The following is a 72,089-nucleotide window of genomic DNA, read 5'->3' as shown; positions in this document are numbered from 1 at the left end:
TCCTCTTGCTCTCCCACTTAGTTGTAACAGGTAAGGTTTCTGTGGATAACGAGCCTTGTTTTGCCATGTCTAAAATCAGAACTGAGAAAGGTTAGAAAGATACTTTATTTGGGCTAAAGCAACAATGGCAACTTGAAATTTGGGGCTCTTATGAAGTGATTACATGCAGCTCCAGAAAATAAATAAACAAATATTTAAAAAAATTTTTAATGTTATTTGATTTTTGTAAATCAGAATATAAAACAAATCCAGAAAACAAGATTTAAATATTCAAAGGGAGAAGATTATACAACTCAGTTGACAGATATGACATTCTTTTGTTTTTGATTTGTGAGCGGATCATATTATTTTTATTCATTCATTTTTACAGCACATGAAGATCTATTGAAATTACACATAATTGATTAACTAATTCCACTGGGGAAAGGATTTACTAGGATTTAGGGTTAGGATTAGGATTCACTCCCGGGATAACAATCAGTGAGCCTACTGGCACAATCTGAAGCCATTCTATGGGACTGAAAAGCTCTAATAATGACCATTTATTGGAATGATAACATCCGAAATGGCTGCAAACAGCCATATTAACTGTGTGATGGAAGACAGGATAAAACTGAAGAGGAACCCCATGAGACAATGACCAGGTTCCATCTATTAAAACAACATTTTTAAACCTAATTGTCTACTGCTGCCAGATGACTTCAACTAAATGGATACATTGATCCACTACCATTCAAGAAACAAGCTTGTAATGATATCGGGGTAATAACAGTCTATGGCAAGCCATTTTGATAAAAAAATAAAAATAAATTGTCTTTGTCAAAATGACCATTTCAAATAACACTCTTCACGTCTAGAGCATACATTCTCTATGGCTAGAAATGTATTTCAGATCTCCGTATTCTTATTGTTACTGCTCTTCATTTGTATTACTTTGAGTATGAAGAAATATATTACAGATATCATAAATACTTATTCAGTCAAGCTGATAAATGTGAGAGTGCCACTTAAAATGTGTAAACTTTTCTAGGTAGATAAAACATAGTTTTACTAGTATAACTTTGTTTTTACACTTTCTGAAATTCAGTTTCTATTGCAGAAATGTAATTTAGAAAATATATTATTACAGTTCAGTCTAGGAATGTTATTTTGATCAGGAAGAATCCTGATTTTGTGATCTACAAATGGAACAGCACAGAGGAGAGTGCTTTTAATAAATGTAAAAAAAGCCTGCCTACTTCATATAAACTTACATTAACTCAAGCTACAATTCTTCTACTTCTCTTCCTCTCCTTTACAGCTGTAGCACGTGTTTGTGATTGTTGCTTTATTTACTATTTGAACCTAATTCAAATAGTAGTTGGCAAGAGTTTCAATAGCAGATTCAGTCACTGTAGCCACACCAAAACTCATGATAGTGTGTTGTTAACAATATATTCACATAGCTGTAAAGCATCTACATTAATTGATTTGATTTACAGTAAAACGTTGAAAAATCCCATGAATCTTGAACATTCAATAGTTTAAAGTATATGTTCAAATGTTATTTTTCAATGCTGATTTTGTTTTTTGCTTTATATAACGACTTTTTATTTGAGAGGCTTAAAAATATTCACACAGCTACATAAAGAAGCAGTTGTCAGAATCCATGTATAACAGATGCAGATAATCATGATCCCTGTGCAGCGGTTATCATGCATGGAAGACTGGACAATGACTCAGAGAATAGTGTCATTGGATGAAACTCATGTGTTTTATACCAGTATAACACTGGGGAACACAACATTTTCTTCCCTAACGAAGCGCTTTCCAGAAGCAAAATGTGGCTATCTGCTAATGTTGGCCGTGGTTGTTCATATGTTGCTATCTCCAACCTTTTGATTGAATCAGATTACTATATTTGTTACAAGAGAGGATCGAGGAGCAAAAGGATTTGAAATGTAAATTTAATAAAGAGTCAGATCACCATGTTGAATATTAATTTCTTATCATTCTTTTACACTGTATTGTGTTTTGAAAAGACATGTTTTTAATTGCAGTAAAACAACAAAGCTTTTATGTGTTTATGAGGTTTTACAAAGTATTTCATTGCATTGTAATGATACTATTGATTTAGAATCCAAAAAACCATAAATAAAAGAATCCTAAATAATAGATAATGAAACAGACTGAGACTTTAGTTTTTTTAAGGGTTGTAGAAATAAAGAGAAAAATCTCTAAAAAAGCAATTTTCAGCCTATTTCTATAGTTACAAATATCAATGATTCCTCTCAACAGTGTGCAGTTCGCAGTAAAAGGACGTCACAGCAATAAAAAGCTTTCGAACTGATGTATTGAGTGAGTCTAGGAAAAAGCAAAGAAAGAAAAGCAATTGAGATTCTGCAGGGGAGAGCCAAGAACTGTTTACCACATGTTGCCCACGGTGAGCCCTGTGGGCGAAACACACAGATGACACTGAGAATAACTAATGTCTTCTTTTGATCAAAAGACAATCTTTCAAAATCTGTTTTACTCCCTCATCATTTGGACATTTTGCTGAATAAAATACTGTGCAGCTCAGGAACTTTACAGCTTCCATAGTATCTATTCAAACCAAGTTGATGCTGTGTGATTTATCTTTATTGGTTAAAAAAAGTAGAATTGCAATTGCATTAAAAAAATCTCCTGTTTAATGAGGATATAAACCTTCAACTTCATTAGTTTAATCACTTCTCCACCACTGGGAGGAAACACAAACCTCTCAAGTTACATAATAACCCATATGCAGATGTATTCATCGCGGTTGCATACCTGTTAATGACTGAATCTGGGCCAAGAGGTTAAAATACAGCTCAGCTGAATCCCACACATTCCAGATGAGTGCTAAATTTACAGCAACATGTAACTCACAAACCTATTGGCATTATTGAGGAGTTACATTTTTGTGTTCATTGACTATGTATGAGCATCTGGTCCATGTGGATGTGTTATCTGATCACAGTGCCCCCCGCCTGAGAGATGCCTGATGTGTTTCCTTGTGCACAAGATAAACAAGCAGATTCACAGAGCGCAGAGTCACGATCCGCTCCCACACCTACCCCTACGGTGCATACAAACTCTGGTCTGAAATTGTTATAATGCAAGCTGTTTTTAAAACATGAAACAATATGAAAAGTAATATGAAAAGGATTTCAGCTCAGACCAATACTGAAAATTGTGATAGTATTTTGTGATTCTTTTTTTTATATGATAGTTCCAATACTCAATTAAATGCCAACACATGTACTGCGAAGAATAAGTTAGGTCCTTTATCTGATGTGTCAAGATCAAAGTAGTGGCTTGAGCTATTTAATCCTGCACAACAAGTCAATGGCAATCCTCATAGTTCTACTGTAGCAATAAAGTTACATTTGCACGTCTGTGGCTGCAAGGCAAGGCAACTGCCCATGTTGGCATTGGACACCACTTGATGCATAGTTCTGCCCAGGACATGTCAGAGAAAATGTATTTTTTAGCTGCTGTGGAAGAGAGAACAGATTTCACTGTCCTTCCTAACTATGAATGGCCTATACTCATATTTTCCTGTCCTGTCCAGGGGTGATGATGAGAAACTAGTCCATGAATTGTTACTTCAAGGCTGGACTATTGTTCTTTACTATCTGGAAGTCCACAAACTGTAGTTAAAAGCCTTTAGTTGATCCAAAATGCTGCAGCCAGAGTTCTGATGAAAATTAAAAAGAAAGATCATATCTTTCCTATCCTAGATTTTCTTCATTGGCTTCCCATTAAATCCAGAATAGGATTTAAAATCCTCCTTCTGGCATATAAAGCCTTAAATGTCCAAGCTCCATCTTATATCATATATCTGATTGCTCCTTATGTTCCTAACAGAGCACTTTGCTCTCAATCTGCAGGTTTACTAGTGGTTCCTAGAATTTCTAAAAGAAGAATGGGAGGCAGATCTTTTAGTTTTCAAGCTCCTCTCCTATGGAATCAACTATCAGTTTAAGTCCGTGAATCAGACACCCTGTCTACTTTTAAGACTAGGCTTAAAACTTTCCTTTTTGATGAAACGTATAGTTAGAGAGGCTCAGGTTATCCTGAGCTATCTCTATCGTAATGCTGCCATAGGCTTAGACTGCTGGAGGACATAGAGATCCTTTTTTCATTATTCCTCTTCATACCATCTTTGTTCTCCCACTGTGGAGAATTTGTTGGTTCAATATCTATTATGCTCTCTCTGCTTTTTCTCATCATAGTAGCTTCATCTGGTCTATTCCTGTTTGGCTGTGACACCTAGAAAGAAATATCAGCTGTGCTGTTGCCATCAACACCTTTGTTTATAGAATGTTGCTGTTTATCAGTGTTGTCCATCCTCTGACATGGGAGCTGGCTCAGAGCTTGTCTGCCTGGCTGTGTGATTCCTCCAGTGGAGCCTTCTGTATGTCTGCTTCTGTCTCCTTGAACCCCAGTCGGACTCAGCAGATGGCCGCTCACACTGAGCCTGATTCTGCTAAAGGTTTCTTCCTGTTAAAAGGGAGTTTTCCTCTCCACTGTTGCTACGTGCATGCTTGCTGTCAGCCCTTGCCTTCGAGTCATTGAGTCGATGCAATTAGCTGTTTTTCCTTAGAAAACCTTTAATCAATTTGACTTTATGGTCTGGTTGAATTGTCTCTGTAAAGTGCCTTAAAATGACATGTGTTTTCAATAGGCACTAAATAAACTGAATTGAAACTGTATTGCATATTTTTCTCAATACTTATTGCTTACATACAGCAATGAGGCCCAATGAATCCTCTACTGTCCAGTTAGCTGCATATGTCCCTCGACACACTTGAATCCAATGGCTGTATTTTCAACTTTCCATGTGTTTAATTTCCCCAAGGTGCCTGTGAGAGACTTTCATTTCATTTATGGGTTCTGGAACAGGATTGCATTTAAAGTTGTAGTGTGGCTTTTGACTGCAGTTAAAAACTGAAACAACTGCATCAAATTGTAGCCTCCAGCTTTTGTTCTAAACTCCTGTTCTTTCACTTTCCGTGGGGTCAAAGGTGAGGTAACTATTTTGGGTAGGTAAAATTAAACAGCCTCTGGTCTTCCAGGCATCATTGTGTAATGGAAATGCATATAATTGATGTTGATCAAATCGGGACTTTAGCCTTTTTGAAAAGCTTTGAAATATTTGTAAATTGTTTAAAAACAATGCAGAAGGGTGGTGGGTTCCCTACCACATGTCCTGGTATTGTCCTTCACTGATGCTTAAGTCCTATAAGGAGTCAGACAACTTTTTGTGAAACATCAATCCACCTAATGGTATCTGACAAAAATACATCATTGCTTTACTTATACCACACGTTACACGTGCAAATGTACACACATAAGAGTTGTTTTTAAAATTCTTGTCTTTGTTTTCAAGTGCCTAAATGACATTGTCCAATCTTACCTCTCTGAGCTTCTTCACTCCTGCTTGCTTCCTGCAGGTATCGAGGCTTAAGAGGAAGCTCAGAGGGGACAGAGCCTTCTCTATCGCTGCTCCTCGTTTATGGAATAGGCTCCCGCTGCACATTAGAGAGGTTCATTCACTGCAAAATTTTAAAACATGGCTCAAAATTTACTTTTAGTCGCTGGTTTTTAACAAAGGATTTAGTTGTTGTGACGTTGTTTATTTAGCTTTAAAAAGTTCTTATTATTGCCTTATTGTATATTTTTAAGCTGTATTTTATTCTTTTATTGTCTTTAATTATTTTTAGCTATGATCATCACTTTGTTGATGATGATAAGCATGAGAATGATGACGATGAGGTTTTTAAAAAGGTTCTGGTCCAGGATTTGACTTGCATCATCATTGTTAGTTTTGTCATGTAAAGACACCTAAACGGATAAAAGCTTTCTAGAGCAGGCATCCCCAAACTCGGCGCTCGAGGGCCGCCGTCTTGCAGGTTTTAGAGGTTTCCTTGCTCCAGCACAGCTGATTTTGATTGAAAGCTGATTAAAAGGCTTTTGGTCTACTGCAATCATTATAACCAGCTGTGCTAAGGCAGGGAAACCTCTAAAACCTGCAGGACAGTGGGCCTCGAGGACAGAGGTTGGGGATGCCTGTTCTAAAGTACTCTTTTGACAGGTGAAGGAATAAAAGTAAAAAACAGGAGCCATGGGGCAATGATTAAGGGATTTTGGACCCAGCCAAATTACCTCTGCAGATATCTCGTCTCTGAGCATTCAGTATTTCCAATGTGTGCACATGTGCATCTAAATAAATCATAACATTCTTAAAAGCTGACTAAATTTCATTATTTTAAATCCTAAAAAGTATATGCCATGTATTATACCACACAGTCCCCCCAAAACTGCCTTTCATAAAGGCCTTACTCTGATTGCTGTATCCAAGCATATAAATGGATAATTTGTGATAAAAAAAGAAGACTGAACAGCTTGAGAACTGTGGAGCAAATGTCAGTCAAGGGTTTAGGAGAGATTCAAATGACATAGGATATGTCTACAAGAAAAAATGTGTTCTATATTTTAAAGTATTAGATAAGCTTGATATAGAAACAGCAAAATTCAAACTTACTAGATTTAGCAAACACACTTTATGAAAAGGAGAAAAGAGAAGTAGGATATATTTGCTTTAAATGACCGATCATCTGTTTCCACTGCCAGCTTCCTGAAAACAAGCATTAGGATCGACTTCTCTCCTGATGTCTCTCGAGGTCACGTATCATTGCTAATATTAGCTGACATGATAAAGTAAGTGCAGTTTTTCCTAATTGCAACACATTCATTAAAACATTGTTCCATTACTGATCTGTCCGTGCTAGCTTGCTACCTCTACTTCCTGTTTATTACAGCCAAGCATATGATGGCATTATGCTTTGTAACAACCATTAATTTGCTCCAATTGATGGAAACACGTCTTTTCTCCCACAACACATGAAGTTGACTTGCATCATCCAGGTGATCTTGGTCTGAAAAGAAATTATGGAAGCTTTAAATTTGGGAATTTAGTCGAATCTATGGTAATAACTAAAAAGTAAACCAGGAAATTTTAGAGCTCTTCTTTCTTCCCCATGCTGAGAGACTTTATGTTAATTCTGATTTTTTTTTTTACTAGAAAGATTTGGCACCTGCTCACAATGTTGAAGGAACAGATTCATTATTTCATGGTTTTGGTTCTGTTTAAGTTTTCTCTCTTTGAGTTTTCATTGTTTTTTATTTCCATTTTGTGTTGTTCTAGAAGTTTTTGGTTGTATCTGAGTTCTTATGTAATTCTTGTTTACCCCCTGTTGCCACCTGTGTCATTCTCCTTCCCCTTACTCCCTTCTACATTCTTCTGTCCACACCTGCTCCCAATTAGTTGATTACTCCAGTCTTTGTTCAGTCTCCCATTTATACTCCTTGTCAGTTACTGTTTGCTGGTTCCTGGTCATTTATTTGCCTCTCAAGTGTGTTTTACCCAACGTCTATTGGATTTTGGATTTCTGTATTTTGTTTGTGGACTTCTTTTGACTTAAATCCTGCCCTAAATCTACAAGAATGCACCTCAGCTTCCTTCTCTGTATTTGGGTCCTCTTCGAACCTCCACACAACTGGACAGTATCTACCGTATGTAATTGATGACTAACTAATAAAAAATTTTAAAACGAAGTTTAAAATTTTTACAAACTTTGAGCCAAAATCATCCAAATTACCAAAAGAAAAAATAATTGAAAAATATTTTACTTTGTGTGTATTGCATCTTTATAAGAAAAAAGGAAAATCCAGAAAATGTACCTAAAAAAAACATTGATTATGGTCATTTTGAAAGTTCTTCTATGTATGCATAAAACAAAGCTCCTTGCAGCAATTCAAATATTGAAATATTTTGACTTATGTGTCTTTTGGTTGACATACCTTATTAAAACCACCGGGTCTATGGAACACTGGCTTTAAAGATATGAAGAACTTAAAAATATGAATGGTAAATTACCTGTACTTAGAGGTTTTTCAAATCAGGAGACTTGACCAAAGAACTTTACCCTACCATTCACGCACATACTCACATACTGATGATAGCAAACTACATGATAGCCACAGCTGCCCTGGGGCTCAATGACAGAAGCGAGGCTGCCGTACACTGCCGCCATCAGTCCCTCTGACCAAAGTTAGCAGGCAATGTGAGTGAAGTGTCTTGCCCAAGGACACAATAACACTGAAAGCCGGAGCTTGAACCAACAACTCTCTGGTTGTAAGGAAAACACCTGCATCTGAAGCCACTGTTGCCTATATAATAATATAATAGTATGAATATAACAGAAATAACTTTATACTAAATACCGTATGATATATAAAATGAAAAAAAAAACTATACATGTAATACTATGACAATCTTCCTAGTGGTAGATTTCACAGGTTTGTATAACTAAAATATTCAAAATCATTAATAATATATTAGCTGTGTTGTTTTACGATAAAGAAAGATTATTACCTGGTTTGTTGTGTGAACATCATTGCTTTCCTTCTTCTTGAAATACCACACATTAATTATATTCTTTTGGATGTCTCTAAATCTGAGGCAGCTTTGCCCTGACATCTTCCCCACACAACAGCTATCATTCTGTTTACAGCTATAAGTTGCCAGATACCACTTTGTATACTATTACTCTTCGATAAACAATCTATTTGCATACCACTTTACAGTGTCAATGATTGGGTATAAAGTAGTTGCAGTAACGAAATTAATGTGGCAGAGAAACATTATGTTGTGACATAAAAATGTGCTGTATGTAGTAAAGCTCATAAGGCCGAGGCTCTTCGAACTCCATACAAGGACAGTCTTTATAGGATTCTCCTTTTATTGATTATAGGAGGTGCTTTATAAATATCAGGGAGGAAATATTAATTTATTGTTTACAGATGGGAGTGCGCCCTGGTGTTTATGACAATTATCATACCAATTAGGCACATCGTTTGCATTATAGAAAGAGCAGCACTCAATGTTATGGATTTGCTCTATAAGGGGATTTAGACCCAGTGTTTTGTTTCTCTGATTGGGCAACAAGGCTCTTCACACAGTGTTTTAAAGTGTCAGATGTTATCTATTAGTTGTGCTCTTAAAACAGTTTCTCCTTCTTCTCTGTATGCTCTGTCAATCAAAACCTGTCGAAAATGTTCAGACAGATCAAAACAGGACTGAATGACTCAACACCAGCCTCCGTCCAGCCTGCACCTGATCTGTTCACATAGTCCTTTTACAGATGACTACAGCTATAATTAAGGTTTTCAAATAGTATAAGAGAAAGCATATATGTTTTAAATAACAGATATCCCAATAATTACAGGGTTAGAACAAAATTATTTTTTTTAAATGCATAAAGAACTTCATATTGAGCTGAGAGCAGTGCTCAAGAGTACATTTAAGTTTAAACTATTAGAGATAGATTATGAATGTGAGCTGTACACTTGTAAGATGCATGCTGCTCTGTGTATTTCTGTTTTCTTATATGACCATAATGTCATCTGGGGGTCAAGGCAGGAAGCTGCAATCCTTGACTCTGGGTGAGACTGATGGAGCATAAGAAGGTGTGGTTTTAGTATAAAACCCAGTTTGGGGGGCTCTTTTATTCTGCTCTTGGAGGAGAACCAAGATTGAAATATAAGAATTGTTTCTCTGTATGATTTGCTCATTATTAATAGTTCTGTTATATATATATAGGACTTGATTTATTCCGTAAAGTCTCTCAATCTCAAATTTAAAAAAAAATCTAAATTTTCTCATAAATAGTAAATAATGTAATTTCTGGTGACATTCTTAGGAACAAAGCAGGGGAAACACACTGCTGTATGAACAGACAATATTCAGTTTTACTTTTGTTATGTCTGTCAAATCCAATCGTCTTTGTATATGTGGTATTGTTAAGTCATGGATTGCAGTTAAGATGATTATTAAATCTTAAAGCTATATTTATCACTAAATGTTATTATCTTTAAGTGAAAAAAAAAACCTGATTTATTCCTTTCACATCTTTTATCTGAGTCACTTAAAATGTAAGCTGGATGGAAGTCATTTTCTGCTGTCAACAAGTTGCATAATCAAATATCTTTCCTGCTATTCTCTGCTGTATGAATAATTAGCACTAGACATCCTCAGATGTGTAATGTCTGGAAAATTGCCTCTCATCTTGATAGCCATAATCAAGGCAGTGCCAGACCCAGAAAGAGCCAGTCAGCACCGTGACTTATGTCCGCTTGAAGACGCGATAATTAGCCAAATCTGGAGAAGTAGGAGGAGGTCAAGGACTTTGATTTCAAGAAAGAAGAAGGAGGCACGTTAGTTAACCTTCCAGCGAGGGGTTATCAGCCACCAGGGTAATTTATCGTGAAGTTTCTTATACTCATAACATGTGCCCTCTTAAAGCTACAGTGTGTAATTTTCAGCTACATCTAACGTCCAGACTGCAGATCGCAGCAACATGAACATCTCCCCCCCACCGCTTCTCCCCCCCAACAGTACGGCGAGCGTTACGGGACAAAATGTCTTCCACGACGTCCGCATCACCTACCTTCTCAAGTGATGAGGTTTGTTTACATAGATAATTTTACAGATAGTATTCCATTAGTCTGTGTAGGGTATAGATTTCATGTAGACTTAAGATAATAAATATACCTGTTATTTTTTCTACATCATTGTGACGTTTTGGTGAGCTGCTTTGCATGGTGATATAAACAGACGAAGTAATTGTAGCCATTAGTTTAACAGCGAGATTGTGTTCGCTGGAAGAATATATATTCCCCGTTTACAGTCCAAGTCTTGTTTGTGGCACGGGGGTTACAAGGCGAGGAAGAGGGGGAGGAAGAGGGCAGAGACTAGAGCAGAGGAGGAAAGGCTTGAAGGAGCCGGAGAGAAGTAACCGAGGTATATATCCGTAGCTCGCTAATATGCAGCTTCATACAGGTGCTGGTCATAAAATTAGAATATCAGGAAAAAGTAGATTGATTTCAGTAATTCCATTTAAAAAGTGAAACTTGTATATTATATTCATACATTACATACAAACTCATATATTTCAGATGTTTATTTTGTTTAATTTTGATGATTACAAATGACAACAAATGAAAATCTCAAATTCATCATATCAGAAAATTAGAATATTGTGAAAAGGTTCAAAATTGATGGCCCCTGGTGCCACACTCTAATCAGCTAATTAACTCAAACCACCTGCAAAAGCCTTTAAATGGTCTTTCAGTCTAGTTCTATAGGCTACACAATCATGGGGAAGACTGCTGACTTGACAGTTGTCCAAAAGACGACCATCGACACCTTGCACAAGGAGGGCAAGACACAAAAGGTCATCGCTAAAGAGGCTGGCTGTTCACAGAGCTCAGTGTCCAAGCACATTAATAGAGAGGCGAAGGGAAGGAAAAGATGTGGTCGAAAAAAGTGTACAAGCAAGAGAGATAACCGCACCCTGGAGAGGATTGTGAAACAAAACCCATTCAAAAATGTGGGGGAGATTCACAAAGAGTGGACTGCAGCTGGAGTGAGTGCTTCAAGAACCACCACACACAGACGTATGAAAGACATGGGTTTCTGCTGTCGCATTCCTTGTGTCAAGCCACTCTTGAACCACAGACAGCGTCAGAAGCGTCTAAAGAGAAACAGGACTGGACTGCTGGTGAGTGGTCCAAAGTCATGTTCTCTGATGAAAGTAAATTTTGCATTTCCTTTGGAAATCAAGGTCCCAGAGTCTGGAGGAAAAGAAGAGAGGCACTTCATCCACGTTGCTTGAAGTCCAGTGTAAAGTTTCCACAGTCAGTGATGGTTTGGGGTGCCATGTCATCTGCTGGTGTTGGTCCATTGTGTTTTCTGAGGTCCAGGGTCAACGCAGCCACATACCAGGAAGTTTTAGAGCACTTCATGCTTCCTGCAGCTGACCAACTTTTTGGAGATGCAGATTTCATTTTCCAACAGGACTTGGCACCTGCACACAGTGCCAAAGCTACCAGTACCTGGTTGAAGGACCATGGTATCCCTGTTCTTAATTGGCCAGCAAACTCTCCTGACCTTAACCCCATAGAAAATCTATGGGGTATTGTGAAGAAGAAGATGCAATACACCAGACCCAACAATTCAGAAGAGCTAAAAGCCACTATTAGAGCAACCTGGGCTATCATAACACCTGAGCAGTGCCACAGACTGATCGACTCCATGCCACGCCGCATTGCTGCAGTAATACAGGCCAAAGGAGGCCCAACTAAATACTGAGTGCTGTACATGCTCATACTTTTCATGTTCATACTTTTCAGTTGGCCAACATTTCTATAAATCCTTTGTTTTTATTGGTCTTCAGTAATATTCTAATTTTCTGATATGATGAATTTGAGATTTTCATTTGTTGTCATTTGTAATCATCAAAATTAAACAAAATAAACATCTGAAATATATGAGTTTGTATGTAATGTATGAATATAATATACAAGTTTCACTTTTTAAATGGAATTACTGAAATCAATCTACTTTTTCATGATATTCTAATTTTATGACCAGCACCTGTATATCTGTCTCTCCCACACTCACACACGCCACTATCAGCTGTGGTAATTTTATGAAGCTGTGGCCTTATCTAGGTAATGCTACCAGACATCTTGACAATAGTTTGGTTGAAACGGGATGTGGGGGTGGGGTATTACGTGTATAAAAAGACAATTGTGTGTGTAGGATTAATTACCTGTCCAAGAGAAAACTGGCAACTTGAGCGTCACTTTGAAAACCTTTTTCCTCCATCAGTGACTTCCATCGTGTAAATGCCGTGCCAATGTTGATCCGTGTTTTTTGTCGTTTCTTGTCACGCTTGCGTTTATTCTCGTCGTGTTTCCGCTTCTTAGATGACGGGGGTTCGGTGTCCGCCGCTTTTCGTTGTGATACAGAGTAGGCATGATCCTCCATTCGTCTGATGTTTGGCCACACAGTGCCAAACAGTTTGCAAAGTCACTCACGCCTGCCGCCTTGTTCACCTTTCTTGTTAATGAAGCGCAGTATACCTGCTTCTTCTTCTTCTTTGGTTTCAGGCAGACTAAACGCTTCTCAGGCATAATACTGCCATCTACTGTTCAGTACCGTCTCAGTTAATCTCTCTCAACTTGCCATAGTTACTTTCGAGCGTAATGGGCGATCTCGCAATCGCTAGTTTGTTGCCTCTGTGCTTGCCGTAGCGCAAAGATGTCTGCCTCCATGGCTGCGAGACCCGCTCCTATGTAATTATAAATAACGAATTCTAAGGCAACGCAAATATTATGGTTAAAAGGCTGAGCTCATAGGTGATGATAAATAACATAGTTATGTATAATATATTCAATTTCTGACTTTATATCCCTGTAATTATTACACACTGTAGCTTTAAAGCTTCCTTGCAAAGAGAAGAAAATTCTTAGACTCCTTCACAAGGCTTTAATATTTGATGAATTGTGATTTAACCATCCAAGGTGAAATATGAGCTGTTGTTGATGTATTTTGCAGAACATAGAGCTCTGGATATTGAGCAATACCAAGCGTAGTGCAGTCACACAAACTGTATGATGTATGTATGGAAAAAGCATTTACTGCTTTTTCCAAAAGAAAAAAAAAACACAATTTGGGAGTTTCCGCTGTACTGCCCCTGTACTCCCAGACTTCAACTTTTCAGTTAAGCAATTCACAATTAAAGAAACGCTGTAGTCAATTAAGCTGTAGCTGCATGCACAGTAGAGAAAATATATATGTGATTTAACTTGTTTGCAAAATTTTTTACCTAAAGCATGATTTAGAAGATCGTATATAAACCCTTACTAGCAAGCTGTAGACATACTACTCAGACATTATCTCTTGCTCGTAAAACGGTTTTTATTTATATCAGGAGGGATTCTGACCCAGTCCTCTTTAATAAAGCTCTAAATCTTTGGGTTTCTGCCTGCTGTTTTGTAACAACATATATCAGACCGTTCCACCACTCAATGACTTTGATGTTCTTCTTTGACCACTCAATTGTTGTCACAATAGTGTATTTTAAGGTATGGTAATACTTGTGGGGAGTGTTGGCCTAGTGGTTAGAGCAGTGTGCTTGTGCTCTAAGAAGGTTCCAAGTACCCGGTCGATCCCAACAGCCTACACTCTGTCTTCCTGAGCAAAACTCTTAACCCCACACTGCTCCCAGGGCAGTCTGGGGTTCAGTAGGGGAGTGGTGGGCAAGTGTATAGGGCATTGCATTTGGATCCCAGAGGTTCTGAGTTCAAGCCCCACTCCCAGAGACTGTCACCCTGGGTCCCTGAGCAAGACCCTTAACCCCCACACTGCTCACTGGGCGCGGCACAATGGCATCCCACTGCTCCCCAAGGGGATGGGTTATATGCAGAATGAATTTCGTTGCATCATACTTGTGACAATGTAAAGACAATAAAAAGATGAATTATATTCTAAAACTCATACAATATCTGTTTTTAGAAATATAATAACAGATTTTATGACAGTTACCTTTAATTATTGCTCTCTGATTTTAGTGAGATTGTTCTTTAACACTACAGAAAAAAAACAAGCTGCCTAAAGGTGGTGATAGTGCTTGGCATTTCTCCCACCCAAAAGCAAAGTTATGTAAAAACCAAAAAAGATTATTTCTATGTGAAAACACAGGGCTTTCTCTAAAGTTGTCTCAGCTCTTCCTGTTAAATTATCACCAGTCCTTTAGCTGTCTCATTGTCATAGTATCATTTGAAAGCAAAAAGACTAAGAAAATTAGAAGACTAACAAACACTTACTTCCCCAATGTATACTACACTGCTAGGGTACTATTAAGTTATGTAAACCTGGCCAAGTGCTGAAAAAAAACAACTTAAAGGGACATGAATACAGAAAAAGTGTATCTGCCATCTTGATCTAATTTTAAAACAAAGTTGTGTTGTTTTTTTTGTGGGAGACATTTTGTCCACATTTAAGACTAAGCTTAAAACATCCCTTTCGGATTGATCCTACAGTTTGGTTGCTTTTATTGAGCTATGTCGTTACCTACGTTGCTATATTAGGATGCTGGAGGGCATAAAGAAAAATTACCTCTTGTCCTAAATTCTACTGCCAGTGCCAAATGTTGTGTTATTTGTTTTATTTCAGCTTTTGCCTATGTATTTTCACTCTGTTTTCTATTCACAGGTCATATCTTCACACCCTGTCCTGGAGGGGGCATCGGCGATTTCATGTTTTCCTTGAGGAGATGATACACTTTGCCCTGTCTTTCATGTTAACTCTGTCTTCCTCATAGATATAGTTATTGGCTGACTCACTTAAATATTTTTTTTGTGTGTGTTTCATGTTAATTCAACCAAGTTGGCCATGCTAGAAGGCTGCACACAGTGAGCCAACTTCTCATGGGGGTTTCTTTCTGTTAAAGGGTTTTCCTTTCCACTGTTGCTGCATGCATGCATGCTCTGTGAGAGGGCTTTCTGCCAAGTCAACAATGAATAAAAGTGGCAGTCCACTGCTGTTACATGCTTATCCAGAAAAAAGTATGTTCTGCGTGTCAGTGACTTGATGCAATCAGCTGAATTTCTTTAGATAGAACATTTTCTGAACTTATCTGTTTGATCCGGCATCCATTTAAAAATTCTTTGCAAGTTACTTGAATATATCAATAACACTTTTTTTGGAAGGCGTGTGCATAACACATTAAACTGTGATAAACATGATCTAAAACCTGTTATGAACATGAAGGAGTCTTTCTAAATGTTTATGTCTGTTGTAACTGAATGACATTTGACAATTTATATCAAATGTATATCACTTTTAATGCAAATTTGACATTGACAACATAGGGAAAATAATTTCAATTTAAATGTTCGAATTACAATCAAGGTTGAGACTCATCACCTATATAGTGGAGTGTAATATCAACACATGCATTTAAAAAACTTTTTAAATATTTATAATTAGACCTGTGATTTCAATCAGACCCTGATTTCTTTCTTAATTCCAGTTATCATTACAAAGACATTTCAATCTCTGTTATGGCAAGTTGTCATAATATTTTAAACAATGTCTAGTTTGCATTAATTACAAAATTACAAATACATATATAATATAACAGTCTTAAAAATTCAAGACTCCTTTGATGATTACAGTTGTTACTTGATGATCATGACAGTGTAATGTCAGTCCTATGCACACCTCAAATAAAGTGTTACCAGTGTTGTATGTAAAGGTAGAAATAGAGCAAATATAGAGCTAAAATTTAGAGGATCAAATATATAAGCTATTTTTTTTTTCTTGTCTAACCAGTCAAGAGTCCTGAAATCACCAAAATTTATTGAAAGGAACAGCATTTATTTTAAACATTAGGAAGTTAAAACTATTATTTAAGCCTTTTCCCCTCTATGTTAATACATAACAAACTTATTTAATTGTATTTTATGTGGACTACATAGTTTAAAACATGACAGTCATAATTCAAAAAAAATTTAACAGAGCAAGTGGGAAAATATGCTAATAATGCTGTTTTCTATTTTCATGGACTTTCAACCTGGAAAAGAGAATGCACCTGAGTTGACTCGGTCCTAGTTGCAAATCACATAAGCAGCAGTATTTGATAATCATTCTGGATAGAGACAAAGCCAACAACTCAAAGCAATACCAGACAATATTGTATTCCTCTCCAATTTTCAAACTCTAAACAAACAAATTAATAAATAGTTGTTCCACATTCCTTTGGAAAATGCTGGAATAATAATAATAATAAAAAAAAAAGTCCTGCAAAGTTTTCAAGCTTTTCTCCATTAAGGACATTTTTATTTTGAAGTTCATTATTCAAATTCACAATCTTTTGGAGGTTTATCATATTTGTGTATTAACAATAATAAAGTTACCCAAACTGTTTTTTCATAACTTAGCTTTTTTCTGGATATTGAGATTGAAAAAATGTGATTAGGTAAATAACATAATAACCAGTCTCTTAGATCATAACTCTCTCTCTCTCTAGAATCGGTCTCTATGTGCATGTGTAGTTTGCAGTGATCATGTACTTTCATAAACAGAGGCGATTTCTTTTTCCTACAATAATAGTGTGGGATTTGTTTACTCAGACTAATTTCATTAGATATAATTCAATTGTAGACATTAAGTAACAGTATGCATCTATGAGTTTCATGGTATTTAATGGGCTGTGAAGGGATGACATACTGCTCTGCACTTAAATGTTTTGTAACCATGTATGAGTGTAATTTTCACAGTGGGACATTATTAATAGATTAAAATTAACCAAATGTGGTAAAGAAAATGGTGGAGTCGTTAGCATTTTTATGCTAATTTAATTAATTTAATTAATAAGTGATTGTTTGTTGTTAACTCTGAATGATCTCCAGTTGCAAAGTTGGGATTACAACTAGAGGTGCATGCAAGATTTAAGGCTGCTGCTACAGGTGCTGGTCATAAAATTAGAATATCATGAAAAAGTAGATTGATTTCAGTAATTCCATTTAAAAAGTGAAACTTGTATATTATATTCATACATTACATACAAACTCATATATTTCAGATGTTTATTTTGTTTAATTTTGATGATTACAAATGACAACAAATGAAAATCTCAAATTCATCATATCAGAAAATTAGAATATTGTGAAAAGGTTCAAAATTGATGGCCCCTGGTGCCACACTCTAATCAGCTAATTAACTCAAACCACCTGCAAAAGCCTTTAAATGGTCTTTCAGTCTAGTTCTATAGGCTACACAATCATGGGGAAGACTGCTGACTTGACAGTTGTCCAAAAGACGACCATCGACACCTTGCACAAGGAGGGCAAGACACAAAAGGTCATCGCTAAAGAGCCTGGCTGTTCACAGAGCTCAGTGTCCAAGCACATTAATAGAGAGGCGAAGGGAAGGAAAAGATGTGGTCGAAAAAAGTGTACAAGCAAGAGAGATAACCGCACCCTGGAGAGGATTGTGAAACAAAACCCATTCAAAAATGTGGGGGAGATTCACAAAGAGTGGACTGCAGCTGGAGTGAGTGCTTCAAGAACCACCACACACAGACGTATGAAAGACATGGGTTTCTGCTGTCGCATTCTTTGTGTCAAGCCACTCTTGAACCACAGACAGCGTCAGAAGCGTCTTGCCTGGGCTAAAGAGAAACGGGACTGGACTGCTGGTGAGTGGTCCAAAGTCATGTTCTCTGATGAAAGTAAATTTTGCATTTCCTTTGGAAATCAAGGTCCCAGAGTCTGGAGGAAAAGAAGAGAGGCACTTCATCCACGTTGCTTGAAGTCCAGTGTAAAGTTTCCACAGTCAGTGATGGTTTGGGGTGCCATGTCATCTGCTGGTGTTGGTCCATTGTGTTTTCTGAGGTCCAGGGTCAACGCAGCCACATACCAGGAAGTTTTAGAGCACTTCATGCTTCCTGCAGCTGACCAACTTTTTGGAGATGCAGATTTCATTTTCCAACAGGACTTGGCACCTGCACACAGTGCCAAAGCTACCAGTACCTGGTTGAAGGACCATGGTATCCCTGTTCTTAATTGGCCAGCAAACTCTCCTGACCTTAACCCCATAGAAAATCTATGGGGTATTGTGAAGAAGAAGATGCAATACACCAGACCCAACAATTCAGAAGAGCTAAAAGCCACTATTAGAGCAACCTGGGCTATCATAACACCTGAGCAGTGCCACAGACTGATCGACTCCATGCCACGCCGCATTGCTGCAGTAATACAGGCCAAAGGAGGCCCAACTAAATACTGAGTGCTGTACATGCTCATACTTTTCATGTTCATACTTTTCAGTTGGCCAACATTTCTATAAATCCTTTGTTTTTATTGGTCTTCAGTAATATTCTAATTTTCTGATATGATGAATTTGAGATTTTCATTTGTTGTCATTTGTAATCATCAAAATTAAACAAAATAAACATCTGAAACATATGAGTTTGTATGTAATGTATGAATATAATATACAAGTTTCACTTTTTAAATGGAATTACTGAAATCAATCTACTTTTTCATGATATTCTAATTTTATGACCAGCACCTGTATACTTTAGTGTTGAGGTGGGGTTCTATGATTTTTGGGTAAGATTAAAAAACACAAACTTAAATTTGGACTTGGGGATTTTGACTAAATGTTAGTCCTTTATACAGGCTACTGAGGAAATACAACCCAATTTATTAATTGTTTTGAATTCTTTTCATTCCTTGTTTGTGATTAAACAAACAATTCATTAACCAAGCTATGGTTTCTCCTAATCTCCTCTGCAGGTGTAGCTCATACATAATCATGAGTACAACCAGTTATGGCTACATATATAATCCTGAGTTAGGCTAACTCTAAAGGCAAGATCCTGAAAAAAGGTCAATTCTTGTTAAAAAAAAAAACAATGCATATTAACAGCACATAAAACCTTCAATTGCAAAACTGCAAAAACCTCTTATTTACTGCTTTAACAGTTTTCTTTTTTTATTTTGCTAAGTTGTGCCTGGTCACTTGACAGTTTGTAATAAAGGGTAGCAAATGGCCAGTTTTGCTTATTAGCTCATAACTTTGTTTTTTAGTTGAAAAAAGTACAGTAGTTTATGAAGAACATGTGATGTAACTGTGTAGAAAATAAAAAAACACGCACACAGAGATAACTGTTAGAAGTCTGTGGGGGGCACAGATGGTGATCTATCAAAACTGACTCACAGTTTGAGCGGATGGATGGCTTATTGGCATCGTCCTATTTGTGGCGATCTGTAGATAGTAAAGAGATTGCAATAAGGTATAGGTAAAGAACGAAAACTGCAGAGGGGGGAAATCAAGATAACCTATCTCACAGTCAAAGTCTTTGATTCTATGCAATGCCCTTGAAGCTTGTTTGAGTTTTTAGAGCTTTTTTTTAGCGATCAGCATTCATTTTACGCAGTTTTGGGGGTAGATTGTCTTCTGGCCGATTCCCCACCAAAGAGAATTGGACTGGTGCTGGTGTTGCAATGGTGTTAATTGCTGCTGGCTGTCTGTGTTTCACCAAATCCCCTTCCTCAGCATCAAGGTCGAGGGACAGGAGTTTAACTTGCTCCTCAGGCTGTCCTTGCTTCACTGCTGGGATAGAACTGGACCTAAACCGCTGGATACTGAGCGAAAGGTCTCCTGTGCTGGAGGCTTTACCCCCGGGCAAAGCTGTCCCTGTCTTTAGCGCCCTCCACAGGTGCTCCTCTTTGGTGGAGCTCATCCGCTGAAGTTTGCTGGGCAGCCTAGAGGCCTGGCCCTCAGGGTGCTCTGCATGGTCGGCTGACAGGAGCCTTTCCCGGCGAACTACTCTGTTGCCCAGCACTGGGGAGGGAAGAGTGGGAGCCAACGGTATAGGATTCGGTGATGACAGAGAGGATTTCTCCTCCTGTTCTTTGACACTGTAGGGAGGAGTGGGAACCTCAAAGGTGTTGTGGAATTGAGAGTAGTCCACTCTGAAGAATCCTTCTTCAAGCGACATGACAGGGAGAAAGCGATGGCCCCAAAGGACTTCATCCTCAGTGTAAGATGTTCTCGCCTGGCAAGTCATTCCTAACAAGAAAGGTCAGAAATCAGAGAATTGTCTGAAAAGCAAAGAGGAGAAGAGAAAAAAAACAGCAAAAAAGGAAGGGGGAAATGAATAGAGAAGGATTCCCTCAGGGCCAAGGGAGAAAGGGACATGAAAAATAAATCTATGGTTAATAAAATCTTGTGCTACTAAATAATTAAAACCTTGAAATTAAATCACTAATCGGTGATAAAAACAAAAGATTTGGAACCATAAGTGCTTATCAAAACATTACAGCTAAAAAGACAGAAATGAGAGTGTAAGATTTTGCTCTCACCTGTAGTTTCCACAATGCCCTCCAGAATAACTACTATCTCAAATTGCTCGTTCATGAGCGAGCGCTGGGAGAGATCAAAGAAAGGGCTCTTGGTGTTGATCTCATGACAGATGGTAAGAGGTGACACCAGGAAAAGTTGATCGGCCCCCGTGCCAAATCCTACGTCCAGCTCACACTGATCCAGGGGCAGGAACTCTCCTTCCGGGGTCTGTCTAGACTGGAAGCACAAAAGGTTTACATTTTTGAGAGTTGATTGACACTTTAGTTTGCCACAAATCACATAGTGCCAGACATTTACAAACAGTCACATGCCACCTCCAGGACAGTTATTACTAAATTTGGTATATTAATGCTTTATAGGAAAATCGGTCAACGTTTGAATGCTGTGTTGTGATGAGGAGGGAGCTATGCCAGAAAGTAAAGCTCTTGTTTTACTTGTGATTTTCATTCCTAATCTCATCTATTGTCATGAAATCGAGATCATGACTGCAAGAACAAAATCAAGGATACAAGCAGCAGAAATGAGCTTTCTTTGGAGGATGGCCGGACACTCCATTAAAGATAGGGTGAAGAGCTCTGCTATGGGGAGAGGAGAGTCTGGGTGGAATCTTAGCAAACCTGTCCTGGAAAAGCAGATGATAGGTACGAAGAATATATGTACCAATATGAGTACGAGTATCAATGGTTTGCATTGTTTGGTTTGGATGTGCTCTCTTCGTCCTCTGGCATGGGAGCTGCCTTGGAGCTCGTCTGCCTGGCTGTGTGTTTCCTGGACGGGGCCGCCTTTTACAGCTGCTTTTTGTATCTCTGCTTCTGTCTCCTTGAACCCCAGTCGGCCTCGGCAGATGGCCGCTCACACTGAGCCTGGTTCTGCTGGAGGTTTCTTCCTGTTAAAAGGGAGTTTTTCCTCTCCACTGTCGCTACAAGCATGCTTAGTGTGGGGGATTGTATTTGAGTCAATGAGTCAATGCAATCAACTGGTTTTCCTTAGATAGAAAACTTTGTATCAATTTGACTGTATGATCTGGTTGAACTGTAAAGTGCCTTGAGATGACATGTGTTGTGAATTTGGCGCTATATAAATAAACTGAATTGAAATTGAATTGAATCAAGTTGTAGTGGCCTGAGTGGTTAAAAATTCACGATTTTTTTGTGTGTTTTTTTTTTTCTTGAAATCTTACAGCCTAACCCTTGCCTCAATTTGGATTTGATTCATTGTGCTTTTGAACACCGTGTGATGTGCACAAAGGGGATGGGTTAAATGCAGAGAGTTAATTTCTCCTTTTTGAGATCAATAAAATTAAATCAATTAATTTATTATTTATCTGACCAAAACTGTCGTCCTCTGAAACAAAAATCACGTTCCACTAATATGATATGAGACTATTAAAGGGATACAGTTAACAATCAATCATTAATAAGGAATGATGCATGACAACCAAGACTTACTGAAGACTTTGTAATAATCCCTTCAGTCCATGAGGAAAAATGTTTTATTGCCACAATATGGTCTAATATTGATATTTAATCCTATTTTATTTGGCCTATTCTTTTACATTGACTTGTAACCAGGTCACATATATATATATATATATATATATATATATATATATATATATATATATATATATATATATATATATATATATATATATATATATATATATATATATATATATATATATATATATATATCAAGTTTTATTTAACCAAAAAGTAAAATGGTCAACAATCCTCAAGCTTTATGTGGAACACTCAACATTAAAACAACTGGATTTAAATGCATTTTCATGACATTTCAGGCAAACATTGCATAAGCACTTTAACATTAATTCATGGAATTATAAATAATTATATTTATAATAATTATTTAATAAATGAGCTTCCATTTATTAAATTCTTTAGAGAATTGAATGTCTCATGAAAGCAACATAAGAATGTGACGTTCTCTACCATAGTTATGGTAGTTGCTATTCCTGCTTCTATCACTCTGTCCGTGATCTGCAATGACCTTCCTTGTACTTCATATAGAAAACACCTTTTATAGAAGGGTTCTGGATTTATATGCATTTTGATAGCATTTCTAGCAAGAGTATGCATAATATTCTCATCCTCATTTGTGGAATGTGGACAATCCTTAATTATTTAAGCATTTCCTTTATAAAAATGTGAAAATCTCACATTCCATACAGTTATTAAGGGTTTTGGTTTAGACAATTCTATCTTTCTTTTTTCACAATACTTTCATGGGAAATAGTGAGGAATACAAAACAACAGTCTGTTCAAAAGTCTTCCCAAACATTAATCAAGTCGCAATCATATTACAAGCAAACTGTGAATATTTACACATAAGAGCTTTTCAAGGAGAAGCATCTTCTTTGTTGTTCTGTTAAACACAACGTTAAATTCAAATCAAAGCTGATGATAAAAAAAATATAATGTGTAATATCTTCTAGCAAATGAGTATCTGTATTACATAGTTTTGAGGCACATTACATGATAATTAAGAACCACAAGGTGGTCAAGTGTTCTTTTTGCCTAAAAATATTTCATTAATCTGTAATGCATGCCCGCTTAGTTGGGAAGTCTTAACATTACTCAATCCCTGACGTTAAGCAATCTAACAAGGTCATATGAAGTATAGTGTGATGTCAGAATAAATACGAAATACAGGAAAAATGTTAATTGTACACAATTTCAAAATGTCTCTGCAGAGGTGCTGATATTTACACAAGAGGTGAGTAAATATTTTGTACAGGGTTGCTAGATCTGCCTGGCTATTAAAGGAATAGTACACCCAAAACATGATTAGCCTTCAGTTTCTACTCATCCCCATGCTGAACAACACTCTGGAGTACTTTTTTGATATCTCAAATGCATCTGGAGATCTGGGAGGCTTCTTGCTGTCTGTTGACATTCAAATGATGGAGGTCTACGGTGCCCGAGACAGAAAAGTCCATAAAAGTCCACAAAAAACGTGTCAATATCCCTCCATACTGCTCGTCCCATGTATTCCAAGTGTCCTGAGTGTGTAGCATCCAGAATTTACTCGAAACGAAGTCATTTAGAATGTTTTTAGAGCATAAACAGTAGTGTATAGGATTTCCTGAAAGCGCGCGCCCGCACGTTCACGACGCTACGGAAGCCGGCAGACCAAACCAGATGAAAGTGCGCATTGAATATCTTTTAAAACACTTGTGTGTTATGGATGGTGGTAATAACAAGAAACCTTTATATGGGCATATTTTTACTCCCCCTAAAAACTGAACAGCTCTTGTGAATACTTTGATACCAGACAACAGATGAATGAGCTTTCCCAAGATTCAAGGCACTAACTCAGGTTTCTCTGTTTTAAAACGGTATGGGGACAGCTATTCAGACTACAAGGCCACTCTTAGAGAAAGACAATGTCTGTAAACAACAGCACTTTGGCAGACAGCTTTCATTAAAAGCTATTTCCTTCTGATTTGCTGTATGCCTGTATTTTATTCTATTTATTTGTATCTTTGCCTTAACTGGCAGGTGAGGATGGAAGTGTTAAAGGCTGCATGAAATTGCTATGAAAAGGTAATTTCCCTTTGCATTTAGAGACAGAGATGAGGTGTGGAGAGAGTTGTTTTTTTGTTCAGTAACAGATGGCGTGACTCCAAGAAATGTGAAGGCACTGTAGCTGTTTATGATTTTTATTTCAGCATGCCACTCTTACTAGGGAACAGAATGAAAATAAAGAAAAGCTTTTTCTATGCACTCATTAGACTTTAATAGACCTGTAGCTTATATACATTGAGAATCAAAAATGTATTCAGGCAAGTCAACATAAATCTTTTTTTTTATGACAAAAAATTTACAGGTTTTACGATGCAAGTTTGATAATTCATTCAGAGATAGCAGCATTGAGTGTGAATGAAGGTGTAATAACAATGGTCTTCCAGGTCTCTCACCTTTATCTGAAACTGATGTTGAATATATCCTGTTTTGTTTTTTTAGTACATATCTTTATTACCCAGACTTTAGACTATATTAAATACCTATGTTTAGACTTTAGAGACAATATCATTATTTGTGATTAAGACATACGTACTACATCATAGACATGATAGGACTAACACACTCTTTTTGCTGCTAAAGCCTTGAACACACTGAACATGATTCCCAGAAAATTGTGATGTCAGAGGTCGTAGTGCTTAGTGCTTGACATTGAATGGGGATGAGCCCACCCCACATTACTATTTTTGCATGGGGGCTTGCATACTTTTGACAGAGACAGAACTTTTCTGTTTTAGTCAGACTATGCAACAATTCAGCAGAAATTTAATGGGTCTTACTTGAAGTGAAATGCTGTTACAAAGTTAAAAAGATCCGCTTTGTGGGAAATACAAAATAAAGTCTCTAAATTGAGGAAAAACAGTTACCAGTAGGTTTGCCCTGTTTTGAATCACAAAGAGCGCAGACAGGGCAAACTAAGACTTACAAAATAAATAAAACATTTCAATAAAAGAATACCTTATCCATAATAGGAATTCAGAAGGGCAGAAAAAAGATATAGAAAAATAAAGGTCTTCTTTGTGCCTCAAAAAAAAAAAAAAAAAAAAAAAAAAAAAAAAAAAAAAAAAAAAAAAAAAACAAGGGACATCAATCTCCCCTCTTTATAAAAAAAATCTTTGTCAAACTTCACAGATCGCTCTCTGAGAATCACCTCTCCCTGACTCAACCAGTAAACTGTCCCAGAGCCTTTGTTGCTTCCTTTTCTTTCCTCTAGTTATATTTTTATATATTAAATTCCTCTTTCTGTTCTTGTTTAAGAGCTTGCTGATAATAAAGTGGGATTTTGCTTTGTAGCCACACCGGCTGTTTTTTTTATTTTTATTTTGTTTAACTTTTCATAATCTAACCCAGTTAAATGCAGGACAGTTTTTTATTTCTAGGGTACAAATAATATATATACAGATGTGTTTTCAAGATTTACCTCCCATTAAAGGAAATTATATGGATATATTGATTTTGAAGTTTTATTTAAAAAAAACTTCACAGATCTGGATCTGCTCAGCGTGCCTTGAAGGAGCCTCTCTATATGCACTGCAGTCAGCATAACATTGGAAGCAAATTGTATAGGAGATAAGAAAGTCATACGCAACCGGTGTGACTTGGGCTTAAGCCTTTAATTTACAAGCATGTATGCATAGAATAGAAAATCCATTTATTGTCCGACAATAAGGTTGTTACAGCAGCAGCAAAATGTTATAGCAAAATTGGTCAAGCAAAGTGGACCTTAGAAGAAAGTGTTTTTTTTTCATTATAATGTCAACATTTATTAAACACAAATCAATTATAATGTCAAAGTAGATATAAAAAAGTTAAAGAAATGAAAAATGCCAACCCCCCTCACTTGATAGGTCATATTCCTCTGAGTAGGCTTCCAATGTATGATACCATCCATCCATCCATCCATCCATCCATCCATCCATCCATCCATCCATCCATCCATCCATCCATCCATCCATTTTTCTATACATATTTTATCATTTTATCATCTATTGAATTTTTTTTACAGGTCTGATATTTAAAGTTTAAATAGAAATGTTGCCCATACACTCCATGCTGGTGGAGTGAGTAGCTGCCTTGCTTTGCAGCAAGAAGGTTTCATGTTTGATTCCCAATCTGGGGTCTTACTGCATGTAATTATCATGTTCTCTCCTTGCATTCATGGGTTCTCTACTGGTACTCTGGCTTCCTCCCACAGTCCAAAAACATAACTGTTAGGTTAAATGGCATCTCTAAATATTCCTTAGGTGTGAAGGTGTGTCTGTGTGTGTGTATGGTTGTGTGTCTTTGTGTGTCTCTGCGTTAGACTTTGACAAACTTGTGACCTGTCCATGGTGTATCTCATAGACTTCTCGAGATAGCCACCAGCCCTAAAGTGACCTTAATGGATAAAGCGGGAGAGGATGGATGAATGGATGTTGCTCATCTATCTAGGGCGACAGTGGCGTTGGATGGAGGAGTTTGCCCTGTAATCGAAGGGTTGACGGTTCAAGCCCCGACTCCGACTTTCATTGTCGTTGTGTCCTTGGGCAAGACACTTCACCTGCATTGTCTACTGATGGTGGTCAGAAGGCCCGGTGGCGCCAGTGTACGGCAGCCTCGCTTCTGTCAGTGAGCCCCAGGGCAGCTGTGGCTACAATGTAGCTTGCCACCATCAGTGTGTGTGTGAATGGGTGAATGAATGTAGTGTAAAGCGCTTTGGTGAAGTCTCCTAACTTGAATAAAGGCGCTATATAAGTACATGCCATTTACCATATCTATTTTGGATATTAATTTGTAATTAAAATAGTCACCGGGCAGCTAATATCTAGCTCCAGCTGTTGTTGGACAACAGAAATTTCCAGTCCCTTAGGAGGCAACACTGAAATACACAAGAAAAAAACCAAGCACAGTCTACTTTAGGACAATTTAGAGAGACCAGTGTCAGTCAATTTTTTTCCAACTGTGGAGGGAAGCCAGAATACAAAGAGAGAACCTATGCATGCAAGGGTAGAACATGCACACTCCAAGTAGAAGGAACTTCTTGCCCTGAGGCAACAGTGCTACCAAACCGTTCACCCTACAATCCCTCAATTGAAGAAATGTTTGCAGTAAATGTATCCTGAACTTTCCAAAGTACAAAACTTCCCCTACCTTTTCTGACAGTATAACAACTGCAGGGCCCTATCTAAAATCAAGGACCTCTTTCTGGTGCTTAATTTTGACTATGTCTGTCTTACCGGCTCCCTTTGCTAAAGAGCCACTTGGTCCACAGATGGCAAACAGGCTGTCATTTGTATTCACAGCGATGTTGAGGACAGAAGGGTGTGACATTTCACGGGAAGACGTCTGTGCCCACAGATTCCTGGCTTGCCTTCATGAAGGAAAGAGTCACCCATCACGCAGCATCGATGTTTGTTTCTTCCGTAATGCTCAGACATGAACCCTATGTTACACATCGACTAAAGTTAGATCAGGAACTGGATGAGAAAGGCCAGCAGCTGTTTAACGTGATTCATACAAGCTAAGAAAAGCTACAATAACTCAATCAATTATCTGATTATCTTTCTATGGTAGATTATTTTAGGAAATATAGACTACAGTTGAAGCCTGTTATGTGACAGAACAGTAGGCTGTGGGGAAATATTCCAGGCTACGTTTCTGGCTTTAGAACAATGTTATTTTTCTTTTTAAACTAATACTGCAGGGACAATCACATAAAAGCCTTATCTTGTGTTTTCATTGTCCTCTTTCAGTCTGAACTAACTCTACAGAGAGAAAATCTGGAAGTCAGTGGGATGTCTTTAAGTACTGTGAAGCTTCTATTTCATTCATCTTCATCAGAAGGCTTGGCTTGCCTTCCTTAATTCATCTATTCCTTTAAGTACCACAAAAACTAATCTCAACAGTCAATCTAGGTTAAGCATCTGATGATACACAGAGCACTAGTACAATGTTTAGTTCATTAGACTCTTCTTTTTTTTTTATCAATACGACATTTAGCATGACCGGATGAAACAACAGAACAGAGGTAAGAGGTTAAGATGATGGTTTGGGGGCACATGATGCAATTTAAGTTGTTAAGAAGGACAAACACAAACAACTAATCAGCTGTGCAAGACATTTTCTTAAGAAACCACTAGCATTTTAGGAAAAAGGCCCTTTGGATAGATGTCACTGAAAAGATATGTCTTAACATGTTTTGATAAATCCAGATCTGGATCATGGTATCTGATAAGCTTTCAGTGAGCAATAAACTCCTCAGTGTCCCAAAACAGTTTAAAACAAAATGTAAGGCTGCCTGTCCAACTGGTACAGCTTGGCTGTAATTAGGTGAACCATCAGGACAATAATCAAAACAAAACAAAAAAACTCATTATTATGCAATGGCCTAATCAAGTCAGATCTTGATCTGATTGAAAAGTTTTTCACAGGACCTGAAGAGAGCTGTACAGAGATTGCTTGTAGACCACAATACACTGAAGCAATGCAAACAGTTTTTTTTTTTATTTTAGGTTTTATTGCTAAACAAATAATGACGTAATGAACACATGTAAATATACATATAGATATGTACATATACAAATACATAGGGGCCACTATCCAGGAAGAAACATCCATGATCCATAAGTATATCAAAGACAAGCCTCCAACAGATGACATGCTCAGAGAATGTCATATATATATATATCTATATATATATAGATATATATATAGATATATATATATCTATATATATATAAACAGATATTGTTAGGTGTGTACTTGCTTCTTATTCAAACTTTCTCCAACTAAACAGTTTGGTAAAAAAGGAAAAAACAAAATGTCTAATAAACTTTGAGATTAAAGCCTGGTGGAGCTTTAAACTGCTACTCTTCCAACTTCCTCTACCAGCTAGTTGTGCTAGAAAACTACATTTTGTGTTAACCAAAAGAAGATGAGCTATAAACAAACAAAATATATAGGCTACTGCTGTGCTTTAAAGTTTTACCTCCTATTAAAGAAAATTATATGAATATATTGATTTTAAAGTTTTGTTGAAAAAAAAATGTAAAAAAAGAATATCCTTGACAAATTTAAATACCTTGCTCCTGAACAGTGAATCAAAATAACTGTTGCATACCAGGTGCGGAGGTCTGACTGAGCATTACAGAAAACACCTTTTTGCAGTGATTCATTTTTATATATGCATTGTATATTCAGTATATATATTCAAAGTGTCATGATTTCCATTTTTTTTATTATTATTTTTGTCATTCTAAATTTATTTTACTAGCAGTGGATTTTTTCTGTCAATAAAGGAAGGGTATGTAAACCTCAAGCATAAGTGTATATATTTCTCCACAAAATACAATATTTTTTGCTGCCGGCTGCAAACACATTTTGTCCCTTTTAGGTTACAATGTCACAACTATTGCATGTTTTATTTATGTCAAATCTAGAGGGTAAATCAATAAAAGACACATTTCCTTGGAGGTCACATTCAAGCTTTGGAAATGAAAGTAATTTTATAATTTGAATAATTGGAATGTAGATGCACTGGCATACGAAAAATGTCCAGTAGCTAAATTATACCAAATCATCTCTGCCAAGGAAACACTGGAAGGTTCTTCCAATGTGAAAGCGTTGCCTGTCCTACTGCAGCTAAACAGTCAGTGCCACAAGGGGAGGAATTAATGGCCTCTGAAAGAGGTCCTTATATGGTGGGAGTGTTTAATTTACCGGGCCACCTATGAGTCAGGTGGAGAGAAACAGGGCCATTCCCCCGTGACTCACTTCCTCTGGCAACATTATAGCAGAGTGTGAGCGCTTACATGATATATACTGGTGTAGAGTGACAAAAGCTGTGTGAATGGGATGCAAAACAATCATGTGGTTATAGATTTGTCCTTGGCTTTGACAATGAAAATCTGCTGATGTTTAAATGTTCAGGGTCATACATCTCATCTGGGTTGTCATCTACATCATCTAAGTAAGATTGAAGCCTCAATGTGTGTTGCTGTTTAGTTTTTTTACTGCATTTTCTTCTTCAGTGTTTGTTAGTGCCAGATGTTCCAAGTAATGTGGAGTTGTCTTCCCGCATGTCTCCTTCCCATCTCCTGCTGTCTTCTCAACCTACTGAGACAAGCTTCTGCTGACACTGATGAGCACCACCCAGCTGTCACTCCCGTTCTTTGTATTTCAGTCTTTTTTGCCACAGTGGCCATGTGTACTGCATTTTTCTTTGTCCTTCTTTCATGCAGAGGTTTAAATTGAGATTTTTTCAAAAAAAATGCTGCAGAGTTCAGTGCACCACTGCATTCTGCTGTTTTATTAATAATAGCAGCATTAATATTAATGGAGGACTTTTATCTTTTTAAGATCGCACACGAGGAAAATTATACAATGTGCAGTCAGCGTTTTGCTGGTAATTAAATTTGTTGTGTGTGGGCACCAAATTAGAAACTAATTAACAATAAGAATGGTTTAATTCAGCTCAATTCGAATTCAATTTAATTGAAAATTACTTTACTGACCACAAAACGAAATTTTAATGTTGTTGTAATTATTACAGGCTTTGTTTTTTTCAGTGAGTTGTTGTAGATGTTAAAGCTAGACAGAAACCATTTTCTGTAGTGGTCGGTTTTGCAGTGCATCTGCATCTCTGACTGAGGACATCCCGCTGTCGTTCTTTTGGGAGAGGATTCTCAAGGTTTTTCATAATGTTCTTCATTTTAAGAAATCATCTCCAGAGGTTGCAGAGGAGTTCCCAGAACAAAGTTGTGAATTTTTATCAGCCTGTTAAGGTCTTTTAAGTAACTCACTCTGATGCTGCTACCTAAAAATAGTTAATGGCAGAAGAGATGCTACTCACCACAACAGAATTATTGAAGATAAACAGCATCTAGCAGCAAATACTGAATGACCCAACCAACACTTTGTCTGTGCACATTACACACTGTTAGTGACCAAAAATAAATTCCTGGAGTTTGTAAGCTGTTTGTAAACTGTGTGTAGCCCTGGGTATTTTAAATGTCTAAAATCTAAAATATAGATTTTTTTTAATTTTGGTCATACGGAATGTGTGGTCAAAGAATTGTGTGCCAACACATATATAAAAAAAACAATAATAAAGTACAAAATGAAACTACACACTCAATTACTTCTACACATACAAATCTGTTCATCTTTAAGCAGAACTTTCCTGATGCACACAGACAAAAGTGCAGTTATGTGTAGATCAGATTGCAGATGCGGCAATGGGGGACTTGCAGATTTGTGCATAAATGGTGCGTTTAACTGTTAGTGGAAAGCTGGGACATTGGAATTTCCTTTGGAGTTATTAATTTTATTGTCAACATAGGAGTCAAAAAGGAGGACGTTACAGAGAGGGTAATCATTACTGCATTGCGGGTCTTAAAGGTATCATTTATACTGACTGCATGCACAGCACTTGCCTTATGTTTTTTTCTTAAAAATCAGGGGACATGTCTTTAGCCGTGTTTGTTCAAAAGATCACTTTAGTGGGAAAATTTGATTGGATTAGATCTTTTAACTCTTTTCCACTGTTAAAAGATCTCAAATCAATCATCATAGGAGACCCCTAATAGGCTGGACAGCTGCTTTAACAAACAAATCTCCCAACGCCTATAATCCTTAACACAGTTAATACATTCATTGAATTTCAGACAGGTAAGTTTTAATCAAAGCAGGTGATCTGCAGTTTGATATGAAACCTTTAGAGAACTGTTGCAGCAACTGTTCTGTTTCCTCTACTCATGGGGGATTAATTTTGTGTTTACACTACAACTCCCCTATTTTTTCAAGTAAAAAGAGGAATGTGTGTATCTAGTGGAGACCCACTTATAAAATGAATGAGACCCATCCAGATTGGGCATCCTTATTAAAACACGTGAAGGAGAGAGCTGAAGATAATGGGAGATTGTGTAACGGCAGTTAGAAGAACACCTGAACCTTCCACACCAGATGTGATGGAGATGCTGCAACTATCCATAGGACAAAGTTTCATGAGCATACTGTTTAGCATAATTATGTTAATTTTTTTTTGGTTTTTCTTTATAAAAATTTTTGGGTTTAAATATGCTTCTGCTTATTTTTTGTTGACACCCAATTCATCAGGAAATATCTGGAAAATATCCTTGGCTGTTAAAACCACATACAGCACCAAACACTATTCCTAACCTTTAGAAGAATAACACGTTGATAAGATGATGCCTGTTGGTGATCATTATCATTTTAATTTAGTGCTTATATATAACAGTATTCTAACCACTTTAATTAGTCCATGCTATTTACTTATGCACTTCTTGTTTTAAAGTATTTATTACAACTCTTGTGCAGAAAAATGACACTGTAATTTTCAGTTAACATGCAAATGAAGTGAAAGCAACAAAAGACATGGAGCATACATGTTATCAGCAATCAGTACTTCAAATGCAAGAAAACAAAAGATGTAGAAACCCAGATAAATATTTTATTTAATGGGATACATGTACATTTAAAAATGAATGCTAAAAAACAGTTTTCAAGAGGTGAAAATATTGTGCAGCCAGGAAAATGTTGTCATTCTGATGGACCGAAGTAAAACCAATCTAACCTTCTTGAACCTATGAATCGTTGAATTAATTTTTATCATCATAGCTTCCTTACTCTTGAAGTGCTAGGACAATAATTAGGAAATGTACTCATACATTCTGGACACCTTTTTATTCTAAAACCTTTATGTGGAGCACTGCCATGATACTTTGAAACTCCCAGTAAAAGCCTGACTAGCAATGTGTTGGGAAGATTCACCCACTTTCTCCCTTTTATCTCCTCTTTCTTTCATATTTTTTCCTTTTTTTCTGTTTTTCCTTTCCTGTTCTACTTACATTGCAGTGTCCATATAATATGTAAAACTTCCTGCATAATTATAATAAAGCTATCTATACGCATAAATCAAGCGCACCACTATGGCAATAGCTGTACTGCCCCACTTCTGAAAGTAAAATCTGTTGGGCTCTTTTTGGTATCAAGACAATTTTTCTTATCGCCACATTGCCCGACAGGACACTGTATAAAAAAAAAAAAAAAAAAAAAAGGAAGATTCACCTACACCAGTCATACAGGTGCAAAGTTCCGACTCTAACTTGCCACAACCCAGAGACTCCTATTAAGGAGCTTACATTTTTAGCAGAGAAAAAAAAAATTGTGATCAGATTTTCCAGAAGCAGGCCTTGTTTTAGAGACGAATGAGTCCTTGACGTTTGTATAAAACAATTCCATAATCTTCTTTTCTCTGGTACAACAGATGACAAACTATTGAAACATTGGAAGTGTAAACTGAGGGAAGAGTTCACACTCAAAAAACGATCATCACTCCTACTTTAAGTTGGGATAATACATTCTTGTCCATTTGTTGGTTGGAAAATATATATTTCAAAGTTCCAAATAGGCAACGCTCCACCAAGTCTTTGCCAATGTAATGTGATTCTGATCTCAATTTAGAGTAGTTCAAAGGACCAGAAGCTATCCCAGCATGACATTCCTTTCCTATGTTTTTTTCTGGATGAGTACTGTAGCTTAGATTTCTGTAAAATGTACTTAAGGAAAAAAACTTGAACAGCACAAGATAAATTGTTTTCAAGAATCTACATCTGCTGCAGCATAAAATCTTATGCAGACTTTCTTCCTGACAAGGTTTGCTGTTTCTACCCATTAAAGACATCCCACACATAATGACGATGCCATCACCATGCTTTTGAGGTATGACAAATCTCTTGGGCTCCCACAAAGATCGTATTTGACTCTATGGTTGAGCCAGCCATCTTTTATGTTGTGCTATGTTTGAACAGCAGTTTATAAGCAGCTGAAAGGAAGGAGTTGGACAGGCTCTCTAAGAGAACCGGCTCTGTCCTTGGATTCTCCCTGAAAACAGCGCATGTGGTGAAAACAGAAGGCAAGAACAAAAAAGTATAATGTTTGGACAATGTCTTCCTCCCCCATGGGTAAAAATAATTCAAACCAACCAAGCTTCTTCAGAGAAAGATGCTGTACTGCATGTCCACAGCTAAGCTCTATTACAGGTCTTTCCCAGCTCATATTAGCCTTTATAATCATCAATGCTCCCAAAGGGCCCAATAAGTCCTTACAAACATGCTGTTAGTTGCAGTTTATACCTGCTATATAAAGTTTTCCTGCATCCATGCAAATATTTGCATTTTTCTTCTCTTTCTTTTATAAATAACATGCTGCCTTTTTGAGTATTTTTATTTAATATGAGTAGGAATGCCATTTTTAAATAACTGCACAATGTTTTCCTTTTTGAGATGCATTGTTTTTCTTGGCTCTATAGTGTACTTTTACTATTTGATTTGTCACTGGCACAGCTGAATTTCTGTAGTATGGGACAATTATGGAGTATTACTATTCTGTAATATTCTATACTTTTGTTCCAAGGCATGTCACAATACTGTATCTTTTTTCCGGGGAAACTTTCTACTTTTATTTTATGAAAGATGAAGTCCTGTCAACAGTTTTTCCTATTTGAGGTTCAGGTTCAGCTCCACCAAGTTAATCATGGGCTTCTCTGCTTTTTGGGAAATACTCGATCTTAATACTAATTTAGTTTGAAAACCATGTCTTTGTTGTTACTTAGTTGCTTAATACTTTTACCATTTTCCGAATATGGATGGAAGAGCCCTTTGGCAGCAGCTCATAGGCTGGTATAATTTTGCAAACTTCAGACAACATTTATCTGATCTATCTGCTGTGCCCCTTGGTCTTTAGGAGTTTTTTTTTTAACATTAATGTTTCCAAACCAACCTGAACACACACAACAGCTTGATTAATATTGAGATTAAATGACACACAGAGATGGACTCTATTGGTGAAATGGTTATTGCTTAGTGTTAGCATATTTCTTTTATCTGATTTGTTTAACTTAATTTCTGTCTAAATAAAAGCTGCTTATTTAAACAGTTTAGACAGTTTCTTTCTTGCCATAATGCAATGTGCACATTTGTAGTTTTTTGCATAGAAGGGTTACTGTCACCTTCCTCAAAGTTGCTTAGAGTCGGTAAAAGGGATACAGACCTAGAGTTGGTATAAATTCCTTCGGTAAAATTGTAATGTCTTCTCTATGTTGCTGGTAAAATTATCCTTTTGTTTGTTGGAGCTTTGTCCACAGTGGATCAACATCTGTCCTGTCGCTGGACTCTTCTGCCATACAAGAGAATCTCTGTAGCACCTACCCTGCCTCTCAGTCTTCAGGTAGATCACCATTTCTGGAGTGTTTGCAGTTGTGCCGTATTCTTCATTATCTGTGATATGTGAAAAGCCTTACATACTGTATATTTTTTCAAAAATTCTATCTAACAAAAGTGTAAAGCCTTCCACTAACACATAGAATCACAATGAACACTAAGGTAAATGGTCCACTAATTGAGGTGATTTCTGAGAGCTACTACGATCAGTAGCAATAACGGTTTTGGAGTAAAAAGAGATAGGTACAAAAGCACTCCACACGTTTCAGATTCTCCCTGGCAATATGAAAAAAATAAATGCGTTTAGCTTTCTACCAAACAGTTTTAAACTATTTGAAAATCTTTACTCAACTAAAATTCTCTCCAAAAAAAATAAACTTACGTTTTTGGTGAAATTAAAGAATCTGCTAAAGTACAATGTGTAAAAAACTGCCTGCAAGGCACTGAGATCACCACAAGCTTTGTGTATTCTAATATAGAGATGATTCACCTTGATGCGGCAAACTGTTTCAATCACCATAACCTGAAGAGAAATCTGAGTGGCTCTCAGTTCATTATCAACCACTATCTGTTTTAGGGAGCTTTGTGACAGAGTGGGAAGAAGCAGCACTGTAATTAAAGGGAGGAATAACAAATTTGGCTATTATTTTTAATCAGGGCATATTTCCGTGGCGCAGTGGTTAGCACGCACGACCCACGTATGGAGACTTTAGTGGCCAAGCCAGGTTAGAATCCGCCGTGTGGTCCTATGCAGCAAGTCTCTCCCTCTTCTACCCCTTTTCCTGTGACACTACTATACAACAATGAGCCCCTAGTCCTGCGAAAACCTAAATAAAAACATTTTTCATTACATAAATTGATCTACAGATAATCCAATGACCAAATAAGATTCAATAATTTAGTTGCAGGATTTAATCCTAATGTTGTATTTTGCATAAGCTTATAAATTTGTATTTGATACAACATCAATTATATTTTAACTGAATAAAGAAATAAAAACAAAAACGATTTGAATTCCTCCTGTAATTAAAATTCAGGTTCATTAAATCTAACAGGTAAACAAAAATTGAGGTTACAACAGCACTACAGCAGCTAATATAAGAAAATGTGTTGTCTGAATAAAGTACACCAAAGCCAACACTGTTCCAACAATCTTCTTACATAGTAAATCCACTGAGATAACGTCAACATGATAAACGATTCTTCTTTGGCCATTTAAAACAGAAACGGACTGAGTTAAAGAAAAGGACAATGGAGCATTAAACTGTCTGAGAGTTACTACAGTCTCTGTGGAGGGAGGAAAAGGGATGATTGTGCATTTTTTCCCCCTTGATTACTTCTCTTTGATGGGTTGTTAAATGCAATCAAGAGGCCATATTTTCCTTTGCCTTTCCAGGCTATTAATTAGAAAAGAAATGATAAAAAAAAAATGAAATGTACGCTATTAAAGAAGGAGCTGAAACCAAAGGTATAACTCATTAATAAATTAAATACTTTAAATGTGTAGTGATCAGTTCTATTCTAGAACTAAAATGAAAAACAAGAAAAAGAGAACAGAAACTAATGGTTTGTAATTAAAATCTGTATAATAATAAGGTAGAAACCCAGTAGTAGCAGTTAGGCTTATACTGGAAGCTCTCCCTTCTTGTCACATGAGATCGTAACGCAGACACTGTGAATGTACCTCTAACTCTACCTGTCACAGACACATAGTAGAGTAGACCCCTACAGTCATCTGTTAACAGTTTAAACTGGAGAGCTAGAGCAGAAGTACATGCCGTGGGATATTTTGATAAAGAGGCTTTGTTTGTTTTTTTCACAGCTGATGCAAAAATACTACTTTTCAGAAATGCAAAAAACATCTCCCTGCTGACAGCAAAATGCCAAAGCCCTGTTTTGTTGCTGAAGATTTGTTGCTGTTTTTTTCAGTTGCAAAATTGTCATGTGTGATCCTCCTGTCTTCTATCGCAGCCACCAGGAGCTGCCTCAGCTTTGCTTTTATCTTCTGCCTTTTTTATGTACTGACAGCGTTTCATAAAACGCATTCTCACTGTCAGCTTTGTGCTTCAGATCAGTGCAGGGTTTCTGAACTCAGGAAAAGCCAACCTTGAGGTTTGCATATATTGCACATCATCACTCAATGTACAGAAACTTTTTTAATCAAAATTCATAGCTTGAATCTAATTATTAAATATGTAAACATTGATTGTGAGTATTTGAAAAAGTGTCCATGCCTAAAGAGTTTTTATTTATTTTTTTTCACAATTCAACAAGGACTTCACCATACATGAGCCAAGAGGCACACAATGAGTCTGGAGGAGCCATGGAGCTTTAAATGCTCTGGTGAGAGAATCTCTTCAGGAAGCTTTGCAGCTAGTCAAAAAGCATGTTGTGGAAATGACAAGCAAGGAAAAAGGAGCTTTGTTTAGATGAGATGAAAATTAGACACAAAAACTACCTCTCCACATCACCATGAAAACACAAATCCCACAATACAGATATTTTTCTTTAGCAGAAAAGAGAAGCTGATCTGAGTTTATTAGAGGATAGATAAAGCTGAATACTTAGGAGCTTGGGGGGGGTTCCTGTCAGAGGCAAAATAAATAGATGTTACCCTCCAGCAGGACAAAAAGCTTCAACATACAGTTACAATGAAATGGTGGGGATTTAATAGTATTTATGTGCTTGAATGGTTCTCCAGACCTAAATCAGATTGAGAATGTTGGACAAGATTTACTGTAAAAACTGAGGTAAACAGATAATTTCCATAAAATCTATCTAAAATTGGGTTTGCAATCGTACAGCAGAAGGCACAGACTTAGCATCCCTGCTGAAAATTAACAAAACCTCCAGCTCATTTCATTAACTGATTAAGCACAAGCTGCATTTCATCTAAATACTTAAATGCCACATTCTATGTGATCTCATCTTGTTTATATATTTTCAAATACATTGGTATCATGAGCCTACATTTTAGCCGGTGTCTCAGAAGGAAATCATTATGATGATATACTGATAATAAAGACTCTTTATTCTAGATGCTTGATTCTAGAAGAATAAATAGAAAGTGTATGTTTCTTTGCAAATTTATTTGAGACATGCACTTAAAGCATTGCTCCAGAGGAGGATAGTTTTTACTTCCACAATGCAGAAATGGCCTAAAAATGAGTAAAAATGTCTTAAATTAATTGTATTTACTCTTAATTTGAGCAGGCAAATAAGATGATTTCCCAATGGAATGAGTATTTTTACTCTTAAAATAAGATAATTAGATATCATGCACTTGAAATAAGACAATACAATTGTTTTTCCCTTATTTTAACTGTAAATTGTCTTGCTCCATTGGTAAAGTGTCTTATTTAACTAAAGAAAAAATGCACTTATTATAAGAAAAAAAAAGTTACTTACTGAGATTTACATTTTTTGCAGTGAGAAACCACTTTATGCTGACATTCCACATAAAATCCTACTATAGCACGTCTATGGATGTAGCTGCAACGTGGTAAAATGTTGGAAGAATATTTTTTAAGGTAATAAAAAGGAGATAATAGAAGTTGTGGGGAATTTATCAGGGAGCAAACTCAGCAGCTCCACACAGGGAAAAAAACCTGCATAGAGAGATACATTCAGCTCCAAAGTAGACCTTCAGGGTATAGAATGGTGAGCCATTAAAATACATTTAATTATGAATATATAGACCCTTAGGGAATTTGGACATTTATAAGATTAAAAGGGAGTTAACGCATGGCACAGCAAATTAAGTCTCTACTTTCATCCCCAGAGATGGGATTGCGCAAAAAAGATCACCTTGGATCCTGGTCTCAGCCTACCTTGATGAGTTTGCACCTGATCTGCGCGGACACCATGTGGCTGTTACGCAGATTCCCCACTCGAAACATGAGGCACAACTTTCCGTCCCGCTGCGAAATCACCGCGTCCTGGCTGAACATGAGCGTCTCCGCGCGCTTCTTCGGCTGCGACATCTTGATGAACATGCAGCCGATGAGGAAGGCGTCCACGATGGAGCCCAGCAGGGACTGGAAGAGGAAGAGGATGATGCCTTCTGGGCACTTTTCTGTGATGTAGCGCGAGCCGTAGCCGATGGTAGCCTCGGTCTCGATGAAGAAGAGGAACGCGGAGGGAAAGTTGTACACATTGGCGACGCACGGGGTGTAGGACGGGTCGTGGCCACCGTTGCTTAAGTCTCCACGGATGTACGCGATCACCCACCACATTGAAGCCATGACCAGCCACGCCACGGTGTAGGTGAGGATGAAGATGAGCAGGTTCCAACGCCACTTGAGATCCACCAGCGTGGTGAAGAGATCGGAGAGGTACCTGCTGGTCTCCCCGCCAAGGTTACCGTGCTGGACGTTGCAGCGGCCGTTCTTCTCCACGAAGCGCTGCCGCTTCCTCTTCACCGGTGCAGAAAAAGTCATGCTTCTGCTGGTGTTCACCACCTGATAGTCCCCTCCAAATTTCCTCCGTAGAGCCGACATCGTGCCACTCACCTAACTACAAAACCAAAAAAGGTCTCTTGGCACAGGGTTGGGCTTTTTGCGCAACTTTTTTTGTCCTCCAGAACCATGCAGCTGCACTGTCCACCGCGCTACTCTTGCATCCTGAGAGATGGAGATGTTCCTCTCTTCTGTAAATTAATCGTAAGCGAGCAGAGATTCTGCGCAATGGACCCCTTTTTACGCAGAGAGGTTTCTTCCAAGTACCGACTTGGTGCTCCACCTCCTACAGGGGGAATGTTTAGGACTACAATTAAAAGCTGTGCGTTATATTCAAATACAGCTTTTCTTAATTGAACAAAAGAAAAAAAAAGAAAAATGTTCTGCGCGCACTACATGCACAGGACTGTTTATTACTAGTGACACATTTTTATTCCATGTCACACAGTCAGAAACAAGGAGTGCGCTCAAACTTTAAGTAGACTTGCTTATTTTTTTATTTATTTATTATAAATATATCTGGCAAATATGTGTAAACTATTGCAAATCTGACATTTTCCTCATATATATATATTTACGTCTTTTTAGTGTCCCCTAGTGTTGAGGCAGTAGAAGTAAACTTGAGGCAAACCTGTGCCTATAATGAAATGTCTTTTATAAAGTTAGGAATAGAACTTTGTACAAAGGTTTTTTTATATATATATAATTATAGTTTACTCTTATGGTACTTGGGAATAAAATTTAGGCTTAAATATTGTAATGGATTTCTCTTTCATCATTGTTCTAAATGGTCTGAAATTGGAAATACAAAGGGTTTTGGCCCATTGAATTGATTAGTCCAAAATCAATTATAAAAAAAAACACAAGAAAACATGCTAAATGTTTTAAAACAGTGGATCAAATTATTTATGTATTTATTGCTATTATGTTTTTGTTATATCTTTAACATATCACTTGAATAAATTAGGTGATGCAGGTTATTGAGGGTACATCTTAGTAAGCAATCCAATAAAGCAACACAGACAAAGCCGCATGATTTGACTTATCATATCTTAGGGTCTACATTTATGCTTTTAAATTTTGGCTAGAATGAAAAAAACATTAGCATTCCTCACTCATAAACTTTAAAATCTATTATTGATTGGTTGACTTTATATATCTCGCAGTGGAGAAATTTACTCATTACATCAGCTCAAATAGTCAAAAACAATAAGATGCCAAAGGGAACAAAAGTGCATGGGGGTATATACAGTGCGTCCATATATATATATATATATATATATATATATATATATATATATATATATATATATATATATATATATATATATATATATATATTTGTGTATAGCAGAGATACCACCAGACCCCTATCTTTAGACAACATGACACTCTATCTAAACCGAATGACCTTTGCATGTTAGTTGATATTGTGTTACCTCTTTCTCTGTTTTTAGATTACATAAAGTTCACCACGTCATTAGCAATAAGAACAATAATATCTAAATGGTGCCTCAGTTTAAGATTATTCCACCACCTACTTGACCTTGCTCTTTGATAACTGAGTTACAACAGTGAATGGGAGATTTTAGGTTGAGTTTGTTGTCTTTTCTCTGTAATAATATGTTTCTACTTGTTTTGGAAATGTTTCTTTATGTTTTTATAATACCACAGATTTTTTTTATACGGGTTTGTTCTAAATATGATGGATCTGCCGTTATACCCGCAGTGCTATTATGAATATTATTAAAGTTTAAACAGCAAACTAAGAGGCATGAGTCAGAGGGCACATTTTAGAATTAAGATTTAGCGTACTGTATCTTGCGAACAAAAAACAACATTAAACATTCACAGACAGCACAACCTTATAAAACTTCAAAGTTACTTTCGAACTATTTGCATAATGATTTTTATGTCAACGCTAATTATTAATATATGTTTAGTAGCATTTAATACATTGGAATTAAAAAAACAGATCATTGAAGAACTACAGCTAAATAATATAAATTAGCTACTAATGATGTGTAAGGTAATAGAAATGAATACAAAATATTTTTACTATTTTTTCATATGTGATGTTTCTACGGAAGGGCATTAAGGCCACTGGAAAAAAGGTTAACTGATTTTTAATTTTCATTTCAGTTCAATATGGGAAAAAAGTCAGAATTCTAATAATAAAGTTAGAAATTCTGAGATTAAATTCAGAAGAAAAAAGTCAGAATAATTTGAAAAAAATTCTGAATGCTGAGAAAAAAAGTCAGAAATCTGAGATTAAAGTGAGAAATTCTGAGAAAAAAGTCAAAGTTTGGAGATTAAAGTTAAAATTCTGAGAAAAAAGTCAAAATTTTGAGGAAAAAAGTCAGAATTCTGAGATTAAAGTCAGAAATTCTGACAAAAAAGTCAGAATTCTGAGAAAAAAGTCAGAATGCTAAGAAAAAAGTCAGAATACTTAGAAAAAAAAATTCTGAATGCTGAGAAAAAAGTCAGAAATCTGAGATTAAAGTGAGAAATTCTGAGAAAAAAGTCATAATTTGGAGATTAAAGTCAAAATTCTGAGAAAAAAAAGTCAAAATTCTGAGAAAAAAAGGCAAAATTTTGAGGAAAAAACTCAGAATCCTGAGATTAAAGTCAGAAATTCTGAGAAAAAAAAATCAGAATTTGGAGATTATAGATTAGATTAGATGAGCTTTATTGATCTCACAGCGGATAAATTCACTGGTCACATATTGGCAAGCTACTTAAAGAAGGTGCAAACAAAGAGGAAAAGGTGAATTAGGAATAAAAATAGAATAAAAATAAATAATATGAAATAAGAAATAAAAAAAATACAAGGTAGTAACACAGAGATTCAGAAATTCTGAGAAAAAAAAGTCAGAATTCTGAGATTAAAGTCAGAATTCTGACTTTTTTCCCCATATTAAACTAAAATAAAATTAAAAAATCAGCTTTGTTTCGTTTTTTCTTTTAGTTGCCCTAAACCCCTATCCGTATAACACAACTGTGAAATAATTATATTATTTTTAATTATTCATCTGACATAAATGTGAAAACCAGGAAAACTGAAAATTAGAACATATTTTCTGAAATTTCAAATAAGCACAAATAAAACAAACAAAAAAGCTCTGTCCCAAATTACCAAAGGCTGCATTTAGGTCTTACTTTAATAAAATATCAAACACACTTGATTCCTTTAATCCCAAAGCTGATTAGTGCTCTTAGGAGTTTTTTTTTTTTTCGTATTTGGGGGAAACAAATGTGCTGAGCAAAGAACTTTGAAAGAAGACCTCAAGTCTGACGCATTTACGGAAAACGGTTTATTTTTATTTCATCCCGTATTTAGCTGCAGTGAGCTCCTCTGCAGCCTTCGCCTGTCTCCTCTCACGACCCGTCCGCTGCACCCATAATTCCCCGCTCCGGGACAAGATGGAAGAAAGCAGCAGCCGCCGGAGAACAATGTTTTGGCTATAAACCCCCATCAGCGGCGAATACAGACACAATATAGGCACGTTTGAAACTAGCTGCGGCCATGCGTAGGTGAGTGGGAAGCCAAACTGCATTTTATTGACGTCGAGCTCGGACCTTTTGTCGAGAATTAGGCGAACAATTGCTCGGCTAAGCGCAAGCAGGAGATGCACGGAGTCGCAGCATCATTGTTTCTGTTGCCTGGGCCCTAATGCGGCTCTCAGACAGGGGCAGCTAAGAAGCTAACCTGCTAGCTCGTGGCGGCTTGATTGTTATAAACACAACTCCTCAGAAGTGAGTAGTTTTAATTCTGTTCGGCCTTTTTAGAGTTTAAAAATACTCGAAACCCGTTAATTACACGGGATTTCACTGAGCACTCGGTCTGAGTGGGATTTATCCGTTGATAATTAAAGTTTTAGTTAGCCATCAATAAATAGAGCGCCAGCGCTGCTCGCAGCCAGACAGATTTGATTTCACGGGCGTCATCAAAGCTGGGGAATTGGAGAATGAGCAATACTTCAAAGCAAACGTGCTATTTCAGCCACTTTAATAAAGCGAGCCTCAAATTCCCCCCAAACTATCCAGTTTGTCTCACTTTATGGGCGCTTTCTAAAAGTATTACTTTCTCAACGGGTTAATAATAGAGTGATCTGCATTTAATCACGAGCCCTATTTAGCTTTAGCTAGCTTAATAGCAATTCCAGGTAACACGCTTAAACACTACATTGTTGTTTTTTTATTTTCTTGTTGATTATTTCAAAGATGAGTGGTTTGTCTTTACTTTTAAGATTGGCATAGGTTCATTTGAAGGATAAAAAAATGGTTTTAAGGTAACAGGATTGATTGTTTTGGTTGAGGACGCAGAGATGCTTTGATTGTCTCATTGTAGCAGGCTAACTATGCTAACTAGCTGGCTAACTATTATGCATCACAAAAGCTCATCCGTTTTCTGTTCGTGCTGCGTCGCTTTGCCAAATGGTCACCAGGTCTAGACTAAACAATAAACTCTTCAGTCGCTCTGTACGTGTTTAGCTACACGTCTGACTTAACGCTGTCTAACATAACGCAGAAATGTATCCTCGGATTTGACCTAAATATTGTTTTGTTGTAGGCAAGGGTGCTGAAGCGATTAATTTGTTCGTGTGATCGAGCCAGTCTCCTGAGTTTTGTTTGCATTTTTTTCCTTTCTTCCCAATCTAAATCAGCATGTTTTAGGTTCCTTATGGGGGGAAAAATGGATGTGCATTAAAAGCAGTAAAGGGACCACAGCATTCATATTTTGGCAACAGTCCATGTCACATGTGGCGTTGAATTTGGAACAATACAAGCTGGATTAAACCTTCCAGATATCATATTAGGTTGTTTTGGGGTTTTTTCTGTAACATTTTGCACTTCTGCCTTTTACTGTATGATGTTTTTAAGAATTTAAATGGGGGGAAAAAGAGAAATCTGCAAGAAAATTCTTTTTAGATTATGATCCTACTCCAGTCTGGTTAAGATTAAAATCTTACATAAATTATCAGTTTTCTTCTTATCTATTATTAGCTCTGTTACGGTCAAACAATCCTCTCAGTCTTAAGTAATTTTTAGCTTTGTTTTTACTTATCTTTAGTTTTTTCCATTAATATCCAACTTTAAATCACAAAAAATAAATAATAATAAAAATACAACTTCCGATTATGTAGATTATGGATATAGCTTGCAGCAGAGATATTTGGAAAAAAATAAAACAAGAACCATGTAGCCCACCTTTTTTTTACAACCCGCACATTTTTCTAAACCTGTCAATAAAAATCTGACCATTTCAATATACTTCACTGTCCTTGAAGCCACCATTAGAAGAAGGGTGAGGGAAAACCTAGGTTAATGGTAACTAATGTGTTTGTTGCAAACTGCACAAAAATACACTGCGGTTTCCTGTTTTTAAAATAGTATGCAATGCAAGTAGAGATAAGCGTTGGATTTGTAATCGCTTGTTTTTGAAACTAATACACAAATAAAAAAAACTTCTCATCTAGAACTACCTTGTTAAATAATATTTCTACCTCTCCTACTGTTAGTTGATTTTGTTAAAGAGAGAGACATTATAAAAACAGAATACAATTATTAGAGCTGACATTTTTTGCTAATTGAGGATCTGGCATTTAGCTTGACTAGTTCTACTAAATTAAATAATATTCTATGGGGTAGTGGCGGCCTAGTAGTTAGGGCATAGAGCTTGGAATCCTGAGGTTCTGAGTTCAAGCCCCCCTCCCACAGACTGCCATTCGGGGCCCCTGAGCAACACCCTTAACCCCGCATTGCTCCCTGGATGCCCACGATGGCAGGCCATTGCTCCCGAAGGTGATGGGTAAAATGCAGAAGTACATTTCTCCAGTGTGAGATCAATAAAGTTCAAATATTATTCATATCAGGCAGATTTGGAGCCATGCTCCAACTTTGCTGTAGTCCGTTTAGCCTTCCTGGTATCTTTTTAAAAGTCTTGCAAACTTAAAAGGATCACAGGCATGTTGTAAAAATACACCTTCTATTTAAAAAGCTTATTTTATCTTTGTGGTTTTTCAGCATTTGAAAGAGATATGCTAGGACTAGTCGAGCTGAAAAACGTCCTAATTTTAGTCACAAGGTTGTCTCTTGGTACATGAGTATTTGCAGCCTTATTGCTCAGTGATTATTGGGAATGTTTCAGTGGTTTGTGGGAAAGCGGAAAGATAAAGAGATAAAAAGTATAATGTGATCATGTCGTCCAATTTAACTGCTGCTGTCTGTCTGGTTGTTATCTTCCATCTTTTACTATAGTGCAGTTATGCAATTCTTTTTGACTAAAAAATTTACTGTGTTACTTATTATAGTAATAATCACACCAAAACATCATTTCTGAGGTGTTAAAAGTACAGCTAACTTAAATGTTTCTTCCACTTTACTTTCTCATGAAGACATGTTTTTATCTGTTCTCTTTTCCAGAATGGTCTCCTCCTGCATTCCTCATTAGATTAATCACCCTCCTGCTCCCCCTGGCACAAAGTAAATCACCACCATGAGTATTATTCAAGACAAGTTGGGTAATGAGTTTTTGCGCAATGGAGGCATGGACCCCAATTTCGCACCAGGTATGCTTATGTTCAGCCACCTGCCACCAGTCACCAGCTTTACACGCCTGGCATCCCAGTCCGTCATCGGCGAGCTTCCGCAAGAGATGATTCTGAAAAAAGAGCGAGATTCGCCCCCAGATCACCAGGGCTCCGTAGCTGCCAACACGGGGGGCTTCCTTCACAGCATGGGCATTAAACAGGAGCGGCTGAGTGAGCTGGATTATCGAATGCCCCTCTATAGCGGGGGCGGAGGAGTCGGGGTCAACTGTCCCGGAGGGGGCACAGGGAAGAACGCTACTGACATGCCTGATATGTCTTTTGGAAACCAGCACCAAAATCACCAGAACATGCTATTGCATGACCTTAGCCTCAGTAATGTTCGTAGTTTGGGAGAACAGGTAAGAAGCAGCCTGGTCTCCAAATGATTTAGCATATGATTGGTCTGGCTTTGTGTTTAAAAATTTTTTCTGCTCTGCTTAAGGGAGGCATGCAAATGATGCTTTCTCTAAAGTCTTCTGTTTTTTTGTTTGTTTGTTTTTTAGATTCCTGGAAGACCAGGTAAAGAGCCAAAAGAGTCCTCAGGTAGAAAAGGTAGAAGGAGCAACGGAGATGGGCAAGGAGGCAAAGCACGGAGGAAACGCAGTGATCCTTCAAAGGTTAATCAATGAGATTTCCCCTCCTCTATCAGTACAAAAGTTTGTGTGAATGAGAAAAAAAACATTTCTGTGTATATTCCTCTGTAGGGTATGATGTTGGATGGGGATGGAGCCTGCTTATCCCCCAACTCCAAACCACATATCTGTGAGCACTGCAACGCTGCCTTCCGCAGCTCCTACCACTTGCGTAGACACGTGCTCATACACACAGGTGAGCCTTTTCTTCATTTTTTCCCGTTTATTGATTCATCCTGAGTGTATCCTACTCTGCAGTAATTGAGTCACTTTTAAATCTCTTCACAAATCCCACAACAGGGAACTACAAAAAAGTCAAATGAGCAATAGATGCTTTATGACGCCCTGTCTGTGACCTCTTATAGGCTGTTAAGCTTTAATGAAATACCTGTCCTTTATTTTCTGATGGTCTGAATTGGTAAATGTGGTAAAAACCATGTTACCTGTGTTTGTTTGTAGGTAATAAGCTTTATACCCAGAACCCCCAAAGACTGCAGTCTTTTCTCCAAACCAGACATTTACAATCTGGAGCAATGACTCATTGATTACTCATTTGTTTCTCATCATGTTAGTCACTCTCTTTGCTGGGAATTCTTGTCTTGGCTCTTTGGATCCAACCTAATAAAAGACTTAAAGGAAAAGTCTACCCTCTCTTTTACTTTGTTGTTTTTGTAGTTCTGTGCAAAACTCTTTAAACTTCAGAGAATGTGTCTCATGAATCAGCATTTTTTTAGAGATGCTGTATGTCGATGCATCTTTAACAGTTTAGTATAAGACTGAGCTTAAAATCTACTATTTTGGTTTGTGGGGAATGAAATTTGCAGCTGTGTGTGGAGCCCCCTACCTAGAATCCTATTGACCTAAGATTATTTTTATCTAGTAATTCCTTTTGATATTTTCAGATTAGTCTTTATTGGACAATATGATTAGATTTTCGTGTATAAAATCTAGCAAACTGTTATTACTGTCTACTTGGAAATGAACAGTTTAATAAAACCCTTATTGAAACTTGTTTAATTTACTTGCTAGTAGTTGTATAGATTTTTATCTGTTCTTTTGGATAAATCTATTAGATGTGCCAAATATCAAACTCTGGTAGTATATATTTTATTACCATTATTTTTAGGAGCTTTTCTCTACTCAATTTGAATATACGTAGTCTTCCTAAAAATTATGATCACTTAGTCACATTCCTATCTACATTAAATCATTCATTTTCGGTTGTTGGCCTCAGTGAAACATGGCTTACAGAAAATTCTAAAGAATCTGGTTTATATGAACTGCCAGGATACAACTCTGTCCATACTATCAGGCAGAACCGAACAGGGGGAGGGCTGTCAATTTTTGTGAAACAAAATTTTAAATTTATTCAACGAGATGATCTAATTCTCAATAATGAAGAATTTAATATAGAATCAACGTTTGTCGAGCTTGAGACTTCAAAAAACAAAAATATTGTGATTGGTCAAATTTATAAGCCACCTGATGTTGATATTATTAAATTTAATGATGGAATGAACAAAGTTCTTGGAAAAATAAATCAAGAAGACAAAATATGTTATATTATGGGAGATTTTAATATTAATATTTTGAAAAGTGAAATTCATGGTCCGACAAATGAATTTCTAAATATGCTGCATGCTAATTATTTTTTTCCAGCTATAGACAAACCAACCAGGATAACTAATCAATCTGCAACTTTGATCGACAATATACTGTTTAATACTTTGTCATATGATACGATGTCTGGGCTATTATTTACAGACATAACTGATCATTTACCAGTATTTCTTTTTGCAAAATATAATGAAAATGTGAAGACAAGACAAGTTGAAACTCAATACTTTAGAAATTTTAGTAAATCAAATAAAATCAAATTTAAAAAAATGATACAAGAAATTTCTTTTGATGAAGTTTATAATGAAAATGAACCAAATTCTGCCTATAAAGTGTTCATAAAACTGTTTAATTCTTGTTTTGATAAATGTTTCCCATTAATGCATGGAGTTGTGAGGAAAAATAACCCTTGGTTTACAAGTGGCTTGAAAAAATCTTCTAGAATTAAAAATAAATTATATAAAAAATATCTTACATGCCCAACTCCACTAAATCTGGCTACATATAAATTATATAAAAATAAATTTGCTCATTTGTTGAGAGCATCTAAGAAAAAATATTACAGCAATCAGTTTAGAAAATGTTTAAATAATATAAAAAACACTTGGAAAACGATTAACCAATTATTACAAAGAAAAAAGGCTGCATCAAAGTTTCCTTCAACTTTTGTTAATGGAAACTCTGTTCTGTCTGATCCATATAAAATTGTTTGTCATTTTAATAATTTTTTTTCAAGTATAGGTATCACACTTGCCAACAAGATCCAAAACACAACGATTGATCCAGTTGACTATATTAAAGATTCATTTCCAATAATGGATAGCTTTGATCTTCCAAACAGTAATGAAGTGTGTGAGGTTATAATGCAGTTAAAAAACTCAGCTCCAGGGCATGATGGCATTAGAGCCTCTCTGATAAAATATGTGCAGACCCCATTGAGCAAACCTCTGACACACATATGTGCACTGTCAATGATTACTGGTATTGTCCCTACAGATTTAAAAGTAGCTAAAGTCATCCCTGTATTTAAAACTGGTGACCCAAGTATGTTCACAAATTACCGTCCTGTTTCCGTTTTACCATGTTTTTCAAAAGATTTAGAAAAATTGATTTATAAAAGATTATTAAAACATTTAAATAAACATAATATAATCTATCAGTATCAATATGGTTTTAGGAAGAATTATTCCACCTATATGGCACTTGTAGAACTTACTGACAGAATATTAACTGCGTTAAACAATAATGAATATACAATAGGAGTGTTCTTGGATCTCTCTAAAGCATTTGATACTGTTCATCATGAAATTTTACTGAAAAAGTTATTTAAATATGGGTTTCAAGGTTTTGTTCATAAATGGTTAACTAGTTATGTAAAAAATAGATATCAGTATGTATCAATGAATGGTTTTGATTCAAAGCAAAACTCAATACAATTTGGAGTACCGCAGGGCTCCATCCTTGGACCTTTATTGTTTTTAGTTTACATTAATGATCTTGCTAATGTCACAAGTTCTACAATACCTATTCTGTTTGCAGATGATACTAATTTTCTAATCTCTCATAAAGACTTGACTACTATTACAGAGAATTTGAACAGAGATCTAGCCCAGTTTTCAACCTGGTTCCAAGCCAATAAGTTATCTTTGAATGTGAAAAAATGTAATTTCATGGTTTTTGCTGGGCACAAAAATTACACATTTGATAATATAAGAATTTGTATTCAAAACCAACAAATTGATAAAGTTTCTACTGTTCGTTTTTTGGGTGTCCAACTTGACGACAAACTCCTTTGGAGAGAACAAATTGGTACAGTCTGCAAAAAAGTCACTAAATCTCTAGGTATTTTGAGAAGGATTAGAAATTTTGTTCACAATAAAGTGATGTTAACTCTATATTATTCATTAATCTATCCATACCTGTCATACTGTAATATTGTTTGGGCAAGTACATTTCCTAGTTATCTTAAAAAAATACTACTTTTGCAAAAAGCTTTTGTTCGCTTAGCAACATTCTCTAAAGTTGATGCAGCTAGTGCTCCTCTTTTTTCCAAATTACAGCTGTTGAATATTTTTGAAATTAATATTTATCAAACATGTACCTTTATTTTTATGATAAAACAAGGTAAGTCTCCTGATACTTTTAAGAAATATTTTGTTAAGAACTGCCAAGTGCATTCTTATAATACTAGACAAGCTTTGTCTTTTCATTTACCGTTAAGTATTAAAACTCAAGTGCAATTTTCTTTTCGGCATCGTGGTGCAAAATTATGGAATGAATATGGAAAATATTTGGAATCTTCAGAAATAAATGGTAGAAAGTCTTTGAAAAAAATACTGTTATCCAAAAAAGACAGTGATGTGTGATTTTACAAAAATTTGACCCCCTGAAATCTGAATGCTAAAATGTAAAAATAATGTTACTGTATATGTCTATTTTGTTTTCTCTGAAAGGACTTTCATAATGTGAGCTGCCTGATATTTTGTTGGTTTACGGGTGTGGCCTTGGTATAAGCCCTAAAGGGTTTCTGTCACACTCCATCACATTTTTTTATTTTATTCTATTGGTGTATTCTGAGTTTTTATTTTGATCTGTGAAAAAAAAAAAAATAATAATAAAAAAAAAAAAAAAAATAATAAATAACAACTTTTAAAATCTTCTGAATATGAGATATTGTTTAGAATCTCTTATGAACAAATACAAAAGCTTTCATTAGAGCTGTTGTCTCAGAAAACTCTTTATCCTACAAAAAACATGACACTTTTTTATTTGAAATGATGAAAGGTGGATAGATTTTTTCTTTATTTATTAATATTTTTTTTGCTCTAAATTCAGTTAATTGTATCTGTAAAAATATATATATTTTTTTATTTATTTTTTATGGTCTTTCGGAATCTTGAATTACCTGAATGGTTAAAAAAATATCGGTACTATTGTACAGCAGTAAATAAAATACTTTTATCCGACTGCTGATTTAGACAGTATTTTACTAATCCAATTTTATCTTCTCTTGGTTTTTTTTTACATTCAAAGTAGCTGTTGCAACCCAAAGAAATAAATGGTGTACCTGTAGTGTTTATCTGGGTGGGAACAATATTGTTTCCAATAAGTCTTCATGCCAAAAACAAAGAGTATTTCTGTTCTGTCTTTTCTACATGTTGCAAAGTTTTCTTTAATGTTGTGTGCAAATGTATTTGTTCTTGATATCACAGGTGAGAGGCCTTTCCGATGCAGTCAGTGTAATATGAGCTTCATTCAGAAATATCTTCTCCAGCGGCATGAGAAAATTCACAGTGGTGAGTGACAGCAGGCAAATTTATCATATACTAAGCCTTTGTCGAGATGCATGTTTTCCCATCATAATCTTTGCCAAGTAACATTTTTACATTTGTCTCTTGCAGGGGAAAAACCTTTCAGCTGTGACCAGTGTAACATGCGTTTTATCCAGAAGTACCACATGGAGCGACATAAAAGGACACACAGCGGGGAGAAGCCTTACCGCTGCGATACATGCCAACAGGTAATGTTCTTCCTTTTCAAACTTCTTTCTCCCATGTAAATTCACTAGTATTTATGATGGTTTCAAATAAGCCTTTAGCATTCAGCTTGTTGGGTACCATTCAAGTCACAATATGGGGTGTGTTCACACCTACCACATTAGAACTCTATCTGGGGTAAGAAAAGAGATCTGGACTGCTGAGTTGAATTCCTTAGCTTTTTGGAGGTCAGACTCGCATAATTGACAATGATCTGATTAAGACTACAGCGTTCTGGGGCAAGAACTACAAAAACAAAAAGTTACACAAAAATAGCACAAAATCTGAAGCTCCCCGTTAACAAACCCTAAACGTGTGAAGGTGTGTACTTGGCATGAGTGACACAGTGTAAACTTGGAGAAATTATTACATTTTGTTAAACTGTGAGGTAGGCTGCGCCTAACATTACTCCTAGTAGCTCCTAGTGTTGGCTCGGAACATTAGAAGCTCCCTTTGCTAAATTATTTGGGCTAGTATAGCATCCTTCCTTACTGAAAGCACTATTCAGATAGCAGCTATGATGACTGCTGACGTACCTCAGTGTCCTTACGGATTTGAGATAATTTGATTGTGGGTTAATTTCCCTCTTTGGCCCAGATCCTTTGTTTGAAGTAGTCTTAGTCGGACTCAAATTCATAAAGCATAAGTCTTATTAAACTTGGTAAGCCACAAGGTTCCAGCAAGGAATGGCTTAAAGGAGACATACCTTGTTGCTGCCATTGAAGTTTTACTCAATTTCCAGCTCTTCGCTCAGTCCTGTCAGTCATTTCTGACCAATGGGAGAAATTATCATCAAACATATTGCTTTGCTAGAAGCTGCAAAACTACAATTTTAATACAAACAGCACCAAACTAAAAATAAAAATTTACTTTTGGTCAGGACCAAGCAACCTGACCAAAATACTCTGCTGGTTTGAATACAATCTGTAAATGCGGCTAGGTGTTTGTTTTTCATTTGTGAACAAGATGGGTTTTTTTTGTTTCACTTCTAAGATTCCCTTTTTCTTTTGTTTAGTTCTTCTCAAGAACAGACCGGTTACTGAAGCACAAACGGACTTGTGGAGAAGCCATAAAGAAGGTTCTAGATCCAAACATGCTGGAGCTCAGTGAATCGGAGCTAGGCCAAGGCAGCTATTCACTCTCTCAGGGAAACTCAACCACCTCGGGACGCAAGAGGGGAAAATCTAAAAACGGCGAAGGTGGGGAACGCAAGAAGAAAAAGAATGCCTCAGCAGCAGCTTCCTCTGGGGGGATGGCCCGTGACCTGGGCCTACAGGACTTCAGTATGGAGCACCCCTCAGGCTCTGATCCAACGATGCAGGGGCGTTCCCCCAAATTGGTCTTTAAGAAAACCGGACGCAAAGGGCTAGACAAGGGCCTCATGTCCCTGGAAGATGGTGCAGATGGACAGAAGCTGTTGGGCCAGAAGCCTGATGCGATGGATCATGCAGAGGCTTCTGCCCTCGATAACATGGGTCTACTTCAGGGGCCTGGGGGCAACAAGCCAGGTCCCACCACCAGCAGCAACTATGATGATGCAATGCAGTTTGTCAAAAAGCGGCGCTATCTCCATGCTGTCAACAATGACTATGGAGCTGGGTCTCTTCACATGGCTTCCCAGGGTAACAACGTAATTCAGGGTTCTCTGGGGCCGGAGCCCACCCTGGCCATGCTGGACTCCTCGCCACTTGAACTCAAACACGATAAATCAGGCATTCCAGACGAGGTACTGCAAAGTCTGCTCGATCATTACAGCCATAAACCAGAGGGACCCCACCACGATGTGACTTTTGACCTGTCCGACCACCCGCACCACGTGGATCTCCAGCCAGCAGCTCCCGTCACCCCTGAATTGGAAGATGACTCCCCCAATGGGGGTGACAAAACGGCAGTAATGAGCGAGTACTCCAAATTCCTCCTACAGGCCTTGGAGCGCACCAGCCATAGCGGACCCTTCCCTAGCCTCGGCCCGACGGGTCCTTTCCCTCTTCTGTCCAGCAGCTCCAGCCCCACCGGCCCCCTGTTCTCAGACAAACATGCGTACGGCTCCTCCCCTTTAGATTGCGTCTACCCGCCCGCCGTCTCCTCTCCTCTGCCCATTGCTCCCCCTTCGTCGGCCTCCTCTTCATCCTCCTCAAAGTCACATTATGGATTACTCGTCGGATCCCCCTCTCAAGCGAGCTACCACCTCAGCCTAGAATCTACCAGCCACCAGCAGCTGACTCCGTCTCAGGAGCTGACCGAGCAGCTGGAGAAGCAACACTCCCCAGGCACCTTCAACCTCCCGCCGCAGGAACTCACCACTTCCGAGGGCTCAAAGGGGCAGCAGTCGAAGACAGGAGGTAGCGGAGGGGCTTCCAACGGCTCCAGCTACCCAGACCTGTCCCCACTCAACCCTCCGAAAGAAACGACGTACCAGATCGAGAACTTCGCCCAGGCCTTCGGCTCCCAGTTCAAGTCCGGCCGGCGAACCCCTCTGAGCTACGGCAGCGACCCGGGAGCAGAGGTGGACCACAGAATACGGACTCCAGTGTCAGAATTCTCAGGGTATACCAGCTTGTTAGCTGACGTCAGCGAGCCAGTGAGTACAGGATCAAAAACCCCAACAAGCCAAAGTTTCAGATAAGGGTCAAACGAGGTGAAGCTCTAAGGGGGGGGCATTTTTCATCGCTGTCCACCGAGCCTCCACAGACGCTCCAGTTTTGTTCCTGTAGCAAAGTTTTTTTTTTTTTATGAACACTGCCATTAATTGTTAATACAAAATGACCAGGGAGGGTCTTTTATGGCCTCAAAATGCAATTTTTTAAAAGATATTCTCATTTTTATCTTGTAGTCACATATGTTTTTGTTAAAGAGTAGTGATTTTTGATATGAACTTACCGTAGATTTAAATGTAATTTAAAAAGAAAAAACATTTAGAGGGTAGCTATGAACATGCTTATTTTTTTCCTCCTTTTTCTGAACTGTTTGTGATTTTTTTTAGCAATCATCATACCATTGTAAAGTAATGAATTATGTTGATGATTTCAATAATAATAACTTTGTGTCAGGGAAAGGCCCAGAATTCAAATGGCAAAAAAAAAAAATATATTGTCTGTTACAAGAAACATATGAACTCAGGAAAATAGGCAAAATTGTGTAATAAGACTTTGTATTTTGAGATGCAATTAGCACAGTTTTTACAGGCGTATTTTGAGACTACAAAGCTTTTTTTCGTTTCTTAGTTAGTTTTTTATTTTATTACTTGTAAGAACAACAAAAATGACAATACACGGTAATGTTTGGTTTCTACTGCGCATAGCTTTGTCGAGATTATGGTACTGTTGTCTCAGTGTGAAGACATCGACATTTCTAACAGCCGCGTCTGCATGGATTTCTATCAGCTGTAGCAGAGTTGCCCGTTGTTTTTCACGCGGCTCGTTTCGTATCTAGTTGTTTCAACATTACTGAGTATTGTAGCATCAGGTGACTAATTTCTATCTAGAAGTAACTGTGCAGGATGCAACGAGCATTGAGATGGCGATCTTTTGATCATGCCGTTTATTTAGTTGTTTTTTTTTTTAAATAAGTCACCACTTTTCTACTCCACTCCTTGCTGTTCCTTGTGTCAATGGAATCAAACAAGCACTTTTTTAAACAAATCATTGGAAACAACAATAACCCGTTCAATTTGCATATGTGATCGTGATTATTATGCTAATGGTTATTGCTATTTTTAAGAGGAGAAAACTGTGAAAGGGAGGGAGGGAGGGAGGGTTGATGGGAGGGTCGGCCAAGTGATTTGATGAGGGTTTGGCCGTGGGCATTTAAGGGTATTTTGTGCTTTTTATTTTGAGGGGTAGATTAAGAGGGATAGAATGGGTGGGATTTTTTTTATTTTTATTTCCGGTTTTTCGGGTGATGTAAAAAGACAATTTGCCATAATTTTGTTATACAATATTTTGAGAGTACCTCTTTGTATTTAAGTGTTTTTGAGAGTTGGGCTGACATGCTGGATCCCTTATACGGGTATGTTGGTTACATACCTTTTCTATTTATTTACCAATAGCATCACTCAAACTGACTTTGTAGCAGATCCTTTTAGGCAAATAATCACGGACCTAATCCAAATCCTTCACCTCTTTGTTTTTGTTGTTGTTTTTATTCTTTACAAGAAGGGGTTTCAGTAACATGGTCCAGAAAACTCCAGTTTAATCCATCTCCCGAACCCAAAATGCAGCCCTGCACTCACAAGAATAAACAATGGCCTTCTTTGTCTTCCTTGGCTAAAGCCAATCTGTCTGGCAGCCAGGGTTGATATTTAATTTAGTTGATTTCCTGTGACCCCCCCCTCTTTCCTTCCTTTTCCCCTGTCTGTGAGTACCACAGCTCCGCCAGAGACTTCGAAGCTGCTCAGATCATATGGAACAAAGACTTACTGACCAGCAACTTCGCTCCAAACACACTATGCTTTTAAAGAAGAGAAAAAAAATGAGTGGATGAGATGGAGGGGAGAGAAAAAAAAGACAAAAAGATTGACCTAAATATACCTCATATCATTAAAGCGTTAAAGGAAAAAAAAGCAGGGACACGCGTTGTATGTAGTGGACATATTTGTAGTATAGGTTCGACATATTGTATAATCATTTAACACTGCCTGTGTTTACAGTTTTAGAGCAAACGACTCATCAAAATGCAAATGTATTATTTTTGTTTTCTGTAAAAAAAGAAACATCCACGCCAAGCAGTGTTGAATTATAGATGCCTCATAGAACATTCTTCTCATTATATCCCTTATTTTTGTTACTTGCCATAATGTGTTTTGATATGATCTCTAGAAGGATATTGTTTACAAAATGTACAAAAACACTAAAAATCTGTTTTGTTTTTCCAGTTTGCATGAAAACATTTTTGTACTGCTTTTTTTTTTTTTTGTCACCTCAATACCAAATTTTTGTAGCAGATCTTCCCCCTCTCCCCAGTTCCTGTCTTATTTGATCTAGAGTCCTTGTGTCATGATTTCCCAGGCAATACCTGTTGAGATGAACGGATTTGAGAAGCCAATAAAAACGTTTTGTTACTGAACGAGTACGGACGCTGGTGATTTTAGTTTATTCAGATAGTTTTCTTTTTTTAGAGCACAGATTAATTTTAGTCCTGCATCATTGATGTATGGTTTTGTTCATATGTATATGTTTCTGTAGTACACGAATGAGGGGAAGATGGAGCAGGAAATCGACTGGCGGATTGGTGCAGTGTCTGCTGTGAAGTGTGGGCTGTACTGGTCCATTGTGGTGAAGAGAGAGCTGAGCCAAAAGGCAAAGCTCTCGATTTTTCTTTTTTTTCCCCCAGTCGATCTACGTTCCTACCCTCATCTATGGTCATGCCAGCTTTCGGTCATGCCCAAAAGAACGAGATCCCGGATACAATTGGCCAAATTGAGTGTTCTCCATAGTGTGTCTGGGCTCTCCCTTAGAGATAGGGTGAGGAGCTCAGTCATCCGGGGACTGAGAGTAGAGCCACTGTTCCTCCATGTTGAGAGGAACCAGTTAGGATGACACATTCCTGGTGAGGTGTTCCGGGCATGTTCCACTGGGAGAAGGCCCAGAGAGAGACCCAGGACACGCTGGAGGGACTGTTTCTCGGCTGGCCTGGGAAGGCCTTTCCCCGGAGGAGCTGGCCCAAGTGGCTGGGTAGAGCGACCTCTGGGCCTCCCTGCTGAAGCTGCTACCCCCACGACCCGACCCTGGATAAGCCGAAGAAGATGGATATATATATACATACATACACACACTAGTTAAAAAGGTAACATAGCTTCAATTAAACTTATATAAAATCAAACTGACCACTCAGGAAGCAACACTGATAATTTCACATGCTGTTGTGCAAACTACCCTTTGAAAAAGAAAAACTAGAAATAGAAAGCTGCATCCTTGGTTTAATATAGAGCTGTGCACTTTAAAGCAAAATACCCATAAAATTTGGAGAGAAAATTATGCTCTCAATGCCTACAGGAATCCTACCTAGTCTGGAAAAACTTTGCTGCTGTAAAAACAGATCTCATAAAGCAAGAGCAACATATTTATCTTCATTAATAAAGGAGAATAAGAATAATTGTAGCTGTCTTTTTAATGCAGATGTCAAACTTACCCAGAGCCATAGTGCTGTTGAACTGTTCACCCCCCCTCCCTGCTCTTAGCAGCAATATTTTTATATTATTTATATATAAGATTGATTCTATTAAAAATGAGATACTTAGCTCCTCTCTAAATATACACTATATTGCCAAAAGTATTTGCTCACCTGCCTTGACTCACATATGAGCTTAAGTGACATCCCGTTCCTAATCCATAGGGTTCAATATGACGTCGGTCCACCCTTTGCAGCTAGAACAGCTTCAACTCTTCTGGGAAGGCTGTCCACAAGGTTTAGGAGTGTGTTTATGGGAATTTTTGACCATTCTTCCAGAAGCGCATTTGTGAGGTCGCACACTGATGTTGGACGAGAAGGCCTGGCTCTCAGTCTCCGCTCTAATTCATCCCAAAGGTGTTCTATCGGGTTGAGGTCAGGACTCTGTGCAGGCCAGTCAAGTTCATCCACACCAGACTCTGTCATCCATGTCTTTATGGACCTTGCTTTGTGCACTGGTGCACAGTCATGTTGGAAGAGGAAGGGGCCAGCTCCAAACTGTTCCCACAAAGTTGGGAGCATGGAATTGTCCAAAATGTCTTGGTATGCTGAAGCATTCAGAGTTCCTTTCACTGGAACTAAGGGGCCAAGCCCAGCTCCTGAAAAACAACCCCACACCATAATCCCCCCTCCACCAAACTTTACACTTGGCACAATGCAGTCAGACAAGTACCGTTCTCCTGGCAACCGCCAAACCCAGACCCGTCCATCAGATTGCCAGATGGAGAAGCGCGATTCGTCACTCCAGAGAACGCGTCTCCACTGCTCTAGAGTCCAGTGGCGGCGTGCTTTACACCACCGCATCCGACGCTTTGCATTGCACTTGGTGATGTATGGCTTGGATGCAGCTGCTCGACCATGGAAACCCATTCCATGAAGCTCTCTGCGCACTGTTCTTGAGCTAATATGAAGGCCACATGAAGTTTGGAGGTCTGTAGTGATTGACTCTGCAGAAAGTTGGCGACCTCTTCGCACTATGCGCTTCAGCATCCGCTGACCCCGCTCCGTCAGTTTACGTGGCCTACCACTTCGTGGCTGAGTTGCTGTCGTTCCCAAACACTTCCATTTTCTTATAATACAGCTGACAGTTGACTGTGGAATATTTAGGAGCGAGGAAATTTCACGACTGGATTTGTTGCACAGGTGGCATCCTATCACAGTTCCACGCTGGAATTCACTGAGCTCCTGAGAGCGACCCATTCTTTCACAAATGTTTGTAAAAACAGTCTGCATGCCTAGGTGCTTGAATTTATACACCTGTGGCCATGGAAGTGATTGGAACACCTGATTCCAATAATTTGGATGGGTGAGCAAATACTTTTGGCAATATAGTGTAGCTATTTAATCTCTGAAAGGGGGCTACACAGTGAGCCAGTGGGTAGCACTGCTGCCTTGCAGCAATATTGTTCTAGGTTGGATTCTCAGCCCTTGACAGCTGGAAATGGGCACCAGCAGCCCTCATGACCCTAGCAGGGATAAGCATGATGTTAAATGGATGGATGGATCTCTGGAAGGCGAAGTAGCATTTGAGGTAACCATAGGAACTAAACTGGGTTAGGACTGCTGCTTCAAAGCCTTCAACTTGTATTTTAGGACCAGGTCTAACAAAGTTATTTAAAGAAGCATTCCCTCTGATTTTCACCTCTATTTTAGATATGATTAATTTATTCCTGTTAAAATTATATGTACCTCAGGCTTTAAGAAAGCTTTAATTAAACCTTCAGAAACCAATCCTTAGACCTTTTCTAATCTTCTAATGTACAATTCAATGGAAAAAACACACCAAAGTGCTGTACATTAGAAATAAGAAAGAAAAATATATTGCATAAGCTTAAAGGATACACTAACAAGTAAAGTAAACTTGTTTCTCATTCCACAATTCTGTTGAGAAGGGTCTAGATTAATGTAATATTAGTGATATAAAAGCTACTCTTAAAATTTAAGTTCATCCTATATTTTAAAAAAAGTAAAATAAGTCATATATTTACAGAAAAAAACACTACAGCAACTATTTTATTATTGCTGATGTATTTGCATTAAAGGCTGTAGAATACAGAAATGTGTGATAAATATGCATTTAGAAGGCCTGTGAAAGAGTCACACTTATCCCTGCATCCCATCATGCATTATGCTTTGTTCCCATAAGATGGAGCTGTTTTCTACCATGTTTATGTCCACCATAAACAACAGAGTTGTTTAAATGAGAACATAAGACATGTTTTCAAGGTAGAATAAGCGGAGAGAGTATTGGGTGGTTAATTAAAGTCACAGTTTAACGCAGTACCCGAAAAAAATCGACTTCCTTCTTTACTTTAGTGTTGACCTTGATAGCTGTTTTTTCAGACTGTTTTCATGATAACGGAGAATAAAGTCCAAATCTTTGTCTCTTTGTGACTTTTATGAATATATAGTGTTCAAAGTACTGAATATTTTGCTTTTAGTCTTTGGTTTTTAATGCCATTTTGATCCCCTGTATATTTGGACTGACTGTTAAATCAAACAATATAGTTTTCTTATACAGATTGAGTGGTTATACATGTTGTAGGCAAGAAATAAGTTTTAAGACATGTTTTATTGCAAAGTACTGCTTGCCTAACAATATATAACTGTAGAATATAAAGCTGTAAAAGAATCGTACCTCTACCAATAATAACTTATGATCTACAGTAAGCAGTTAAAAGCAAGTGACATGGAAAACTTTTTCCATTTTTCAGATTTGTTATTTTGGAGCTTTTATTGTCTCACTCTAATGTCAAACATCTTTCTAACAAAAAAAAAAATGGCTAAATGTAAAAAATTTATATAATTTCCATTATGTTTATTATTACCATATTGTTTGAATTTTTCTTTCACAATTTCGATAGCCAAAAAGAAGGGTAATTATTGCCAGGCCTGTAGTAATATTGGCTTAAATATTTTTACAAATTAAAAAGACAATTTAAAAACAAATGGATACAAAGTTTCAGATGATCTGTTTGGATATTTATAAACCTTTTTTTTTACACATTAAGCCTCATTCAGAAATGAAGAGAAAAACAAATTACAGGTTCAGTTCAGTTTATTTATATAGCTCCAATTCACAAAACATGTAATCTCAAGGCACTTTACAGTTCACCAGATCATACAGTCAGATTGATTCAAAGTTTTCTATCTAAGGAAAACCAGTTGATTGCATTGACTCATTCACTCGAATGCAATCCCTCACACACTAAGCATGCTTGTAGCAACAGTGGAGAGGAAAACCTCCCTTTTAACAGGAAGAAACCTCCAGCAGAACCAGGCTCAGTGTGAGCGGCCATCTGCCGAGGCCGACTGGGGTTCAAGGAGACAGAAGCAGAGATACAAAAAGCTGCTGTAAAAGGCGGCCCCATCCAGGAAACACAAAGCCAGGCAGACGAGCTCCGAGCCAGCTCCCATGTCAGAGGATGAAGAGAGCACATCCAGGCAGTTACAGTCAGAGAAACAGGACTACACCGGAGAAACAGGAATACACAGGGGAATCTTTCCTTGAGATCTCAAAGAATCTAAGCAACATTTAACAAACTACAGCTATCAGTTGAAATCAGTGCTCATGATGTAACATAGACACAAGTTGCATTTCTGTAGTGGTTAAAAGTAAAAAAAAAAAAAAAAAGAAAGAAAGAAAAACTGTCTGGGACAAACACAAAGACTAATTTCACATTTGTAAAAAGCAAACAAAGAATATTCTTTAAGAATATCCCATAAACTGAGAGACAGAAAGTCAAGCTAGTTGAAACCAAACATGGTGGCTTTAGTGTGATAGTGTGTAATGCTATGTTGTCTCCTTAACTGGTTACTTTTATTATGTGTTGATTTCCTAAATGCATAAAAAACAACTAATGCTTGGAATGTCTTTTCTAGACTGGACAGAATTAATATTGCCTTTTGATCCTTCCAAAAAAAACAACTCTACAAATAAGTCACAGGTCTTTCATAGTGATGTGAAAGACTTGATGGTGGCCTGGCCCCTACCAGCAAGTTAAAGGGATAAATACCGTTTTCACATGGGACTAAGTGGTAAAGAAAGTTGTTTTTTCTTGATAATCTTAACTGTATGTATTTTTCTTATTTCATTTCAGTTTTGCTTGATGTTAAAATTGCTTTGATTTCTTGAATGAAGCAAGAACAGGAAATCTTACATCTATAAAGACCTAAAACTCTATTAATAGGATCAAATATATTCAGAAGTTTAAACGAGCTTATAAACTACCTGTGGAGATTAGCTGAAGGTTACTAAGTTAAGCTTTATTTCAATTTTACATCATGTTAGTATTGGTAATGAATATTTTACATGGGGAAAAATGCTAGACTTCTTCATTTAAGTATGAAAGACCTTGTTGAAAAGTATCATGTCATTTTTTTCTTCATAATTTTTTTTTCTCCATAAAATAGACAAATACATAAAAAATCAGAAAAAAACCCATATAGGAACGATTTTAGTCATCACTTTAAGGAGAGTTTCTGGCAAAAATGTTGTGTTGGGCAGGTGAATGCCCCACAAAGAGATCCTGATGTGTTAATTTGGTAATAAGGATAGCTTGATAACTTAAACCATATGTCGGGGCTGAGAGTGGGTCATCTTTTTAAACAAGCTTTTTATCTACAACTATATATTTTGTCCAAAATTGATTTAAAGGAGAGGCTATTGGTCAAACAAATGATTAGTAATCACTAGTATTTTGATGACATAAAAGTAGGAGAGAAACTGAGGGGTGAGGCTTTTTAGTGATAATTGAAATTTATTGATCTCACATTGGGGAAATTTATCTCTGCATTTAACCCATCCACATGGGGAGCAGTGGGCTGCCATTGTGCGGCGCCCGGGGAGCAGTGTGGGGTTAAGGCTCTTTATTTAGGGACCCAGAGTTCAAGCTGTGGGGATCAAACAAGGTACTTGTAACCTCAGAGCACAGCGCACTGCTCTAACCACTAGGCCATCACTTCCTTGTCTGGATCTGCCCGTGTGGAATCCTTAAAATCCCTAATTTCTTAAGAATCATCTGTCTGCGCCGGCTCAGTATTCAATGTTCTAAGCTTGTCGAGTCCAAATCCATTTTGGGACTCATAAACTAAGAGCAAATATGGTTGTTTTTTAAAACATATCATTCTGCCACTTGTGTTTCTTCTCTCATTTTGTTGTTTTAGATTCTCTGACTTGAGGGTCAAAGGACTTCAGGATACAACCTTATCTGTGAAACCTGTGTCTCCCTCCCCCTTCATAAACATTATGGTCCATTTTTAATCGCTGTCGTCATCATGTGTCTGTTTTGTTGCCAGGAACAAAGCAGTTGGGGCTGGTTTATGAGGATAGAGCCTACATGGATGTGACTTTGGACCTCCACTTGTCAGGAGGGGCACTTATTGCTCTGCGATTGCTCCTGTATTGACACCAAGCAAGTTGATAAAACCTCAAGGTAAAAAGTTACCTTTAGTTACCTTTAGTTGTATTTCTAAATCAGGCTAAATGGTCTGCAAAACATAAGGCGGGTTCATGGTTACTTTAAGAAGCTGCCAACAGTTTAAGCTCTTATGCAACGCTTTAGGGTTTTAGGAAAACAGAATTGCATATTAAATGTGCATTATACTGGTAATTCAAGGTTACTCACAATGCCACACCTTCCTCCAGTGTTTTAGGTGCTGTGGAAATGCTGGGGAAAACACATCCATCAAAAAATATCTGGCTGTATCTCAAGACTTTTGGAAAATGGCTATTATACTGATGCTCAAACATACTAAGGGTACCATGTTTGGCTTGAACTGCTTAGGATTCTGAAGGTTTTGCTCCGTCCCAGGAAATGTTTCTAAAGGAGAATATCTAACCCAAATGTCAATTGTAAATCTTCTTTAACAATCAGTTATATTCACAATATTGGTGCTCATTATTTTTATTTTTTTTTCTATTTCCTCAAAGCATTGTAATAATTAACTAATGTTGATAAGACACAAGCGATGGAGACAAGTCAATTTCCGTGTTTGTGCAACAAACTTGGCCAATATAGTTGATTGTTTGGTTTAAGTGGGTTATTACTTTTTAAGCGGGGCCAGCTAGGGATAGTTTTCCCCTCTTAGTGTGAAATGTTCCTTTGCTTTTTGTATTAAGGTTATCTTTAAGCTGAAATTTCTGTTGATTTGCCACATTTACGTTCAACAAACAGGCAGGGAGGGTTAGTTCTTTTTTTTTTTTCAAAGCATAGCCTAATAAACCCTTGGCTAAAACAGACCTAAAGTTGTCTATAAACTCTATAGCCTATAAAGTTCAAAATTCATTGTTCTATTTCTTAAATTCTAAACTACTTTCTAGAATTAGCTGCTAAAATTTGTGTTATTATTTTTTTAAATCATTTATTTCTGAGCATATTCAATTTCAGTGTTTATCCACTAAATTAATTTTGTTGCAAGTATGGATTTTTAATAAATTCCAGTGTGGAATTATGCTAATGAAATAAAAGGTGAACAAGTTTTTTTACTCATCTTTAGCAGAAATGCCAACAATGTTTGCATATCTGTGTTTACTTTTCAGAGATTCAAAACAAATGTGCAAACATGCCTGGAAGCAATCAGACTAAAACATGCTACGCTACAGTAGGCCTACCATGCAAAAGTATTGACCAACCTTGAACTTTTGCAAATTCTGTCATGTTATAACCACAAACGGACACATTTATTTGGATTCCAATTAATTGCCAAGCAGAAAGTTGTGGATCACTAAAAAAGAAAACAGGATACCAGGTTTTCCCTTCTGTTCATATTTAGGCTATTACCATTAACCATTAAACGGAATTTGCCCAGCTACAAAAATATTTTATTGTGAAGACATCAGAGGTTGTGCTCATAGTCTGAAAACATGTTGGGGGTTGAAATATCTCTCAAATAAAGCATTAATGTTAGACAAATATATTTTATTTTACTTTTTAACATAGTAAGCATTTATATTTAGCCTATAATAAAGAAACATGCACAATTAGCCACAAGGAATACAAGCCCGTAAAAAAATATCAATGGGGAAGAACATGATAAAATCTAATTGTAAAAAGTTATAAGCAATGTTTTTTGGAGTCATCCAACAATTGACATAGTACCAAAGCACAAAATTTCAAAAAGAGGTTCAAAGTTTTCAAGGTTTCAACAAGTGTACAAAACATAAACACATACATGTACATTAAAAAAAGAAATCTACCTTTATCTATTGTAGCTGTTTCTAAATTTTTTATTGTTTGTTCTGTACACTTGTAAAAAAAAATCTGAAAAAAGATATATAAAACATATATTAATATCTATCATTATTATATGTATTATATTATCAAAAATAATACATATTGAATTAAATTCAGCCCCTGTTTTTATATTTACTTGCTTTTATTGTCCTTCTTTTTCCTTGTAAAGCACTTTGAATTGTCTTTGTACTATACTATATAAATAAACTCGCCTTGCCTTGCCCTGCCCTATGTAGACCAAATTAGTATTTTTCTTTTCTTTAGAAACACCATCAGTCTGCTTAGGTCTCAAGCATTTTTTTTTAAAGAAACTAATGCAGTTTGTGATTTGAGTTTTAGTTTAAAATATAATAACCTCTTTATTTGTAAACCTGTTGCTTGTTAGAAAACCCCAATCAGATAGACGGGTGGACTGAGCTTTTAAAGTTCCTACAGTATTTGCCTTACCTTTGATCCATTGCATATGTAAGACTCTTTTATGGTTCTTATCAGTGTTCTTTCAGCAAAATTTCACAATTCATTTGGTGAAGACCGGAAACATGAACATTGACTTCTTTTAAAAGCACAAAACTATAAAAAGCATTTAGTTACTTAAACATTTCTATGGTTTATGCTTTCTTGTTCCACTTAAATGTTTCAGATCACTTAGACTTAGACAACTTTTGTTATCAGTTTTTATACACAGAGTGTATACAAAAAAAAAAAATGTTTTGTACAGCTTTTAATGATATTTCAATGTGGGAGAAAATTAAACATACACGGTGCAATTTTGCAGTGTTTTGGTTTGGTTTTGTCAGTTTGATGCAGAGTCTGTGACTGGATTTAGAGTTTTTTGTCTCTTCCCAGGGGGCAGCAGGGAGAACAGTCCATGGTGGGGGTGTGAGGGGTCACTGATGATGATATGGGGTCGGGACATGCAGGGCTGGGATGAAATGTCTTTTATGGAGGGAAGAGGAGCCCCAATGATCTTCTCTGCTGTCCTCACAACTCTTTTCACCTTCTTCCAATCCACGGCGCTGCAGCCTCCACAACTTACAGTGAGACAGCTGGTCAGAACGCTCTCTATGGTGCTTTTGTAGAAGGTCATATGGATGGGTGGGGGCAGGTGGACTCTCCTCATCCTCCTCAGGTAGTACATGCCCTTTTGTGCCCTTTTGACCAGTGAGGTGGTGTTTATAGTCCAGGTGAGGGTGTCTGTGATGTTCACCCCCAGGCATTTGGTTCTGCTGACCACCTCTACAGCTGAGCTGTTGATGACCGGTGGAGCGTGGTTAGGACGGTTCTTCCTGAAGTCCAGGATTATTTCCTTTGTCTTCTCCATGTTCAGGATCAGGCTATTGTCTCTTCACCAGTCCACCAGCTGCTCCACCTCTTTTCTGTAATCCTGCTCGTTGTCGTCTCTGATGAGGCCCTCCACCATTGTGTCGCCTACAAATTTCACAATGTGTTTGGTGGTGAACCTCGGCGCGCAGTCGTGTGTCATCAGAGGGAACAGCAGGGGGCCCAGGGGCCCTGTCTAACCCAGACTGACTGAGGTCTGTCTGTGAGGAAGTCTATCAGCCAATTACAGAGGGGTGTTTTGAAGTCCAGCTGTTCCAGTTTTCCCATCAGGGCCCTAGGGCCTTTCTTTGGTTGACTCTCCTCAGAGTTTTCCTCACTTCAGCTACGTCCAGGTTGAGTGCCTCCTCCCCCTGGTGTGAAACAGTTTTCACTGCTGGAGTGTTGTTTATTTTTTCAGGCCTTCAAAAGAAGTGTTTAGTTTATTTAAGATGTCAGCAAATCGAGGGGGATGGTGTGCTGTAGTCTTTGATTGCCTGTATGCCTTGCCACATCCCCTTGGCTGGCATCATGGAAGATGCTTCACTTATCTGATGGCACAGTTTAAGTTGGCACAAGCTGTCCTCAGTGCCTCTCTATCACCAGACTGGAAAGCTGAGTTCTGTGCTTTTACCTATTTCCAAACCTCCCCATTCATCAACAAATCATCAACATCAGGTGGATTTAATCTAAAAGACAGTTTTAAAATTATATTAATTGATAAAATGTTAATACAGACCAATTTGAGTAAGTATTAAATCTATTAACCTAATACAGAGATATTAAAGACAGATTAGAGATGTAGATGTTGGAATTTAGTTTTTCTGTGAAGTCCTAGAGGAGTGCTATATTTGTTCATTGGAAGGCCACACATATCTGGGGACATTATCTGTTTTCCCCATTTTTGAATATCGATTCTCAGTAGTTTCCTGGAGACCCAAAGCATTAGAAAATGCCTAACAATCCTTTCCAGATTGAGAGATGAAGTGACTTTATTCCTCATCTGTTTTTGATTTCCTCTAGATTGAGCCATGATTTGTTATATCTGGGATCTTTCAGAGTACATGTTGTCAGGCAAGTTCTTTTTAAATTATTTCTTGACTTTACAGGTCAGGTAAGATCCAGCATGCTTATAAAATTAACCTCTGCTTTCCAGAAAAACATCAATACTCAGACATTGCCCATTATCCACTGATTAGGCTTATATATGTTCATATTGGACTACGTTGATATGATAGCATTTAGCCCTGAAAAAAAAAAAAAAAAAAGCACAATTTATAAGGTTAAGTTTCTGTTTTTTTTTACTTAAACTATCTTGATTTGATACTAATATTTGTTTAATGATCAGGATTTTTTCAGGTGAGATAAGGAAAGGTAAAAAACAAAGGGAATCTTGTTATTGTAGGGCTAAAAAAAAAAAAAAAGAAAAGACAAATCCCTTCTATAGCCCAGTATAATTTTTCTCAAGGGAGAAACAGTCAAACTTTCCCACTGCTTTTCAAATAATAAATCACTGGGCAACAGATGTGTCGGATGAAGGAATTTGCCCTGCAAACAGAGAGTTGTTGGCTCAATTCCTGGCTCCTGCTTTCAGTGTTGTTGTGTCCTTGGGCAAGACACTACCTGCTCTGCTTACTGACAGTGGACAGAGGGATTTGTGACGCCAGTGTATGGCAGCCACTGAGCTGTAATTGAGCCCCAGGACAGCTGTGGCTACTATGTAGCTTGTCACCACCAGTGTCTGAGTGTGTGCGTGAATGGATGAATGACTGAATGTAGTGTAAAGCGCTTTAAAGGGCAAGTTTCCTGTTGAAAAAGCCCTATACAAGTACAGGCCATTTACAATAAAACACATCTAGTCTCTTAAAGATGATGTAATTAAAAGTCTGTAAATATAGATGAAAGCCCTACATTTTATACCTACCTATTCATTGCTTTATATAGGAAATATTGTTTAAAATCTTAATCTTTGGTATTTAGGAGTCACAGAAAGAAGAGGATCTGTTTGTCAACGGTAAGGCTGCTTTGTAATGACAAAACCCTACTGCAGCAATAAACAGTGAAGAAGTGTTGGACCTAAAACAGACCTTTGTTTACTATTATCTAATGGTTTTGACATTTGGAAAACACAGTACTTAGAATATATAAAATAAATATATATTTATGTCTTATTATGTTTATTTAGCCAAAGTATGATTTACAAACTGGGCTGCTCAGTGGCGCAGAGGGTAGCACTGCTGCCTTGCAGCAAGAAAGTTCCGGGTTTGATTCCCGGCCTGGGAGTTTGCATGTTCTCCCTGAGCTTGCGTGGGTTTTCTCCCGGTACTCCAGCTTCCTCCCACAGTCCAAAAACATGACTGTTAGGTTAACTTGCTTCTCTAAAAAATCCTCCTTAGGTGTGAGTGTGTTCGTGAATGGTTGTTTGTCCTGTTTGTCTCTGTATTGCCCTGCGATGGACTGGCAACCTGTCCAGGGTGTACCCCGCCTCTCGCCCATTGAGAGCTGGAGATATGCACCAGCACCCCCCATGACCCCACTTGGGATTAAGCGTGTCAGAAAATGGATGGATGGATTTACAAAATTGGCAAAAAAGAGAAAAATTACCAATAAAAGAAACAAGCAGTCCCTTATGTTGTCATGTTGATTCAAGTCAATCACCTAAATATGCTTCAATTCTTCTAACTAAAATAGTTGTTGATTTTGTTTTTTTCACAGTTTGTCCGTCAATTTCTCACACAGATATAACCTTGAAAGAGAACCCTGTGATATCCTCTAAATTCTTTTTTTAATCATATATAAGTTTGTGATGTTTATAGCTGATTAACTGTCCTGTCTGTCACGAACAGGCAGCTTTTCCAGGGTGTAGCATGCCTACCTTCAGCATAATGAGTAAAATACCTTCGTCATTTTGTGACGTTGCTATAAATGGGGGTTTTACACTGTGTTTTATTTCACCTACACCCAAGATGACGTCAAAATATAGCAAGAGTGGAAGAGAATATCAGTGAAAAGTAGAACAAAGACAACAAATAGATTATTAATTTATGAGCATGAATGTAGTTATAGTTGAAATATTATTAAAATTTAGTATGAATACTAATTGTAAGTTGTCATTAATTCAGTTAGGTCATGGCAACTTCAAAACACATTTTATTTAGGAAGATTTTTATCTGTTTATGGAGATGATTGAGTAACATAAAATGTCTTAAAATCAAAGGTCAGGTTTTTACACCCTGTTTTAATCACCTGGTGTTTTACTCACCTAAGGTCTGTGGTGTTACCCAATGTAAGTTCATCAAAATGCTCCTTAGATTAAATATTTTGAGACTTATGTTAATAATATTGCGCTGCTATATGTGATTATTTGTGAATATATATTTATATTTGGCTCAGTGACTAAATCAAGCTTTAAGAAAATCTAAGTGGTAACTGAGGACAGATGGCCCTGCAATAAAAGCATAAAATGGCTGACGAGGAATGTGATATTTGTTCCTCTAGTTTATTATTAACGTATTTCTGTAACCTATAAAGTCAAAGACTGGGATAAACGTAGGAAAAACAGTTCAACAAAAATGAAACACAAATCCAGTGCTCTAAAACACAGAAAAAAGACTAGTATTTTTATATTTCTCCTATTGATTTGGTTGCACAGCATTCTACAAACTTATGTGAACATTAGTGGTAATTAAAAAGGGATAGATATTTGCATGACAACTTTTAATTGTTCTATAGAGTTATTGATTCTCCTCATTAAAATTTGCCATCTTTTTTAGAGCTTTGTTATATTAAAAAAAAGTGAAATAATATGGAGAGATTTGATTCATGCATATTTTTCACATAAAAAGGTCTTCATCCTCAGAACTGTTTTAATTCCTAACAACATAAATTCCCTCAGGTCTAAATTTCATACAGTGAACTTATAGTCATGTATTAAAATGATCTGAGAGCATTGAGCTAGAATGAATAGTGAGTACTCTGTTGGATTTCACCAAGAAGCTTCCTGGGTTTGAATCTTGCCCTGAAGTCTGGATCTTTCCATGTGTGGTTCCTCTCCACATACTCTGGCTTCTTTAAACAGGCCCAAAACATTATGGTTAGGTTGATTGGTTTCCCTAAGGTGTGAGTGAATGTGTAGGGTTAGGGTTAGGTGTAGGGTTAGGGTTAGGGTTAGGGTTAGGGTAGGATTGTTAGCCTTCTATGTCTGTGTAATGGACTGGAAACCTATCTAGGGTATAACCTGCCTTTCACACATTAACTGCTTCAGACCCTCTGCTGCTCTGCAATGATAAGCAGGTCTAGACAATGAAAACATGATCTGCAGGTATACGTCTAAAGGCACAAGTGTGTCAAGACAAACCATCCTGATAATCATCTCTCTTTGTAAACCTGTTGTGGTCTAGAGCGAAGGTCTCAGTAGTTTTTTGCTTCTAAAATACAATATTAGATTCAAATTAATTCAAGTTCTACTTGATGCTCTCTTTGAGGTTCAGCAATTCATCCTGACCACATCTGTTCACATCCCTGAAAGAATTGTGTTCCTGCCATATGATTGACTGATTCTCTATTGTTGTGGGTAAAAAAAAAAGTAAAAATCATCATGTAATTTAGAAATAAAAGAAAATCTCAAATGTAAGATTATTTTTGTAACCATGATATTTATTTAGATTACTTCCTTCATTAAAAATATGATTTTGAAAAAGTGCAAAGTTCAAAGGAAAAAGTATTTAATAAAGCTGTTTTAGGTAAGCTATACCTCTTTTATTGACACCTGGTTCTAAAAATCCTTTTAAACTATGGTTTGGAAAAAAGTCTAACTCTCTGTCTAGCTTTCCTTTTTTCTGAATAAGTTAAAAGTCTTTATGAACTGCAGCTGTTTCTCCTGTAATGGAATGATAAAAAATATTTTGAACTCATGAAGTAAAAAAAGAATAAACCTATCTTTTCATTTCCCTGTTATTGCTATGATATGACTATGA

The 72,089-nt window shown here is 37.2% G+C and overlaps 2 protein-coding genes across 4 annotated transcripts; one reads left to right on the top strand and one right to left on the bottom strand.

Moving 5' to 3' along the window:
* Positions 1 to 19,832: 19,832 nt before the first annotated feature.
* On the bottom strand, positions 19,833 to 40,262 carry LOC119792281 (G protein-activated inward rectifier potassium channel 1-like). 2 transcript variants are annotated; one of them, XM_038298853.1, is made up of 3 exons: positions 39,389 to 40,259; positions 20,794 to 21,010; positions 19,833 to 20,500 (listed from the first exon to the last, which is right to left on the bottom strand). In XM_038298853.1, exons 1-3 carry the CDS (start codon positions 40,055 to 40,057, stop codon positions 19,839 to 19,841), a joined length of 1,548 nt encoding a protein of 515 aa, XP_038154781.1. In that variant the 5' UTR covers positions 40,058 to 40,259; the 3' UTR covers positions 19,833 to 19,838. The 2 variants fall into 2 exon arrangements, with proteins under 2 accessions (XP_038154781.1, XP_038154782.1); XM_038298854.1 differs by having other exon boundaries at positions 20,391 to 20,532; positions 39,389 to 40,262.
* Positions 40,263 to 43,393: 3,131 nt separating this feature from the next.
* Positions 43,394 to 57,457, top strand: znf281b (zinc finger protein 281b). Of its 2 annotated transcripts, none has more exons than XM_038298816.1 (7): positions 43,394 to 43,549; positions 46,442 to 46,967; positions 47,112 to 47,225; positions 47,313 to 47,436; positions 52,070 to 52,153; positions 52,259 to 52,377; positions 53,409 to 57,457. In XM_038298816.1, the coding sequence occupies exons 2-7, from the start codon at positions 46,515 to 46,517 to the stop codon at positions 55,017 to 55,019; spliced, it is 2,505 nt and encodes an 834-aa protein (XP_038154744.1). In that variant the 5' UTR covers positions 43,394 to 43,549; positions 46,442 to 46,514; the 3' UTR covers positions 55,020 to 57,457. The 2 variants fall into 2 exon arrangements, with proteins under 2 accessions (XP_038154744.1, XP_038154745.1); XM_038298817.1 differs by lacking the exon at positions 43,394 to 43,549 and adding an exon at positions 43,575 to 43,771.
* Positions 57,458 to 72,089: the final 14,632 nt, after the last annotated feature.

The sequence above is a fragment of the Cyprinodon tularosa genome, unplaced genomic scaffold (assembly GCF_016077235.1).
Source record: "Cyprinodon tularosa strain WSP-4 unplaced genomic scaffold, ASM1607723v1 ctg416, whole genome shotgun sequence".
Classification (NCBI taxonomy): domain Eukaryota; kingdom Metazoa; phylum Chordata; class Actinopteri; order Cyprinodontiformes; family Cyprinodontidae; genus Cyprinodon; species Cyprinodon tularosa.
The sequence above is the reverse complement of the archived record's forward strand: the minus strand, read 5'-3'. Positions and strand labels throughout refer to the sequence as shown.

Bases quoted from the DNA above. Each gene is read 5' to 3' on its own strand.
- LOC119792281 (XM_038298853.1), bottom strand. From the start codon at position 40,057: ATGTCGGCTCTACGGAGGAAATTTGGAGGGGACTATCAGGTGGTGAAC. The intron at 21,011-39,388 runs GTAGGCTGAGAC...TTGTGCTTCCAG, and splicing joins TCAGGTGCAAACTCATCAAG to TCTAGACAGACCCCGGAAGG. The intron at 20,501-20,793 runs GTGAGAGCAAAA...CTTTCTTGTTAG, and splicing joins GGGCATTGTGGAAACTACAG to GAATGACTTGCCAGGCGAGA.
- znf281b (XM_038298816.1), top strand. From the start codon at position 46,515: ATGAGTATTATTCAAGACAAGTTGGGTAATGAGTTTTTGCGCAATGGA. The intron at 47,226-47,312 runs GTTAATCAATGA...ATTCCTCTGTAG, and splicing joins AACGCAGTGATCCTTCAAAG to GGTATGATGTTGGATGGGGA. The intron at 52,154-52,258 runs GTGAGTGACAGC...TGTCTCTTGCAG, and splicing joins GCATGAGAAAATTCACAGTG to GGGAAAAACCTTTCAGCTGT.